The sequence below is a fragment of the Canis lupus genome, chromosome 15 (genome assembly GCF_011100685.1).
Source record: "Canis lupus familiaris isolate Mischka breed German Shepherd chromosome 15, alternate assembly UU_Cfam_GSD_1.0, whole genome shotgun sequence".
In the NCBI taxonomy this organism is placed as follows: Eukaryota; Metazoa; Chordata; class Mammalia; order Carnivora; family Canidae; genus Canis; species Canis lupus.
This window is the reverse complement of record NC_049236.1, coordinates 2,543,524-2,605,353: the sequence shown is the minus strand read 5'-3', so window position 1 is coordinate 2,605,353 and position 61,830 is coordinate 2,543,524. Positions and strand designations below refer to the sequence as shown.

Here is a 61,830-nt window from a genome sequence, read left to right as displayed (position 1 = left end):
TATTAACAGAGGAAAACCAAACTCCAATCTTATACTGGTTTATACTTCCAATATCAAAACTCATCTTGGTAAGATGAAGTTTTAAAAATATTTGAAAGAGTGAGAGTGAGAGAGCGCGAGCTGAGGGTCGGAGGGAGGGAGAGGGAGAAGCTGTCTGTTGAACAGGAAGCCTGACCTGAGGCCTGATATCAGGACCTCAAGATCACAACCTAAGCTGAAGGCAGACGCTTAACCAACTAAGCCACCCAGGTGCCCCAACAAGATGAACTTTTAAAAAAATCATACAGGCCTTCCTTTTTCTTCCTTATCTCCCATGTTGATATATATTTCTTGAGACAAGTACATGCAAGGCACTGCTTGGATCTGAGTTTTTGTGGTGGGTGCTGTGATATGCTGACCAGAATCCCCACTAGGAATTACAGACTGTGTAGAGAATGTGGCCAATAGTCCTCAACTCTCACCTGCTATCAGGGGTTCCCTTAACTGAAGACAGCTGTCTTGTCAAAGGGCATACCCTCTGCCCAGGTTGTTAACATCTAATGACCATTATAAAAGTCCAGCCATTTTGCCCCATATTTAGGATGGTCTGAAGGGTAATCCAACTTTTAGAATTCCTCAGAGAGTCAATCAAGGCTTCTGTTGATATTGTCTCTCTTTAAATAACCAGTCTCACTTTACTTGCATCACATCTGTTTATTCTTAGATTATGCATAAAACTTCATGAGGCATCAGACAAACTTCTAAGGTTTTTCCCCTCTTTCCTGACAAATTTTGCAATGGAGATAACATGAACTTATTTGAATTTCAGTAAACATAGGTAGAATAAAAGTTTTGTATATAATGCTGATAATTCTAAAGACATTTCCATTTGATTAAGCCAACAACCTTAAATTAGCTTTAAGACTGAATATTTTTAAAAAAAGACTAAACATTTTCCAAGAGCATGTGAACTTATAAAACATTTGGGTTAGTTTCTATCTTTGAGTTTTAGAATGCCCAATTCCTACAAGCACTTGCTTTAAACCAACTAAATAGAGATCTTTTATCAGTTAATTTTAGCAATACCACCTGGAGATAGAGAAAATATCTCACATTTATAACATACATGGACACACAAGATGCAAGCAAAATCTTAAAGGCCCAATTTTCAAATCTCTCCTTTTTACAAAACAAATCTAATGGCAAGATGGTATTGTAATTTAGGGATCCACTCACTGGTCATTTTTCTCTGTATTGTGGCCAAGCAGCATTATGAAAAATAATTGCCCAACTTTGGAGAATACAGCCCAAAGGGTTGCATGTGGGGATCAAATTGTTGTTTCCCATTTTCCCATAGGAACATAGCCACTTTTATCCAAAGATACCAAGAGATGCAGTAACAAGCAAACCAAATGAAACCCAACCTCTGTAAGCCTCAGTTTCTCCCCAAAAGTCAGGGCTTCACTGACTCAACCAAACAGCTTCCTCATCAGCTTTTTAGAAAAGGAGGTCAAAAGAACCCCAACCCCCTATTTGGAGGCATTGGAAAGGGAGGAAAAAATAAGATCTAAACCAAACAGGAGAAAGAAAGAAGCTCACATGCCCTCCATATGAAATCCTCAGCTAGAGACTTCCATCCAAACCAAACCCAAAACTGTTTCCTTGCCACAGGAGTTAAATTAAGCTGGAGGCGCCCAATCAGGTTGGGGCCCCGGGGATGGTCCCCAGGACAAAGAGCCTAGACAGCTGTTAGGACCCATCACCGGGCTCCTGTTACAGGCTGAGGGCTGATGAGCCATGGACAAAGAGTTCCTCCCCAAAATGTAACCAAGCCCAAGTTCACCCATCTAATGGACAGCAAAGACAATCAGACATTGAGCATGCAGCAAGGAAAGGAGATCGGAGGGCAAATCTCAAATCCACCTCTCCCAAGGAGAGTTGGGGGAATTTAAAGGCAAACAAAAAGGGTAAAAAGTTGTGGAAGTGCTTATTAGCTTGCAGGTGCAATTAGTACCATCAACGCTTTGGTTACTGGTTTCACTAGTTTTCTCAGAATATTGAAAATGTAGGGATCCCTGGGTGACGCAGTGGTTTAGGGCCTGTCTTTGGCCCAGGGCGTGATCCTGGAGACCTGGGATTGAATCCCACGTCGGGCACCCGGTGCATGGAGCCTGCTTCTCCCTCTGCCTGTGTCTCTGCCTCTCTCTCTCTCTCTCAATGTGTGTGTGACTATCATAAATAAATAAAAATTTAAAAAAAATAAATAAAAAATTTAAAAAATTTATTAAAGTAGAGATTACTTTTAAAAAAAGGAAAATGTAATTCTTACTGGCAGGTGGTGTTTGGAGGTGGGCGGGGGATGCCAATCTGGACAATTTGGTACATAATATGACAGAGCTAAAATCATGCTTCACTGTCGTCCATTTCAGGGAATAACACAGTATTATTTGGGTTATTTCGAGTCTTCCTTGTGTGTGCTTTTATACAGTTAGGATCATGGGTTAGCTGCCTTTGGAACTAGAATTGTTCTTCACTGAATATTAGGTAGTGCTCAGATCCTAAACCTTCATGGCAGAGTGGTCAAGAGTTTGCATTCAGAAATCATAAAAATATGTATTCAAATTCCAACTCTAACTCTTCTAGCTTTGTGATCTTGGTCAAACTCTTTTTTTTTTTCATCTGTCAAGAGGCATTTTTAATAGACACCACACAACAGGTTTATTATTTTTTTTTAAAAGATTTTATTTATTCATAGAGACAGAGAGAGAGAGAGAGGCAGAGACACAGGCAGAGGGAGAAGCAGGCTCCATACAGGAAGCCTGATGCGGGACTCCATCCTGGGTCCCCAGGATCACACCCCAGTCTGTCGACGGCGCTAAACCGCTGCACCACCAGGGCTGCCCCAACAGGTTTATTATGCTAGGTACCCGTAGCCACTCAAAACCAGAAATTATTAATAATGCATTTTATGCTCTTTCAGCTTGTGATAAATACTCATTTATGAAAACACAGAGATATATAAAGAAAACAAACAGGACAGAACCCAGATATACCAACGTGAAAACTTTGATGTAAAAAGACAACACTGTGGGGCACCGGGGTGGCTCACTTGGTTAAATGTCTAACTCTTGGTTTTGGTTCAGGTCATGATCTTGGGGTCCTGGGATAGAGCCCCGAGTCAGGCTCTATGCTCAGCAAGGAGCCTGCTTCTCCTTCTCCCTCTGCTTGTTTGCGTGCTCTCTCATTCTCTCTCTCTCTCTCTGCCAAATCAAAAAAAATCTTTAAAAGAGAGTCTTTCTCTCTATCCCTCCCCCTCTGCTCTTCCCTCTACTTGCCAGTGGCTCTCTTTTTCTAAAATAAATTTAAAAATATTTTTAAAAGACAACATTATGTGATTCCATTTATATAAAGTATCAAAAGTAGTCACACTCATAGAAACAAAGTAAAATGGTGGTTCCCAGGGACTAGGGGGAGGGGAGTAACAGGGAGTTCTTGTTTCATGGGTATAGAGTTTTAGATTTTCAGAAATCTGAAAAAGTTCTGGAGGTCTGTTTCACAATGTGAATACAGTTAATGCTATGGAACTGGACACTTAAAAGTGGTTAAGATAGTAAATTTTATGTGTGTGTGGGTTGTTTTGTGGGTTTTTTATTTTTTATTATTTATTTATTTATTTATTTAATTTTTACCACACACGTGCACTCAATTTTTGGATGTACTTCTTTCCAGAGGATGCACTCTGGTACCCAGTCTGAAAAATTCTTCCAACCCACTTGTACCAACCCCATATCACTTCACTGACTTTCACTGGTCACATCCTCCCTTCCCTCCCCACCCAGCAGCAAGCACCCCCTACTCCATATATGTATGTCAGTAACACATTTCCTCATGGCAAAAGCATTTTACAAGTTGGATTACCCCCTGGATCCCGACTTTCTATATATATTCTTTTGCCATCTCTTAGACACCTTGTTATGGGCTGGATTGTGTCCCCCCAAGCCCTTGCCAAATTCATATGTTGAAACCCTAACCTCTAGTACCTCAGAACTAGACTGATTGAATATATTAATCACTTAAAGAAGTGATTAAGATAAAATGAGTCATTAGGGTATGCTCTAATCCAACCTGACTTACAAGAAGAGGAAATTAGGGCACACAGAGAGACACCAGGGACCTGTGAGCACATGGGAGGACACTGAGCGAGGCAGCCATTTGCAGCCAAGGAGTGAGGCCTCAGGAGAAACAAACTCTGCTGATGGAGGCAGGCCTGTCTAAGGATCCAGAGGGGTTCCTGCAGGACCAGCCAAGAGGGTCCTCGGCTCTGCACAGGACAGAAATCAAGCTCGAGCCAGGAGGAAGTGAGAGCAGAAGTTACTGAATAGTGTAAGTGACACAGTATAGTTGGCAGAGTGTCTGGGAGCCTCAGAAGAGGAGCGGGGAGTTTCTACGTTGTTTGGGGTTATGTGTTTATATTGGAAGGAGGTCCAGGATATGTGTGCCTTTAGGAATCCAAGTCTCATTAAAGGTGACTGTCAGGTGAACAATAGCTGTTATTCTAGAAATCACTGAAGACAGGGGGTATTGACGCCAGTGTTGACAGAAGGTTATTCAAAGCTAATGTCCTGGAGCTCAGATCCAGTTGTTCTTAGATGTTATCAGGTACATGGGGGCCTAGGACGAAACTCAGACGGTAGTAAATTTTCTTGCTTCCCCTCTGGAGTGGGAACATATAGCTTCCTCGGTTGACTCAGATGCAAGGTGAAATACAGAACATGAGGAAATGGGGCCTAGCAAAGCAACAGCAGAGATGGAGCCTTCCTAAAATGGATCCCCTTCGGGGAATCCCTGGGTGGCTCAGCGGTATAGCGCCTGTCCTCGCCCCAGGGAGTGATCCTTGAGACCTGGGATCGAGTCTCACATCAGGCTCCCTGCATGGAGCCTGCTTCTCCCTCTGCCTGTGTCTCTGCCTCTCTTTCTGTGTGTCTCATGAATAAATAAATAAAATCTTAAAAAAAAGTAAAATGAATCCCCTTCAGCTTCCCTATCTCTGCTGAGACCTGGATCCTGGACTTCCAGCCTTGAACTGGGAGAAAACAAATTTCTGTTGTTTAAAGCCACTCAGTCTGTGGCATTTTGTTGCGGTAGTCCTAGCAAACTAATGCACGCCTTTAAGAACATTAAAAATATAGATTTCAGACTTTTTTTTTTCTTTTTTCTGAGAGGGAGAGAGAGAGGGAGACAGAGGGAGTCTCAAGCAGGTTCCATGCCCGATGCTGCGCTGGATGTCACAGCCCTTAGATCATGACCTGAGCCGAAACCAAGAGTTGGATGCTTAGCTGACAGAGCCACCCAGGCGGCCGCAGACTTTATAGTTTTTTAATTTAATTGTTTTTGGAGGTGGGTTGATATAAATACATATCCCAGCCCCGCTATTATCAGAAAGATAAAGTCCTCATTATCCCGTTTCCACACGCTGCTCCCTCATAGCCCTCACCATCATGTGGGGTGACCTTTACCGGTCACCTGTTACCTATTAGGTTACTGCCTATTACATATATATATATATATATATATATATATTTTTTTTTTTTTGACTGTTAAGAAGAAAACCACTGGTTCAAAATGGGGCCACTCAGGCCAAGTCATTAAACCAGGGCTTAGTACGCAAGCTAACTGCAGCTCTAACCACCCCCAGGAATGTAGTCAACCAGGAATCTGGGGCTCTGGCACCGCTAAGCTCACATGTCACAGGGGCCTCCCCAGCCTCGAGAGGCAAACGAGGTAATCCACCCAACTGCACCTCCAGCTTTAACCCCTCAGACAAGGGGACCTCCCCTGGAACAATCTTTTTTTTTTTTTTTAAGATTTTATTTATTTATTCATGAGAGACACAGAGAGGAGAGAGAGAGGCCGAGACACAGGCAGAGGGAGAAGCAGGCTCCATGCAGGGAGCCCGACAGCCTCCAGGGTCACGCCCTGGGCTGGAGGCAGGTGCCACACCTCCGAGCCACCCAGGGGTCCCCAATCTTTTCTTCTGCTAATAACTTCCTCGCCCCACCCTCCGTCCTATAAAGCCCTTCTATTTCGTCGGTCGCTACCGCTCCCCTCGGCCTCCCAGGTGCGGCTACCCCATTCACGCACGGGCGGGGCCGGGCAGCCCTGCGGCCGCACTGGGTTGGGTCTCTCGTTCGACATCATCACCTATTCGGTTCCTCACGGGCGCGGATCCCAGGAGGCAGGGCCTTCCTGATCCCCGCCCCACGCTCCGAGCCAGCGGAGGCTGAACGACAGGTGGACCAGGCCGCTCCGGCGCCGGGTTTTCGGACGCGCCGGCTTCCCGGGAGGGGGCGGGGCCTCGGGGCGGGGCCTCGGGGCGGGGCCTCGGGCGGGCTGGGGGCGGGGCCTGCGGCGCGCGGAGCCGCCGGAAGAGGCGCGCGCCGGGGGGGGCCTGCGCGGCCGCGGGGGGCGGGGCGGGGGCGCGGGGCGACCCGGGCTGCGGCCCACGAGGCGGGGCGGCGCGGGGAGCGGGCGCGCGAGGGCGGCGGCGTGATGCGGGCCGGCGGTCGGCCTTAGGCCGGCTCCGCGGGGAACCGGGAGGAGCCGCGCGGCTGCGGCGGAGGCCGAGGTCGTGCGGGCTCCCGAAGGAAGGCTGCGGGGTCGCGGGGCGCCTGGAGGGTCGTGGGGAGCGGGGGCATGTGGTCTGCGGAGGCCGGGGGAGGACGAAACCCGCCGGCGCCCGGTCCCCCGAAGAGGCGGCGGGTGGCGCCGGAAGGCTCGGGAGCGAGCGCCCTCGCCGCCGCGTCGGATCGCAGCCGCGTGCGGGGCCGCGCTGGGCAGGCTGCGCGGGGGCTGCAGCCTGGGTCCCGGGAGCCCCGAGCCCGGCCGGCTGCCAAGTGATGCTTCGGAAGTGTCCCCGCTTTGGGTAACTGGACGTTTACTTTGGGTGCTGGGGGCAGGATGTGTCCCCGGGCAGCGGGGTGCCGGGTGCGGGGTGCGGCATGCGGCTCCTTTCTGTGCTCGGGCCGGGCGGGGGAGCCCCGAAGCTACCTACCCCCTCCTCACAAACTTCAAGAAGTTGGGCCGGCTCCCGTGCGCGGAGCCCGGACGTGCGTGGGGCCCGGCTGTGCTGGACCCGGTCGCTGCGGAGGCACCTGCTCCGGGGCCGGGGCCGGGGCCGGGGCCGGGGCCGGGGCCGGGGCCGCGGCGCGGGGGGCGGGGGTGTTGGTGGAATGACAGGATAGATTGGAGTTGTTTGCACATTTTTCCCGTTAGAAGCGGCTCTGCAGTCCTCCTGATACTCCGAGTCCTGTATTCCCTCCATCCGAACCAGTCCCCCTCCCAATTTTAACCTTTCTGAAGCCAAGAGGCATCTTAACAGGTTAAAAGGACTTGCCGGATGCCGGGCATCTGCGTGGGTGGGGACGCATCCATCGGGCGCTGTTTGATGCTGTGAAAATGCAGCGGTGTGATTATCCCATCACTTAGGACACTGGAACTTTACACTTCGATCTCCAGTTGTCTTTAAAAAAGCAGCTTTAAAAGATAATGCTGTGATGCAGCAGGACCGTAAAAAGGTTTATAGGAATATTTACTAAGGGTTTGCTGTCTGCCTGACGTGGTTCCAATTCCTGTCACAGCCTGGTAGAGTATTGTTATCCGCTTTGTAGGGGTGAAGAACCTGAAGCTCAGAGAGTCGCAGAGCCTTAGAGATTTTAAATACAGCTGTCGGGATTTTAACCCAAGCCGTCTGGTTGGAAAGCTTGGCCTCCTAACTCCGAAGTCTGTACCCAGGCCGAAGGTACTTGCAGCTTGCAAGGAGGGAAGTCAAGGCACGGTTTATGCTTGTTTGTAGATCTTTGGCTGTTTGTGTATGTGCGTTTGGAACTCGGGGACAGCCACATCCAAGGGCATTGATTGTACTTATCCCCACATTGATGCCAAATCTTTGTTTTTGGATCCTTTGCAGTTTAAAATTTATTCCTGCAAGCTCTGGAGTTCTTACTATGTGATTGGTGCTTCTGGTTCCCTCCTCTTCTGCCTTTTGCTCCCCAAGAAGAATACAGAGCATGCGCTCAGGCCTCCTCAGCTGGCTGCCTCCCCGGGAGGCAGTGCTTAATTTAAGAGTGAAATCAGTTTTTCGGAGTTGTTAAATTCATAGGAGCCCCCAGCTTCTGGTGACGTGGGGACACACCAATGTCCTGAGGGCAGGAGATTGTGCTCAGAGGAGTCGACACCTGTGAAGCCTCTCAGTACACATCTGGCAGTTCTCTCCTGAAGTGGACAGGCCCCATTGTGGGGGGGGGGCATCGTCATGCTGCAGCAGCTCCTCATCACCCTGCCCACGGAGGCCAGCGCGTGGGTGAAGTTGCACCATCCAGAGAAGGCCAAGGAGGGGGCGCCCCTGTGGGAGGACGTGACTAAGATGTTTGAAGGAGAAGGTGAGAATAGGCTGTTGAAGAATTCTTGCTTTGTGTGTGAAAACTTCATTTGGTGTGTATGCTTCATTGAGGTGGTCTCTTGGGGGGGAAATTGGGGAAAAGCCTTTGGGGTTCGTGCTTGTGGCTTTTGGGAGGGGGATAAGTATGAGAGGAAATGTTGGGCTGTGAGCTTGGGCTCCTTGCACCATGTGCGCCATGCTGCTGCCTTCTCTAGTCCTCAGATCCAGCGCACAACGGTGTCCCCACCAGTGGCTCCCAAGTATATGTGATTCACCGACAGTGGGCCTACAAGTTTCTGCCCCCTAAAGCCCTCCCAAGGTCTTCCTTCATAAGTTTTGGTCAGTTTGTCCCAAAGCCAGTGTTTTTCTCAAGGAGCAGTTCCTTTTTCCTGAGAGGAAGGAATGCCATGCTTGGTTACTCTCAATTTACAGGAGGTCAGTGGGAAGCGTGTCCAAGGTTACATATTACCTGGTGGTCTGGTCAGGACGGATAGATGGACAGAGGAATGTGTGTGTCTCATGTGGTCTCTTAGTTCATACCTTTAACGCTCTAAGTACAGCTGACATCTATTCTAGTTGCGTCGGGCAGGGACCTTGCTAAGCACGTAGACCAATGGAAAAATGAATAATGTTTTCCAGTGCTATTTATTAATTGATGGAGAGAGACACATACCCACATCAAAAGCCTAAGAAAATGCTATGATAAACTTCTTTTGGAAGACGAGACAAGAAACATCCTTCTGATTGCTTTTATTGGAGAAATTTTCACAAAGCAGATAGCATTGGATTGGGCCTTGTAAGATGTCTGAGTTTTTTTGTAGAAGATTTGGGGAAAGGACGCAGAATGTGCCTTGAGTGGTTCACAGAATGGAGAACATCCTAGTGTGAGGGCTAGGAGCATGGTCAGTGTCCGTGTAGGACGGATAAAGGCTGGTGGATGGCGGGAACTAATGCTGGGAAAGCATGCTTCAGGTGAGCGCCCTGAAGTGCGTGGGAAGTGTGTGGATTTTTCTTTCTTGCCAGAACCCTTTGAACGGAGCAGTGGCCCGCTAGATCTGTGCTTTTGGACCAGCGTTGACCATCGGGAAGTAGCAGTGCTCAAAGCAACGCACTGCAGACCCTCCTCATTAAGGAGGTCCCACTGCTCTGAGTTGCTCTAAGTGTCCCTTACTCCGAATGGTTCGAGAAGCCACGTTCAGCAGATCTGCAGGTGCTTTTTCTCTTTGGGAGATTTGGGGAGATGCAAACCTCATGACCCTTTTCCTTCTTCAGCTCTGCTCTCTCAGGATGCTAAGACCCAGGGAGAAAGTTCGAAGGATGGATTCACCTCTCGGTTGCCAGCAGCAGAATCCCAGGTGGGTTGCTTTCCTTTCATTTTCTTGACCTCCTGCTTGGTTTTTAAGGCTATAATTTGCCTTTTCTTGTCTTTCTTTTTTTTCCCCCTTTGGTGTGAGGGTGTGTTGGGGCTAACAGATCCATTAGAGGGAGCTCCATACAAGCTCCTTTTGTACAGACAACTGGGCTACAGTGGTGGCCATTCCCCTACTCATAGTGGCTTGTTTGTGACCAACATCTAGATTGAACGCTGCACTAATTTCCATAGAGAAAGCAAAATAAGTGATAGAATTCTAGCGCCTAAAACCAAACAGATACCATGTGGAGTCAAAAGATGTACATCAATTTTTTTTTAAGTATTTCATACTCAAAAGCAAACTATGTTGAGGAAGATGAAAGTTCTGAAATCCTTAAGTGCTGTACACATATCGCTGGTGAACTTCCTAGGGTGACCGTCAGTATAATATTGGGAGCAGAGGTCACACTGCACCCAGAGAAGTAAGTGGGGAAGCAATGGTCTGTCCACACAGCACACGTTAGACAGGATGGGCAGTTATAATGGGGTGTCCTCACTGCTGGCTGGAAGCATAGAAGCCAGAGGAAAATTGCAGGATGAGTGACAAAGGAGGACTATTAAAGATGAGATATTATTCGGTGACAGAAGAGTTTTAAGTGAAAAGAACTTGGGTTCTGAGATTAGATGGTATAGGATTTGAACACATCTCTTGTATTTACTTACTCGGTGATGGGGGCAATTTTCTTTAGCTGTTTACAATCCTGATATCCTTGGCTGGTTCAGATGCTCATTTTAGGATTGAAATGCATTTCAGAATTATTTGGTAATAAGAAAGAAGTTATAATAGTCTAATTAAAGTTACCTCTACAACTCCTAACTGGGAAATGAACAAGGGGTGGTGGAAAGGGAGGTGGGTGGGGGAGTGGAGGCGACTGGGTGACGGGCACTGAGGGGGGGCACTTGATGGGATGAGCACTGGGTGTTATGGTATATGTTGGCAAATTGAACTCCAATAAAAAAATTAAAAATAAAAAATAAATAAAGTTACCTCTACATTGCACTTATCTGGAATTCCTGGCTTCTTGACATTTATCAAAAACTGCTGGGATTTTTAGCACTAGGAAAAGATTAATTTTCTTTAAATTGAGGTACAATTTACCTATAGGAAAATACACTTAAGAAAGTATATAGTTGGGCAGCCCCGGTGGTGCAGCGGTTTAGCGCCGCCTGCAGCCCGGAGCGTGATCCTGGAGACCCGGGATCAAGTCCCACATTGGGCTCCCTGCATGGAGCCTGCTTCTCCCTCTGCCTGTGTCTCTGCCTCTCTCTCTAGCTGTGTCTCTATGAATAAATAAATAAAATCTTTTTTAAAAAAAGAAAGTATATAGTTTTATTTTGGCATGTGTATACACCATGTAACCAAAATATAGATCATTTCCACCATCTCAGAAAGTTCCCTCATCCCCCTTTCCAGTCAAAACTTTGCTTCGTTCCCAGTAGAGAGGACCTGGGACCTCTGTGTTATTTCTTTTTTTTTTCTTTTTTTAAGATTTTATTTATTTATTCAAGAAAGAGAGAGGGGGGGGCAGAAGAGACACAGGCAGAGGGAGAAGCAGGCTCCATGCAGGGAGCCCGACGTGGGACTCGATCCTGGGACTCCAGGATCACACCCTGGGCGGAAGGCAGACACCCAACCGCTGAGCCACCCAGGCATCCCCTCTGTGTTATTTCTTAACAACTGTGAGTCAATCGGAGAAGAACAAACATTATGTGTTCTCATTCATTTGGGAAATATAAATAATAGTGAAAGGGAATAGAAGGGAAGGGAGAAGAAATGGGTAGGAAATATCAGAAAGGGAGACAGAACATAAAGACTCCTAACTCTGGGAAACGAACTGGGGGTGGTGGAAGGGGAGGAGGGCGGGGGGTAGGGGTGAATGGGTGATGGGCACTGAGGGGGGCACTTGCCGGGATGAGCACTGGGTGTTATTCTGTATGTTCGCAAATTGAACACCAATAAAAAATAAATTTATTATTAAAAAAATAAAAAAAATAAAGGCAAGAATGTTTCCAAGCAAAACAAACAAACAAACAAACAACTGCTTGGGGATCTATAATGATCTCAAAATAAAAAGGTTTTAAAGAGAATTTATATTCTGCAGTTGAAACCAAATGTCCATTAGTTTCAGTTGGCTGATAGGTTGTTCAAATCTGTATCCCTGATGCATCTTTGTCACTTGTATCAATTACTGAGAAAAGAGTCTTCAAATCTTCATCTCTCTCTCCCTTCAGTCCTGTCAATTCTGCTTTATTTTGAATTCTGTTAGATGTGTTCATGGGTAGGATTGTTGTCTTGATGAACCAACTGTTTATGGGTCTTCCTTATGACTGGTAATATTCTTTCTGCTAAGTCCACTTTGTCTGATTTACTGTAGTTCCTCCAGTATTTTTATTAGTTCTTGTTCGTATGGCATGGCTTTTTCAGTTCTTATCTGTGTCTCTACATTTAAAGTCTGACCTTACATACAGCAGTTCTTGCGTGTTTCGTGCATTTGCAGTTACCATAATCGTTGACACAGTGGGATTAAGTGTGTGGTCTGGTTCTTTGTCTGCTGTTCACCCATCTTTGTTTCTTTGATCCTCTTCTGCTTCCTCATGGATTGCTTAGTTTTTTAGTATTCCACTTCATGTCCTCTGATGACTTTTTTAGCTGTACTTGTGATTCTCTTTTAGTGGTTGTTCTGGCCATTGTAATACACGTTTTTAACATAGTTGAAATAATATTGAATTAATATTACACTGTTGAATAAATATTATACAGTCAAATTAATACTATACTGTTGAGTTGAATTAATACTAATACTATACTTTTAGATTAATTATTACACTGTTGAATTAATATGAGACTGTTTCACATATGGCATGAAAGCCTCATAATTCCATTTACTCTTTTCCATTCTTTGTATATTGTTATACGTTTCACTTTACATGTTAGAAACCCCACAGTACATTGTTCTTATATTTATTTTTTAATTTTTATAAAAGATTTATTTATTTATTTATTTATTTATTTATTTATTTGAGAGAGAGAGCACACACATGCAAAAGTGGAGGGATGAGGTGAGGGAGAGAGAGAATCTCAAGCAAGTTCCCCACTGAGAGCACACTCCCCTCTTTTTTTTTTTTAAATAGTAAATTGTTTTTAAGAAATTAGGAAAAGAAGAGGTGTCCTGGGTGTCTCAGTAGATTAAGCATCTGCCTTTAGCTTAGGTCATGATCTTAGGTCCCAGGAGGAGCCCCATGTGGTGCTCTCTGCTTAGTGGAGAGTTGGCTTCTCCCTCTCCCTCTGCGCTTCCCCCTGCTTTTGCTTGCTCTCTCTCTCTCTCTCTCTCTCAAATAGATAATTTTTTAAAAAAAAGAAATTAAGAAGAAGAAAGAGACCAAGTCTCTTCAGATTCTATGTAATTACCAATAGAAGCACTCTTCATTCCTTCTTTTATTTTCAAATTTCTAACTGGCATCATTTCCCTTCATCCATAGGAATGTTTAGCATTTCTGTAACGTGGCTGTTCTGATGCATCCTCACAGCTTTTGCTGACCTAAGATGTCTTTCTTGTCTTCCTACCTGAGGATCTTTTGCTGGATATAGAACTCTGGGATGACTTTTTTTCGTTTAAGCACTTTAAAAGTGTTCCATGATTATTTAGCCTGTATGGTTTCAGCTGTTAGTATTCTTTCCCTCTAGGTGACATGCGTTTGTTTGTTTATACCAACCTTTCTTGTTTTTTTTTGTTCCTCCTTTCCTACCTTCTGGCTACCTTCATGATCTTCCCTTTTGTCTTTGCTCTTCCTCAGTTTTACTACAATGTGCATAGGGATGATTTTCTTTGAATTTACTTTTTTGGGGGTTTGCTAAGCTTCTTGTATCTGTGGCTTGACTTTTCTTTTTCATCAAATTTGGAAAACTTTCCACCTTTATTTCTTAATTTTTTTTCAGCCCATTCTTTTATCTCCTTCTGAGATTCTAATTATATGTATATTAAACCACTTGGTATTCTCCTAGAGTTTTGTGGGGTTTTTTTTTTTAAATCTTTTTGGTGCTTCAGTTTGAATAATATCTATTCAATTAATACCTGTCTTAGGTTTCATGGATCTCATCTTTGTCAGGGTTCAATCTGCCTCTAAGTGTGTTCAGTGGATTTTTCAGGTATTATAATTCTCATTTGTAGAATTTTCATTTAGTTCTTTAGCATTTCTCTCTCTGTCCTCAATTACTCCCTATTCTATCCCTTTTTTTTTTTTTTTTTTTTTTAATGAGAGAGCAAGTGGGGCCAGGATGGGGCAGAGGGAGAGAATCTCAAGCAGGCTCCACGCCCAGCAGCTCAATCTCACAACTCTGAAATCATGACATGAGCCAAAATCAAGAGTCAGACACTTAACCAACTGAACCACCCCAGGGCATCCCTCTGTCCATACTTTATGGTACATTTTTTAAACATACGTTTAAATAATTTCTTTAAACTTCTTGTCTGCTAATTCCAATGACTTGGTCACCTATGAGTTTCCTTCTATTGATTTGTATTTTCTTGTATCAGATTTTCCTTCTCCTTCACATGTATGACAATTTTTTATAGTAGTTCAGATATTGGGTATTAAAGAACAGTAGGGGATGAAATATAGTTTGTTTAGTTCTGTTTATTTCCAGGAGACTAAGCCCTTTCCTCTGTCTGGTGGTTAAGGTGAGGCACTGATTATTCATATTCCCCCTACAGCTGTGACTGAGCTCTGGCTGAGATACAGCTTTTATTTGATTGAATTCACTTCTGATGAAGCCAACTACAAAAGCCCACGCTACCACAGCTAGGGGGCTGATCTTTTTCAGCTCTTCAAGTATTGAGCTAGGCTGCGGTTACACCACAGTTCCAGTTTTGTCATCTTTGCATTAAATTCTAGTGGGGCCCCAAAATTTAAGTTCAGCAGGAATGCATTGGTTGTGACAATAAATGCTTAAAGCCTTTCCCCTCCCCCCCCCCCGATATCATCTCCTACTCTTCTTTCACCACCCTCTACCAGTGATGCTGTTCAGTCTCCTGTTCCTTAGACAAGCCAAGGATGCTCTCCTTTATTTTTATTTTTTTATAAATTTATTTTTTATTGGTGTTCAATTTGCCAACATATAGAATAACACCCAGTGCTCATCCCATCAAGTGCCCCCCTCAGTGCCCATCACCCAGTCACCCCCACCCCCAACCACCTCTCTTTCTACCACCTCTAGTTCGTTTCCCAGAGTTAGGAGTCTCTCATGTCTGTCTCCTTTCTGATATTTCCCACTCATTTTTTCTCCTTTCCCCTTTATTCCCTTTCACTATTTTTTATGTTCCCCAAATGAATGAGACCATAATATGTTTGTCCTTCTCCAATTGACTTATTTCACTCAGCATAATACCCTCCAGTTCCATCCACGTCGAAGCAAATGGTGGGTATTTGTTGTTTCTAATGGGATGCTCTCCTTTAGGTTCTTTGTACCTGCTTGGAATGCCCTCCCTTCAGGTTTCCACATAGTTCTTCCTCACTGAATTCATGTGTCTGGTCACATATCACCTTTTCCCCACCACCCTGCATAAAAGATTCCCCTCTACCCTCACTGTGATTCTCCACCTTCCTCCCTTATTCTGCTTTATTTTTTTCTTTTTTTTTTTTTTTTATTTGTTTTTAAGGTATTTATTTATTTATTTATGATAGTCACAGAGAGAGAGAGAGGCAGAGACACAGGCAGAGGGAGAAGCAGGCTCCATGCACCGGGAGCCCGATGTGGGATTCGATCCCGGGTCTCCAGGATCGCGCCCTGGGCCAAAGGCAGGCGCCAAACCGCTGCGCCATCCAGGGATCCCTGCTTTATTTTTTTCTAAGGCACATAGGACCATCTGATTTTCTAAATATTTATTTATGGTTATCTCTAGAGGATCTTCAAACACATCCAAAGGAGGATCCCAGTAAAACTAGTTTAGAATCTTCTCTCAGACCTTGGAATACTGTTAGAACTCCTTGGACCTTGATGGAAGTGGTCTCTTGTCTGAAAAGGAATATATTCAATATTCTAGGAACTGTTAACCTTCAAGGATGTATCTGTGGACTTCACCCAGGAAGAATGGGGACAACTGTCCCTTGCTCACCGGAATCTATACCGGGAGGTGATGCTGGAGAACTATGGGAACCTGGTCTCAGTGGGTAAGGATGGGCAAAACATTGACCCAGAAAACCTGAGAGTCATTATTTTTAAATTATTAAATGTTGTGGATCCCCTGGAGCTTGGCCTTGGGTTCTGTATCAGAAATGTCGCATTCCTTGGGGGAACAGCTTTACTTGGTAGAGCTAGAGTAGAAACATTCTGTGGTGCCCCTTTCCATCTGAAGAGACCCTGAATACCAGAGGATAGAAATTCTGGGGATGGTTCTTAGAACTCAGCATAACATTCATGTTTTGGTTTTTTGTTGTTGTTGTTTGTTTTTGTTTTTTTACTTTATAAGCAGGATATCAGCTTTCCAAACCTAGTGTGATATCCCAGTTGGAGAAAGGACAAGAACCATGGATGACAGAGAAAAAGGGCCCAGGAGATCCCAGTCCAGGTGAGACAAAGACAGATAGTACATTTTAATATGTAGGCTGGAGGATCCCTGGGTGGCGCAGCAGTTTGGCGCCTGCCTTTGGCCCAGGGCGCCATCACGGAGACCCGGGATCGAATCCCACATCGGGCTCCTGGTGCATGGAGCCTGCTTCTCCCTCTGCCTGTGTCTCTGCCTCTCTCTCTCTTTCTCTGTGTGACTATCATAAATAAATAAAAATTTAAAAAAATAATATGTAGGCTGGAGTCCCTGAAGTCTTCCCACAGCCCCTGGACAGGACATGCACCACACTTGACTTTACCCCCTCCCTCTGTCACCTCTTTCCTTCATCTGACCTTGTGAAGGTCTCTCCACAGTTGGAGGGAAGGGGCTCTTGTCTTCATTAAAGCTAAACTTGACTTCCCTCTTTTCTTCAGTATCCTGAACTCTGAAATGAAAGCTCCTTTCTCTAAGCAGTCAGATATACATGGCCTTTCCTCACAGAAAACACATCTCTCTTCAGAACTGACTGCCTTCGACAGATCTTTAATTTTCTGTCTTGCGTTCTATTTCCACTTTTCACCAACTTCCATTTCACAATTTCAGCTTTGATTCTCACTCTTTTTTTTTTTTAAAGATTTTATTTATTTGAAAGAGAGAGTGCACAAGTGGAGGGGAAAGACCGAGAGAGGGAGAAGAAAGACCTGCTCCCTCCTCAGCAGGGAGCCCAACATGGGGCTCAATCCCAGGACCCCAGGATCCTGAGCCGATGCAGATGCTTAACTGCTTGAGCCACACAGGCGCCCTGATTCTCACTCTTTTAAACTCATGTATCTGTTGAATTTTTTTGTAACAACTGCTATATGAAAATTCTTGCAAGAGAAATTGCCACATGATACCTTCTGCCCAAATTCAGTGGTCTTTAATCAACCATCTCCTTAGACTTTGCTTTACCATGAAATATTTTAGGTGTTCACTAAGGCATAGAGAACATTGTAACAAGCTTCTATGTAGCTTCCACCTAGACTAAGAAAAAAGAATTGAGGCCCTGCAGTTACCTTCCTACCTTTTGAAATAACCAACTCTTCAGTTTAAATATTGTCATTTTCACATGTGTCTTCATACTTTTATTACATGTGTATATCCTAAAACAATATATAGTATTGTTTTGCATGTTGTCATTCTTTATATAAATGGTATATATACGTCTACTTTTTTCATTCAATGTGGTTGATACTGTTCTAGCTCTTTTATTTCATTTATTTCCCTTGAATTAATAAACCACAATTTATCAATTTTCCTATTAATATACATTTATATTGTTTCTAAAATTGGGGGTTACCAAAATGCAGTGTCTTCCTATGTATGTCTTCTTGTGTACATATGCAAGTATTTTTGAGATGTTTGGTGGGAAAAAAATTGTTGGGTCGTGGTGTATATGCACCTTCATTTTGCTTGAGATTACCAACTTGCTCTACAGAGCAGTTGCACCAATTTGTACTCTCATCAGCAAGCCATAAGTTTCCAGAGCTCAGCATCTTTGTCAACACTTGGCTTTGTCAAACTTCAAAATTACTGTAGGGGCACCTGGGTGGCTTAGTTGGTTGAGCATCTAACTCTTGATTTCAGCTCAGGTCAGGATCTCAGGTTCATGGAATTGAGCCCCATGCTGGGCTTGATGCTCAGCATAGAGTCTGCTCCAGATTCCTTCTCTTCCTCTGTGACCCCCCAAGATAAATAAATTTTAAAAATCTTTTTAAAAATAAAATTATTATAAATTTTTAGGTGAATATGGTACTTTGTCTTTCATTTTCCCGATTACTAGCAAAAGGAGCATACTCTTCATGTTTATTGACCAGAGTTCCCTGATGTAAAGTACCTGTTTGTATCCTTTGTCAATTGTTCTATTATCTTTTTTCTTGATATATAGAAAAGTTATATGTAATATATATTATCTTATATTTTTAAAATTTGGTTTTTCGTATTTAGAGTTAATTGACCTGGAATTATTGTATATGTAGTGTGATGTGAGGATCTCCCCACATGGATAATCAGTCCAGGAACCATTTAATAGTGAATGCCACACTGTTACCTGTCAAGTTTCCTTATATATTGGGTCTGTTCTAGGCACTCTTCTGTTCTTCGATTCTATCCCTACTCTAATGCCACACTGTCTTAATTACTATTATTTAATAATGAAACTGAATATCTGGTAGAGGTAGTTCTCCCGCTTTGTTCTTCAGAATTGCCCTGGTTATTTTTTTTAAGATTCATTTATTTATGTGCATGTTGACCATGTCTATGTCTTCCTCTGTGAGATTTCTCTTCATGTCTTTTGCTTATTTGAGAGAGAGAGAGAGCGCGTGCGCACACAAACAATGGTGGAGGGAGGCAGAGGAAGAGGGAGAAGCAGGCTCCCCAGTGAGCAGGGGACCTAATGTGGGACTCTATAATAGAATCCCAGGGTCTACGACCTGACCCAAAGGTAGATGCTTAACCAACTGAGCCACCTCGGTGCCCCATCTTGGTTTATTCTTAGCCTCCATACAAAGTATATAATGATGCACTAGATTTCACACACACATGTGTGTACACATGCAAATACTCTAGTGTATTTTGATTGGAATAAAATTGAATTTGTAGATCAACTTTGGGGGGAATTAACATTATGATATTGAGTTTTATTATCCGGAAACATGGTATATTGCTCCATTTATTGATATTTCCTAACTTTTAAAAATAAAGCTTCAGAATTTTCCCTATAAAGGTCTTGTACATATTATATCTCTTGTTAGATTTATTTATCTTGAAGACCTTATATTTTGTTATTGTAGATGGTATATATTTTTGAATTATGTTTTCTGTTATTGATATGTAATGGCACAGTTGATTTTACATATTGATCTTATAGCTAGTGACCTTGCTTTTGCCCCATTATTAATTCCAATAATTGGTTATATATTCTCCTGGATTTTTTCTTTTTTTCTTTTTTAAAGATTTTATTTATTTATTCATGAGAGACACAAAGAGAGAGAGGCAGAGACACAGGCAGAGGGAGAAGCAGGCTCCATGCAGGGAGCCTGATGCAGGACTCAATCCCGGGACTCCAGGATCATGCCCTGGGCCAAAGGCAGGCGCTAAACCACTGAGCCACCCAGGGATCCCCCTCTTGGATTTTTTCTTTTTAAACTTATAATAATGAAAATAATAAAAGCTACCATGATTTTCATCTAGATGATCCAGTCCCTTTAAATAATAATAACAGTTTGATTTTAGTAAAATGTTTAGTTTTATGGAATAACAAAAACTCCCAACTTGATTCCAAAGTTAAATCTCCTCTTCTTCAGTAGTTTGGTCCTTCTTCAGGCTTTGATACTGAATTGGGGAAGGGGCCATAGATGGCTTCTCTCTTTCCCTGTCGTCTTCTCTTCCCGCTCACATATTCAGGAGTAGAATCAGAAGTCTATAGAACATAGACTCTATTATTGCCTTTAGTCATTAAGAATCTGGAAGTACTAATGATCCTTTTGTGTTGACCAGAAAATCTTATTAGAAGTTATACCTTTCAGGCTATAGTTCTATCAGTTGAAATATAGGTAATGGATACAACAAATTATCAAGTAAAAAAGCCAGTCAGAATTTTAAAGGTTAAAAGATATTTTCAGGGGCACTTGGGTGGCTCAATCAGTTAAGTGTTCATCCCTTGAATTTGGCTTAGGTCATGATCTCAGGGTTGTGAGATTGAGCCCCAGTGAGCATGGAACATTCTTAAGATTCTTTCTCCTCTTTCTCTCCTATTCACCCCCTCAAGAAAAAAGATATTTTCATACAACATAGTAATAATAGCAACATAGTATGGTTTCTTACAAGTCTCCTTTCTAGAGACAGATTAATAACCACAGAAAATAGAACAATGTAGATATTAATACAAGTTTCAATAAAAGCTTAATGTTCTTATGAAAGTTCTTAGTTCAGACCTTATTTTTTGAACAAGCATCTCCTGCTGGTGTGGGGAGAGGGATATCTTTTTATCTTTCTGAGATTGTTTTCCAAAAGTAGTTGTCAATTTAAAAAGACATTCATAAGACATAGCTCTGAAATGTCATTGTTTAGTATTAGAAAGAACAAACAGGTCTAAAGGGCTCAAATTTTACTCTCTATATAAAATCATACCTTTTCCTTATTTACTGTTTCTTAGCTTTTAACATTTTCTCTTTTGTAAGAATATAGTATATGATAGGTAAACAAAAAATGTTAATTGACTTATCAGTAAGGCTTCTAGGCAATAGTAGGTTTTTTGGGGAGTCAAAAGTTGTACATGGGTTTTTGTACTGTGTTGGGGTTGGTATCCCAAACCCCATGTTGTTCAAGAGTCAACTGTAATCAAAATCTTGTGCTTTATATGTATAGTTCTCTAAATTTCTATTTCATACTCATTACAATAATTAATTTTTCAAAGCATAACGAATATGAGTTATTTGCATTTTTTCCAATTCTTCCAGACTTGAAGAATAAAACAGAAACCGATGCATCAACTGCAAAGAATGACATTTTCCAGGAACAGTTATATCATGGTATTATGATGGAAGGGTTCCTGAGAGATGATGTCATCTATTCCACATTGAGAAAAGTTTCTAAATATGATGGTGACTTAGAAAGGCACCCGGAAACCCATGGAAGAGATGTAAGGCAAGCCATCCTGACCCACAAGAAGAGTGGCCAAGAAACTAACAAATTTGGGGAAAATATTGTCAGTTCAAAAGTTATTGTAGAGCAGAGGCACCGCAAATGTGATACACCTAGACAGAGAAACAAATACAAATTAGACTTGATCAATCATCCAAGTTACATAAAAACAAAAACCTATGAATGTAATATATGTGAAAAAATCTTCAAACAACCCATTCATCTTACTGAACACATGAGAATTCACACTGGTGAAAAGCCTTTCAGGTGTAAGGAATGTGGAAGAGCCTTTAGTCAAAGCGCATCCCTTACTACACACCAGAGGATCCATACTGGCGAGAAACCCTTTGAATGTGAAGAATGTGGCAAAGCCTTCAGACATCGCTCATCTCTTAATCAGCATCATAGAACTCACACTGGAGAGAAACCCTATGTATGCAATAAATGTCAGAAAGCTTTCAGCCAGAACATTAGCTTGATCCAACACTTGAGAACTCATTCTGGAGAGAAACCCTTTACATGCAATGAATGTGGGAAAACCTTCCGACAGATTAGACATCTTAGTGAACATATAAGAATTCACACTGGGGAGAAGCCCTATGCATGCACTGCGTGTTGTAAAACCTTTAGTCATAGAGCGTATCTAACACATCACCAGAGAATCCATACTGGGGAGAGACCCTACAAATGTAAGGAGTGCGGGAAAGCCTTTAGGCAGAGGATACACCTTAGCAACCATAAAACTGTTCATACAGGAGTGAAAGCATATGAATGCAACCGCTGTGGAAAAGCCTACAGGCATGATTCATCCTTTAAGAAACATCAGAGACACCACACCGGAGAAAAACCTTATGAATGTAATGAATGTGGAAAAGCCTTCAGCTATAATTCATCACTTAGTCGACACCATGAGATACACAGGAGGAATGCCTTTCAAAATAACATGTAAAAATAGATTATTCAACATGAGAGCAAGAGCTAACTCTAAATCAGTGACTCTGTGCTTTTTAATTACATGATTCTAAATTTGAGGAATTGATATCATGATGCCAGCTTTTAATTTTGTCCATTGTGTAAATAAATAGTACATTGACTCCTGTAGATAACTACTATCTACTAACATCTCCATACAAAGTACTTAATCAAGAATAAAGGATGTTATGTTCCTTCAAATTAAATCCAGCATTATGGAAAATGCACATGTAATTGTTATCTTTCTGATTTCATGTGGAATAATTATTCACGTGCATTCACTGATTTATAGACAACGATTGGGAAGAACTGTTGAAAATATCACCACCCCTATTTTTTAAGTAAATTTTTATTTTTTTTAATGGGGAAACTTAAGAATCATGTAAAACTCAAAAGGCATAGACAGTTGTGTAAGTGAAAATCCTTTTCTTATATCCTCCACCATCAAATTTTTTATAGAGGGAATCACTTTTTATAACTAATTATTTTGTGCACCTGTCCAGAGATTTTTCTATTTGTATCCAAAAGAATACAAATGATGCAAATGCAGACTTTTTCTTTTTAAGCATAAATGACAACATTTTGTAAACACCTCTGCACATTACTTTTGTAAACACCTCTGCACATTACTTTTATTAATTAACCATGTATCATGAAGGTCATTACATATTAGTAGACAAAGTGCCTACCCATTCTTTTTTTAACAACTGTGTAGTATTCTGTGGTTTGAATGTACTTTAGTTTACTTAGCCACTTCACTATGGTCGGACTTTGGGATTTCCAGTCTTTTGTTGGAGTGAATAGTCTTAAACCTTGTCTTTATTTCTCACACTTGTAAGTATATATATATATATCTATGTAGGGTAAATTCTGAGAACTGGAATCTCTGTACTAGAGGGTATGTGCATTTGTATGATGGATATTGCCAGACTGGCTTTCATGCAGACATTGGACCAACTTATTTGCCTGCCAGCAAGATAGAGAACTGTAGGAGCCACCTGATGCTGAAGTATGTCCTGGACCAACTGCCCTTTCGATCATCAAAGAATTATCAGTTTGTCTCACTAACTTAGCGCAGAAGTACCAGCTGACCTGCATCCCCAAAAAGAGCGGTGCTTGCCATTCCTGGAGCCAGAGAGGAATCTGAATCTTCCTGAACAGCAGCCAGGCCCACCAAAATCTCAGCTGGAGGAGAAGGCCTTTTGCCATCAACTGCTCTAATGCCTGACTTCTGAGGCTGGAGCTTCTTGATCAATGAGAGTCCGTTTCCATCTGTCTTAGCAAGTAAAATCTTGGCTGTCGCCCCTCTGATGGAATGGAGGGACACTGACAGTTGAGTCAGGGTACTTAGGATAGCAGGGTGTGCCATGGATGATCAACTGCTTAGCATTTTATAGGATGGTTATGTTAGCAACTTATAGTTAACACACGTAGGAAGACAGAAAAGAGGTAGGGTGTGACTTTCTAATAAGCATTAATGAATGAATGAGAGCATTAATTAACATTGCTTATGTTGTGAAAGCTGAGCACCAAGATCAGGACCACATGGTTTTGTACATGTTCATTTTTCCAGCCTGGTAAACGTTTATTAAAGTTTTAGTGACTCTGAAATGTTAATGGATTTCCCCTCCTCTCCATCCCACAGCCACTACTCCAGTTGTAACCAAAGCCAGGCACCTAGATCCTCCGTTGTAGGTATTTTTTTAAATTTTTTAAATTTATCTATGATAGTCACAGAGAGAGAAAGAGAGAGAGGCAGAGACATAGGCAGAGGGAGAAGCAGGCTCCATGCACCGGGAGCCCGACGTGGGATTCGATCCCGGGTCTCCAGGATCGCGCCCTGGGCCAAAGGCAGGCGCCAAACCGCTGCGCCACCCAGGGATCCCCGTTGTAGGTATTACTTTATAGCTCCATCTCTCATTTTTCTCCTTCCTATGGGGGCTCAGACTAAACTCAGGAGATATTCTAACAGCGGACTGGAACTAGGACCTGAAGCACTTCAGAAAACCCAGGCAGCTTTCTCTCACCTTTTCTGCTTGTGTCTTTTTAAGCACCTTGCTGCAAATCAGAGTTACCATCAGCTCCAGATTTTACATACATTGTTTCCATCACCCAGGAAAAAAATGCTGTCTTTCCTTTCTTACTTCCAATCTTAAAATCCTAGAGAAGGTCTCTTATTGGCCCAAACAGGTCAAGTACCCAATTCTAAAGTCAATGGTAAGACTGAGAACTGTGGGAACCTTGTGGATGGTGTAAATGGGGTGGGGGGTGGGATGGCTGGAGGTGCAAGAGAGCAGAAAGAGTTACTGTTTATAGAATTCCAGATTCTAATTTGTTCTTCAACACTAGCTCATAGGATCAGAATTTTAGAACTGGAAAGGGTCTAGGAATTTACTTAATTAGAACTCCTCACTTTATAGATGAAGACACGGAGAGTCTCCTTTAATTACTCATGTCCTTTACTTGAGTTAATTTTTTGAGCATTTTTTCCTCCAGGTTTAGCTTAGCTTTCCAAATACTTGCCCTTAACGGCTATGCAAAGCTGTTCTTTGCCATTCTAACAGTTTTGTTTCTTAGATCTGCTACTGCTTCAGGAGGTCTCTAACTTTAGAGCCTGTCCATTGGTTTTGCCTGTTATTGCTGTTCATTCTGGTTATCTTACAGGCACTTCTTCCTCTGCTGATCGCATAAATGCTCTTCCCTGGGGCTGTGTCCTTAGGCACATTCTTTTTATCAAGCCATACATTTTGTCTAACTGGTTTTGTTAACATCTCAGCACTTTTTAAATCTCCACCTATGTCTTAGGAATCTCTCTTGAGCTCCAGAACATACTCAACATCCAACTGAATATCTCCATTTGGATATCCCATTGTCACCTCAAATTTGTCTAAAACTCAGGTCGCCTGGGTGGTTCAGCGGTTGAGTGTCTGCCTTCAGCTCAGGGCATGATCCCAGGGTCCTGGATCGAGTCCCACATTGGGCTCATTTGGGGGAGCCTGCTTCTCCCTCTGCCTCTTTCTCTCTCTGTCCCTCATGAATAAATTTTAGAAAAAGGTTGTCCAAAACTCAATCTTTTCAATAAAATCTGTACCCTCAATACAGTGGTACCACCCTCCATCCAATTCTCCAGTTTAAACTTTCCCCACTTCTCGTCCATCACCACCTTCAATCACTAAATCCTATATGATCTATTTGGATCTCTTCACTATCTTCCTCTTCATTCCATTGTCAGCTCTTTTGTTAGGCTGTTAGCACGTTCTAACGTCTTCATTAGGGTTCCAGTGGTTTTTCTATAATACAGACTCATCTTTTTTTTCCAAGTTTGGCATTAATCTGATTCTATTTCCTGTATAACTTTAAGTACCTAAAGATTTATTTCCACAGGCCTCAGAAAATGGGTAGAGGTTACGGGACAATCTCCTCCCACTAAAAAAGTTGCATATTTTGGTAAGTGTCCTAGAGAGAAAAACTGTAATTTACATCAGCAGTGCTGTGCGAGATTCTTACATAAGACCCAAGACCACGGGAACCCTGGGTGGCGCAGCAGTTTGGCGCCTGCCTTTGGCCCAGGGCGCGATCCTGGAGACCCGGGATCGAATCCCACGTCGGGCTCCCGGTGCATGGAGCCTGCTTCTCCCTCTGCCTGTGTCTCTGCCTCTCTCTCTCTCTCTCTGTTACTATCATAAATAAATAAAAATTAAAAAAAAAAAGACCCAAGACCAGGCTGCAGTGGAGACTTTAGTCCTTTGATCAGGTGCCCGGACAGAAACCAAAAGCAGTTGAGCATGACAGGGCAAAGGAGGCAGTGAAGGTGGAGAGGCATCTAGCATGGAAGGAGGAAGGAATTCCAGATTCCTCCTCGGAATGGTGGGTTTTCCTTTTCTTTTCTTGTCTAAGTTGTCTCTATAGGAAGGTGCTGGGCAGGGACCCACCCCAGTGAAAGGAAGGGGCCAAGACTCCTTTAACTGGCCTGGGTGCAGGGCACTGCCAGCAGCTGATACAGGAGAACCTGCACTCTCAGGTTCAGGCCCACCCAGGGTGGAATGCAGAATAAAACGAATGTTTAGAGGAAACCATGTTGCTTGGAATGCTAGATGGCCAAGCTTCAGCCTTTGGTCCAGTGCAACCCCTGCCTCACTGGTCAGCAGTGAAAAAATTAGTTTGGTTAGAAGAACAGCCTAGAATCACACCAGCCTCTGCTACCTTCATGCTCAGTGTTAGAAAAAGATGAACTGGGGGGTCCCTGGGTGGCTCAGTGTTTTAGCACCTGCCTTCAGCCCAGAGCGTGATCCTGGCACCCAGGGTCGAGTCCCACGTCGGGCTCCTTGCATGGAGCCTGCTTCTCCCTCTGCCTGTCTCTTTGCCTCTCTCTCTTCTCTCTCTCTCTTTCATGAATAAAATATTAAAAAGAAAAAGGTGAAGTTGTGTGAACATTCTGATTGATCTGTTAATCCCTGGGGACTGCTTTATTCTTCCCGAAAGACTGTTGGTCAAATAACCCCCAAAGGCTGAAAGCTAAAACACACAGTCCTGGTGTGCGGTTCCCTAAGAATGGACTGGGGGTGTGGTTGGGGTGATAGGGAAAAGCCGTACCTTCCTACAGAAGATCAGCTGACCTGCTCTCCTGCCCCAAATCTCAGCCTGAGGTATATTTCAGCGAAGGCAGGTAGCTGGGCTTCTCAGAGCAGAGAAACAGTTTGTTTGTTTGTTTATTTATTTATTTATTTATTTATAATTTTAATTTATTTATGATAGTCACACACACACACACACACACACACAGAGGCAGAGACACAGGCAGAGGGAGAAGCAGGCTCCATGCACCTGAAGCCTGACGTGAGATTCGATCCCGGGTCTCCAGGATCACGCCCTAGGCCAAAGGCAGGCGCTAAATCGCTGCGCCACCCAGGGATCCCTTATTTATTTTTTTAATCATTTTTTTAAAGATTTTTATTACGTGGGACTCGATCCAGGGTCTCCAGGATCACGCCCTGGGCTGCAGGCGGCGCTAAACCGCTGCGCCACCGGGGCTGCCCAAGAGAAGCAGTTTAAGAGCTGAAAGGAAATCTAGAAAAGAACTGTCCTGATACAGACTTATCCCATGGTGTGAGGGGGAGGGCAAAGAACCCAGTGGCACTTTGCTTATCCAGCAATTTCTGCCCATTCCATAGGATCTTGAACTGCTCAGGGACTGGGAATTCATTAAAGTCACTGCCTTCTGTAGGATTAAAGACAATCATCTCAGAAGATTTGGCACTGAGCTGTCTGGGTGGCTCGGTCAGTTAAGCATCTGCCTTCAGCTGGGGTCATGGTCCCAGGGTCCTGGGATTGAGCTCTGCATCAAGCTCCCTGCAGCAGGGAGACTGCTTCTCCATCTGCCCACCCTCCTGCGCTTGTGCACTCTGTCCCTCTCTACTTTTCTCAAATAAAATCTTTAAAACAAAGATTTGACACTATCTTGCAATCCAGGGAATTCTTGCTCAGGTAAACGTGTCAGCCATCTGTTTTGCTGATGGAAATCGTTGGCACTTTACCCACTACTTGAACTTTGACATCCCTGCAATTGGTTACCTTCATGATGCCCACCATATCATTGAACACCAGACCGAGTTTCTTACAGTTACCTACTGTAATTGACTTAATTTTGTCCTTGATTTGCAATGTCATGTTGACACACTTGGATATGTAAGCCACATGTTTCAGCTCTGTGTCATCATCAATCACTAGGTTAGAAACATGCTCCCGATTTCTCACTCTCCACTTCTTGCCCTCCAGTTCAGGTACAGCCAGATCCTTCTGAGTGGTTGGCTTAGGGGATGGGCTGACTCCTGGTTTAGGTGCAGAGAATGGCTTGGGGTCGCTTCGTACTGGACCACTCTGGGCCTTCAGGGCGGGGTTCTTGTGAGTCTTCACGTCATCAGATACATGTTTCAGGGCATGTGTGATGCTCTTCCCCTGGTTAATTTATGCAACAGTGCTGGGAAGCAGGCCCATCTGAGCCTGAACAGGTGGCTGTGGGGTGCGGGGGCGCTGCTGGAGGGAGGAAGAGGACCTAATCCAGCAGAGGGTCCAGATGGCAATCCACCAAGTTCTGCCACAGACTCTGTTTTGGTCTAGGCCAGTCCAGTGGTATAGAACTCAATGTAAGCCTGTAGCTCAGTCCATATACTCAAGTAAGCTTTGACCCAGTCCCCGTGCTTCTTATCAACATCTGTCTCCTTGAGGACTCAATCTGTATAAAACATGGCAACATTGTTCCTTTCTTTCACACAGGGACCAGGCTTGGGAGCCACAGTCACCCAACCCAGGGCCTGGATACTATCGCTGACAGCTGACAGGTGATTGAACAACTTGCTGCTTCTGTTCATCCTCTGGAAGGTTATCACTTCTTGGATCTGCTCTGAGATGGGTGCCAACAAGTCAGAAAGCTTACTGCCTGCTGGCTGCTGGCACTGAGAGGCTGCAAACAAGAGAGCTTGCTCCAACTTCAGACCCGTGTGGACCACCTCCGCATGTTACTACACCATCTCCTCCAACCTCTTCACTGATCTTCAGGTACTCTGCTCCAGGACTGGCAAGTGGTAAGTCAAAGGCTTGCACATATGGAGCTGCTCCTGCTTTTGGGGCGCTGTCTCCATACCCACAGTGCATGTCAGAGGCATGGGATACTGCCTCCAGGCGGCCCACTGCCCTCTCCAATCTTTCCACCAGCTTTTGCATGTCGGCCATAATGTGCCACCTGCTCAGAGCTCCGCCTCACCCCTGGAGTTGGACTCATGTCTCTACCCTCTCCACTGTTGCTAGAGTGATCATTCCAAAACACGTATTTAATCAAACTTAATCTAATTAATTGAATCACATTGCTTAAAACCCCTCAATGGGTTCTCATAACTTGAAGATAAACTTCACCTTCTGTATTCTTCTTTTTTTTTTTGTATTCTTCTTAATACAGAACACTTGGCACAGAGCATTACTTATTTTTCTGGCAATGGCTCCCAAACTTCCCCTCAAGCATATTTTGCTCCAGTCATAAAGATCTTATAGTCTTATAAATATACCATACTATTGCATGGTTTCTGGTCTTCAATTGTGCTACTTTTCTTCTTTCTGTCTAGTTTCTTTTTTAAAAACAAGTTAAAAAAAAAGATTTTGTTTATTTATTCATAGAGACACAGAGAGAGGGGCAGAGACACAGGCAGAGGGAGAAGAAGCAGGCTCCATGCAGGGAGCCCGACGCGGAACTCGATCCAAGGACCCCAGGATCACACCCTGAGCCAAAGGCAGACGTTCAACCGCTGAGCCACCCAGGTGCCCCTCTGCCTAATTTCTTTGTTCAGTTAGCTCCTACTTATCCTCTCAGATTAAATCTGAGTCACGTCATCAGGGAATACTACACACAATTTATGCCTTCTTGGATGAACACTTGACTTTTTGGCTGAATTTACCAAATATAGAGATAGGTCTTAACTCACAGGATTTTTAAAATCAAAGACTGACAACATGAGGTTGTAATTTTATATTATTCTGGGACCGGTGTGTAAGACTATGGTGTCAGTACAAATACAGTATTTTCTATTTTATTTTTAAAGAAATCTTTGCCTTACTTGATGGGATGAGCACTGGGTGTTATTCTATATGTTGGCAAATTGAACACCAATAAAAAATAAATTAAAAATTAAATAAATAAAAAAGAAATCTTTGCCTTTTTTGAAGTCCAAACAATAGCTCACGGTATCATATTCCAAAAGCTTTATAGTTTAGCTTTTCACATTTAGGACTTTAATACTCCTGGAATTGATTTTCGTGAAGAAGTAAGAGGTTTCAGGTTTCATTTCATATACTTTTTTTCATAAGGATACCCTATCATCACAGAGCCTTCACTGAAAAGACCATTTTTCTCCGTTACTATGCGATGGCACCTTGACCGTAAATCAAGTCTCCCATACGTGATAAAACTGTCAAGAAATGCAAGAAAAAATAAAAAAAAAGAAAAGGAAAAACAAAAAGAAATGCAAGGAAGAGACTGGGCAAGGTCAGGCTGGTGGTTTGCTCAGGAAGGGGGCACGGGAGGGTATTTGGAAGGGGCTTGCCACTTCTCTGTTTTTGATCTAACGATGACATATCTTTTCAATACTTAAATTTACCTTTATTTTCTTTTTTTTTCTATTTTTTTTAATTTTTATTTATTTATGATAGTCACAGAGAGAGAGAGAGAGAGAGAGAGAGAGAGGCAGAGACAGGCAGAGGGAGAAGCAGGCTCCATGCACCGGGAGCCCGACGTGGGATTCGATCCCGGGTCTCCAGGATCGCGCCCTGGGCCAAAGGCAGGCGCCAAACCGCTGCGCCACCCAGGGATCCCTACCTTTATTTTCTATGTCAGACTAGAGCTGTGTTATAACGGTTAAAAGACGGGCGCCAGCATCTTTGCAAAGGGAGTTCCTGGGTGTTCTCAGCCGGGAGGGCGGGCGCGAGGAGCAGAGGCGGCGCGGGGCCCCGGGGAGGCGAAGCCAAGGCCGCGGCACTGAACGGACAGCGGCCGGGGCACGGGGACACGGGAGACGCTCGGCGGCGGCCGGGAGCCCCGCCGCGGGGACAGCTTCCGGGTCAGGCCGCAGCGCGCTTCCGGCCCGACTGAAGCCACACGCACGGCTAGCGGCGCGCAGGGACCGTCGCCCCGCCCACCGCCCCATCTCGCCCCGCCCACTCCCGCCCCATCCTGCCCAGCCCCGAGCCGACCCCGCCCCGTCTCCTCGCCCCGCCCCGCCGCGAGAGGGAGTCCGCTTCGGCCGAGGAATCGCGAGGACCAGGCGGCGCCGCGGAGGACTCTGGGAGGGGGCGGGCCCGGGCGGCCTCTGGGCATTCTGGGCGTCCTCCCCCGGCGGGGCGGGGCGGGGCGGGCCGTGGCGCGCGGGGCTCTTCTGCTGCAGCGGCGCGGGGTCTGCCCGGGCAGAGTCCGGGAGCGGTCCCGAGGCCGCGGCGGAGCCGGGTGGAGCCCGGGGCTCGGAGGAGCAGCCAAGGTTAGGGCAAGGCCGCGAGTGGGGGTGGGGAGCTGAGGGGCTGCGGTGCGGAGCGCAGGGGAGTGTCGGCACTGTTGCCGCGGCCCCGGGCGGGAGCGGGTCCCCGGGAGGGAGCGGGTCGCGTCTGCCTTCGCAGGCCAGGCTCCTTTGGGTTCTGGACCTTTCGCGGAGGTCCACTGGGACCCCTTCCCGAGGCCGACGACCCCTTGCTGTCTCCCGCTCCTACAGGACGTTGTAGGGGGTGCCCAGTAAACTTTAGGGCAGGCCCCTAGGGACTTCCTGGGGCGACAGAGGTTTGGGGCGTCTGGAAAGGTCTTGGCTCAAGGCAAGCGCTCGCGGAGCCGACAAGTCCGGGCTGCACCCAACAGGTCAGGATGTTGAGGGTGAAGGTCGTGGCAGTCCCACAGGCAGCAGGAACCCTTTAGAGAAGTAAAGCCTCTCACCTGAGGTCTCTGCTGAGCACTTGGGCTGAGGTTTGAGGCTGTAAGAGGGACCTGATCTTGGAGCTCCTGGGGGACTTCGGTTATTCTTGACTTTTTTGCTTGCAGGGAGCAAAGATTGGATTAAGTAACTGCATCCGGGGTGTGGGGAAAACGAAGAAGTCATGAAGAATTTGACCCAGGAGCAGGCCAAGCATTATTACCTAGCATTTGGGACGGGCAACAGCCTCTGCCCTATGAATCAGAGAGAAGGGAATGCTGCAATGTGATGGACTGATCAGGTGAGAAAGGACCAAAAGTCCCCGTTCTGGACAACACGGTGCAGAGTTGCTAATCTGGATTCTTTAGTGCAGACCTGGTTTTTCAGAGCTCCTTCCTCCTCCCCTAGCTGTGTCATTGTAGCATTCTGCACTTCTGTTGAGCAGAAGAATCAGCCAAGTCCCAGGGAATTAGGTTTCCTTTCTCCTGAAGCTTAATCTCATTTGTCAGGGGGAATAGAGTGTCCCATCTCTTCCTTGGGAAGGGGAAGGAGATCCACATTGGTTGAATGGTAGCATGTATATAATGCGTTATTATGTTGGGTAGCTGAGTACCTTTGGAAGGGAGTACTCTTAAGTGTCAGTATCTTCAGGAAAAGGAAAAACTTGCCCAGAGTACTCATGAGGCAAGTAGAATTCTACTAAATACCACTGACCTAGGCAGGTTAAGATTTATAATCTAGATCCATTGGACCCCCAGACTCTTGACACTGGTATCGCTGGTATTTCCCACACATTTCATTTCATTCACTTACCACCTAATAATTGTTGCCGTTCCTATGTACTACCTGTATCGTTATTTTCATATTTTAGCTTTTTTATTTTTTTTAATTTTTTTTTATTTTTTATTTATTTATTTATGATAGTCACACAGAGAGAGAGAGAGAGGCAGAGACATAGGCAGAGGGAGAAGCAGGCTCCATGCACCGGGAGCCCGACGTGGGATTCGATCCTTGGTCTCCAGGATCGCGCCCTGGGCCAAAGGCAGGCGCTAAACCGCTGCGCCACCCAGGGATCCCTTTTATTTTCATTTATTTAAAAACCCAACTTGTTCTAAGAAACACTCTCTATGAAATTGTGCATTTAATGGAAACTCTAATAGCTTTATATTCTGAGATACATCTAACAATGTTGACCTTTGTACCATGTAAAATCACCTCATGTCCGAAGGATATAAACTGCATTTAGAGACACAATGCACTGCATCATGCTCTTGTCTGGATTTTTTTCTGCATAGGAAAGTGCAGGCAACGCATCTCAGTCTAAATTGTCCATCCCCAGTGTATTGTTTTCTTCCTTTAGATGAATAATTCCACACAGAAGGCCCCCTTTTTGTGTCTTCTGTACAAAACATTTCACTTAACCTGTTCAGGGCTACCCTATTTTCAGTATGTAAAAACAAGTACAAAGTCCATACCTTTCAGGAGCTTACTCTCTCTTTGGGAGTTAATACTTATACATGAAATAATCTAAATCAGTACTGTCCAGTAGCACTTTCTGTGATCAGGGAAATGTTCTGTATTTTTGACTTATGATGTGGGACCCACTTGCTACATGTAGCTGTTAAAAGCACTTGAAATGTGCATAATGCAACAGAGAAATTGAGTTTTAAATTTTATTTCATTTTAGTTAATTTAAGTAGCCACATGGGGCTAGGGACTACATATTGGCCAGTCCAGGTCTAAATATTTGAAATGAAATGTTTTCAAGGTCAGTTGCTTTGGATTTAGTGCCCTTCCCCTTGAGGAGGGGAACACTCCAAGTGTTTTTGTTTTTTTTTTTTTTCAAACGTACATTTTAATTACCATTTAGCTTCAGTTTCTTGACAGAGGGTAAAGATTCTCTCCAATTTTCAGGGACTTCATAATCCAAATAACATTACTCATTTTAAAACTGTCATTATTGGGATCCCTGGGTGGCGCAGCGGTTTGGCGCCTGCCTTTGGCCCAGGGCGCGATCCTGGAGACCCGGGATTGAATCCCACGTCGGGCTCCCGGTGCATGGAGCCTGCTTCTCCCTCTGCCTGTGTCTCTGCCTCTCTCTCTCTCTGTGACTATCATAAATAAAAAAAAAAAAAAAAAAATTAAAAAAAAAAATAAAACTGTCATTATCTAAGGCACATTTATAATTTAAAACACTTGTACACATGTGCAGCTTCTGTGTTTTCTTACTATTGAAGTACCCTATAAAGCAGTGACTTTATAGGATATAAGCAAAGGTCTTCTCATTCTGTTACTTTTGTTCATTGCAAATAACACCTCTGTTTTTTTTCATTAGGGACATTTAGATTATTTAAAAATGAGTTAAGTACAACCATAACTAATGTTAATGCCATTTTCATGGTATCATTTCTTAAGCTTTTAATATGGGAGTTGGCGCATTCAGTTTATTCATTACTTATTAGATTAGCAAAGAGGAAACTTGGCTCATAGTTACCTCAATCAGTTTGAATTCTGTGTCAGATTATTTTCCTGGCACCCAAAGTTAAATACTGATAGACTGGTCATACTTCATTTTGTTTCATTTTGTCTCTATGCTAGGTTAGATATGTCAGGTTAGGAAGAAGGCTTAAGTATATCTTTACAAGATAATTTGCCTAGTTTCTTAGGATTAAAGATATTTGAGAGACAAAACAGATCAAACATGATGTGTGGTCTTTATTTCCTGGTTTAAAGAAAAGCTGCCTAAGACATTTTAGGGGATTTGGGAAAATTTGAATATGGATGGGAATATTAGGTAATTATTAATTTTGTTAGATGTAATAACAGTATTATAATTAATGTAGGAGAATGTCTTTATCTGGAAATGTATGCTGAAGCATTTGTATCTCAAATGTTATGATATCTATAATTTACTTTAAAATAGCCACACAAAAAAAATACACACGTGAAAGATGCAAATACAGCAACATGTCAACTGTCATTTATTTAGGTGGTATGTATATAGATGTTCATTGTTCTATTTCTCTGTATGTGTGAAATTTTTTGTAGTAAAAATTTCAGAAAGAGTACCTGTCCCACAGTAGAGTAGTGAGATATTGGATGGGAAGCACTTGGCTTGGTGTCCAGCACTCAATAACTGCACATTAAAATATTCACTATTATAGCAAATACAGTGGTATTTTATAGTGCTTATTGACAGATATTTTCCTTCGCAAGCTAATTTCTTGTGGAATGAAAAAATAAACCTGCTGGGAAACACCAATTTCAGTAATGTTTGGAGGGTAATTTATAAAATCAGTTAAGGGTAGAGCAGAATCCACTAAGCTTTTCCTCCTTGCCATTTCCTTAATAGAGCTTAAATATAAAAAGCAGCTGATTTATTCATGTTGCTGTGAACATCCTCTCTCATTACATCATGCCATTAATTTGTGTGTGAGCCGATCTACTTATCTATAGTTAGTCTTTGAATTTTGCCATACTATGTTCCTGAGAGCTATACTTAAATTAAAAACAGTCATTGTGGAGCTGATTTTTCTCAAGGAAAATTTTGTAATTGACTTTTATTTTCCTAGTCAAGGACTTTGTGTCAAAGGAAACAAAGTAGACATGGTTTTACCAACATTGCTCCAACATTTACAAAAATCTATACTCAAAATAATGTAAAATGCCCCCAAGTAGTAGAATATTGAAGCAGAAAAGGCAAACCTCAAATCTCCTTTTAAATGAAGAAATTGAGGCCAAGGCAACTCTGTTACACTACTAATTGGTTGTAAATAGATAGGCTTCTTTAAAGAATGTAAATAGTTACGATTCTTTTAATCTTATTAGAATCTGACAGTGCTTTGGAAAAAATTTTTATATGGATAATACATTTTTTTTTTAACATACGCAGTTCCTTGTGCCATGGCAGAGACTGGGGAAGAGGTGTCGGCAGAAGAGGTGTCAGCAGAGGCCTCAGGGTTCTCAGACTTGAGTGACTCAGAGTTTCTAGAGTATCTGGACCTGGAAGATACTCAAGAGTCAAGTGCTTCACTGAGCAAGCCTGGCCCTTCTTCTGAACTCCCTGGGAAGGATGACAAGCTCATAAGCTTACCAAAGTGGAAAAGAAGATTGGATGTCTCATCACCTATGGAGCGATTCCACCTTAAATACTTGTATGTCACTGACCTGTCTACTCAGGACTGGTGTGAACAGCAAATGGTATATGGGAAGGAGCTTCCTGGTTTCTTGGCTCCCGAGAAGGCAGCTGTTTTGGATACCGGTGCCAGCATCCACCTAGCTAGAGAACTAGAAGTTCATGATCTTGTGACTATCCCCATCACTACTAAAGAAGATGCTTGGGCAGTGAAGTTTCTGAATATATTATCAATGATTCCTATCTTGCAGTCACAAGGACGCATCAGAGAGTTTCCAGTGTTTGGAGAAGTGGAGGGTGTGCTGCTTGTTGGAGTAATTGATGAGCTGCGCTATACAGCCAAGGGAGAACTGGAACTGGCTGAACTTAAGACACGCAGGCACCCTATGCTCCCTCTGGAAGCCCAGAAAAAAAAAGACCGTTTTCAAGTCAGCCTATACAAATATATCTTTGATGCCATGGTTCAAGGGAAAGTGACCAGTGCTAGCCTAATCCACCACACAAAAATATGTCCAGATAAGCCACTGGGACCTTCAGTGCTGAGGCAAGCCCGGCAAGGGGGCTTCTCTGTGAAGTCCTTGGGTGACCTTATGGAGCTAGTTTTCTTGTCTCTAACACTGTCTGACCTCCCACTTCTTGATATCCTGAAGATTGAATATATCCACCAAGAGACTACCACTGTGCTGGGTACAGAGATTGTGGACTTTGAAGAGCAGGAGGTGAAAAGCAAAGTGCAGCACTATATGGCCTACTGGATGGGCCACCGAGAGCCTCAAGGGATTGATGTAGAGGAGGCTTGGAAGTGCCGGACATGCAGCTATGCAGATATCTGTGAGTGGAGGAAGGGCGGTGGGATGCCCAGCTCCATTCTAGAGCCCCAGGCCAAAAAAGTGAAATGAACAGAAGGATATGCCTTCAGGAACTTTGATCCTTCCTGCTCCTAATATACTCAGCAGAATAAAAGAGGGCCAGTCTTTGAGCTTGGCTCTCACGGAGAGTGTTCTTATTTTGGATCTTTTTATATTTCCTCAAACTCTGATGACTAAAATCATGACCAAGATTCAGGAGTGAGTGGGAGGAATCTGGGATTATATGGTCTCTGGAACTGTGTGTGAATTGCCAAGAAGACAGTTGCTCATCATGACTGGAACAAAAGGTATCCTTTAGCCATCATTGCTTTCCTAAGAAGATTCTAAAATTTCTATTAAGTCTCTTCCCTATTTTTTTTTCTTAGTCAAAGCTTTCTGCATTTTATATAATAAAATAAAATGAAATGCTGTCCAGGTCAGTTGAACTGATGTTTTGTTTTTTGTTTTTTCATAATCTCAATCTTTCAAAGATGACCACTATAAATAGTTGTGTGTATGTTATTCTATGCCTTTAGTACATAAATGTATTTCTGGAGCAGAATTAGTGGAATGAGCAGACTGAGAATTTAAAATAGGCATGATAAATATGCTCAAAGAAATAAGTGAAAATGAAGCAGGAGTAGAAGACCATAAAAAAATGAAAACATTAGATATAAAAAATATAATACACAAAGTAACATGTAACATTTACACCTTATAATACCACACCTCAGGATATGCCAAGAGAAGCTCTTACATACATACAACAGGAAATAGGAACAAGAATACACTCTGTAGTAGTTTTACAGTAGTAAAACCAGAACCTAGAAACTATCCAAGGGCTTATCAGAAGCGTGTGGATGATGTACAGCAGCTAAAAGAAATGAGCCACAGCAACAACGTGGGTGAATCTTAGCACAATACTAAGTGAAAAAAACAAGCCCCCTGAAGTTGCATACAGTACAGTGCCCTTTTAATAAAGGGAGAACCAACAAAAATAAAAACATTTTAAGAAAAATGTAAAGATGGTGGAGAGGAATCTCAGCGTATTTTAGAAGGTGGTGGAGCCCTTACTGCAAACATTGCCAAAGAGGCTAGTGGAAAATGATTTGGATATCATCCAGAAAGAAAAAAGCTTGTTTATGCAGATACTACTAGAGAATTTGCATAAGTAGATGGAGGGGGAGAAGAGTTTGTAAGGGTAGAGGTTTCTGTATGAACTAGAAGAACATCAGAACCATGATGAATATTGTTAATGTGACTCCATGTCTACATGAGCTGGTAAAAGTTGAACATTTTTGGAGTTACAGTAGATTACTTCTGGAGGGAGGCACCTGGGTGGCTCAGTGGTTGAGCGTCTGCCTTTGGCTCGGGTTGTGATCCTGGGGTCCTGGGATCGAGTCCCATATCAGGCTCCCCACAGGGAGCCTGCTTCTCCCTCTGCTTGTGTCTCTGCCTCTCTCTGTGTGTCTCTCACAAATAAATAAAATCTTAAAAAAAGATTATCTTTGGAGGTGTTCTGAGCTACATAGAAACTTTTCTTATGGATAGTGGGAATCTTGTAATGATAATTCTCATTTACTGAATGAGTATTATGTGCCAGGCACTGTACTAAGTACTTATATGATTAAATCTATATATCCATTATTATCTCCGATAAGGGAATCAAGGTTTTGAAGGGTTATAAAATTTGCCCAAGATCCTACAGTTTGAAAGTGGTAGACTAGCCTAGATATGTCTGAAATGCAGTGCTTATGCTCTTAACCATTATACTGCAAAGTATTTTTTGCTGTTGTTAAACCTCCTATTCTATATCTTATTCTAGGCGTAGGAAGTTTGGAATCCAATTGGGGGCATAGTAAATAAATTGGACTTTATAGGATAAATAGTGTTAACAGTCTTCAAGAAAACAACTTGCTTGGGGTTCTATTGGCATCATCTCCGTTATACTAAAAGCTTGAAAAGAGGGGCATCTGGGTGGCTCATTGTGGTGTCTGCCCTTGGCTCAGGTCATGATCCCAGGGTCCTGGGATTGAGTCCTGCATCAGGTTCCCCACAGGGAGCCTGCTTCTCCCTCTGCCTATGTCTCTGCCTCTTTCTGTGTGTCTCTCATTAAAAAAATCTTTAAAAAGAGGGAAAAAAAATCAGTTGGTTTCAGATAGTGATATTGTCAGAATTCAATCGTTCTGTAATTCAGTAATACCCTGAGCTCTCAAATCCTTATTTTTTAAGAAAGATTTTATTTATTTATTCATAAAAGAGAGAGAGAGGGAGAGGTATCTAAACTCTAAATTATGGAGCTCTTCTATATTTGCTCAGTGAGTGAATAAATGAAGAGACATCATAAAAAAGCTCTTCCTTGATTTAAAAAAAAAAAATGCTTCCTGGGCCAGAGAATGGATTGAATACTTTAATTAGGACTAGATTCAACTGTTTATAGTAGAATTTGCTAAAAACAATACTGGTGAAACAAAATAGAAATTATTTTATGACAAAGAACCTATATATAGTTAGTCTACGTCTGAGGTGGCACTCCATAGTGTCAGGGACCCAGGTTCCTTCTCTCTTGTTCCTCTAGCATCAACAGGTTATCTTCCTACTTCATAGTCCAAAAACAGCTGCCCAAGTTCCAGTCACCCATACATATTCAGCATAAGGCCGAAATATGAAAAGGGCATTATGTTGGATACACTTTCTAAATTTGCACCACCGTTTCCACTATTCAGATAAGCTGGGAAGCTGAGTGCTATTTATTGGTAATTTGTATTTCCTTTAAGAATTGACTGCTTAGGGATGCTTGGGTGGCTCAGTGGTTGAGCGTCTGCCTTTGGCTTGGGGTGTGATCCCATCATGCTGGGATCGAGTCTGCGTTGGGCTCCCCACAGGGAGCCTGTTTCTCCCTCTGTCTGTGTCTCTGCCTTTCTCTCTGTCTCTCATGAATAAGTAAGTAAAATCTTAAAAAAAAAAAAAAAAGTTGAGGGCAGCCCTGGTGGTGCAGTGGTTTAGCGCTGCCTGCAGCCCAGGGTGTGATCCTGGAGACCCAGGATCGGGTCCCCTGTTGGGCTTCCTGCGGGGAGCCTGCTTCTCCCTCTGTCTGTGTCTCTGCCTCTCTCTCTCTCTGAATAAATAAATAAATAAATCTTAAAAAAAGAGAGAGAGAGTTGACTGCTTATATTTACTGCACATTATGAATGAAGATTTTAATCTTTTAAAATGATTCTTAAAAGCCAGTTTATTGCATGTCTTTTAATTGCCTCGATGGTAGATTTTTCTGGTTAAATAATACATGTTCATTATAGAAATGTACTAAGATGTAAGGAAGAAAGTATTCTCTTTAAAATGTTTTCAACTATTGCTTTTCTGTGTAGGTTATTCTCTGTTTTTATTTTTCTCTTTCTGCAAACTGTTACATATATTTCTATTATATATACCTCCTGCATCTCCCTACTTTTTCTCATTATTTTATACTCTGTCATTTTCTTTTAGTACTGAAAATTTTGTGCTTTCCTTCAACTGCTTCAACTTAGAAAGTATTTCTTTGCTTAGTATTCCTCTGTTCTCTTCTGGTGTGCCTGTTATATGTAAAATTTCCTTGACCTGCCTTCTACATCTATTATCTTCTCTTTCATATTTCACTCTTTTTGTTTTCCATCTTTACATTCTAAGACTTCTTTTACCCAGGAGTCTAGTTAACTGAGATTCCAGCACTTCCAGTTTCCACTCTTCTCTTCTATTCAAGTAGCCATTGAAATATTTTGTCCAGTGATTTTATTTTTCATGTCCACCCCCAAACATAGCAAGTATGGTAGATGCTTCAGCCTGAGTATCGAGCTCATCAGAAAGACCATACAGAAACCTTGTAAGTTTGATTGACATAGTGGGGATTCAAACAGAGATGGATCTTTGCTATAAAGAAAAAATTCACACGGGAGAAACTGTAAATGTGATATATATATATGGTAAAGGCTTCAGTTGTAATATAATTCTTCATGTCCTGAAAAGAGGAAAAAACCATTTAAATGTGAGGAATGCAGAAAAGTTTATGTGCTAACTCAAATGTTCATATTCAACAGAGAATCCATATGGTTAGAAACCCTACAGGTATGGTGAATGTGACAAGAGCCTCAGGTAGAATTCAGGTCTTCAAGTTCTTTGGAGAGATTACATAGGAGAAAGGGCCTCTAAATGTGTGAAGAGAGGTAAAGGTTTTAGTGATAACTCAAGACTTCACATCCGTCAGAGTGCAGGTGAGAGAGGAACCCAACAAATGTGTTGTGCATGGTAAGAGCTTCAGCCAAAATGCAAATCTTTCTTCATGTACATCAGAGTCCACATATGTGGTAGTTGTGGAAAGGCCTTCAGTTAGACTCAAGTCTTCACATTCATCAGAAAGTGCATTGCAGAGGAGTTTCAGGAGCTTTGGCCAAAACTTAGATGATCATGGGGCACCTGGGTGGCTCAGTGGTTGAGCATCTATCTTTGGCTTAGGTTCTGATCCCAGGATCCTGGGATCGAGTCCCACATCAGGCTCCCTGTAGGTAGCCTGCTTCTCCCTCTGCCTGTGTCTCTGCCCCCTTTCTCTGTGTACCCCCCATGAATAAATAAATAAAATCTTTTAAAAAGCTTAGATGATCATAATAATCTTTTCACACATCGGGACCTATGAAAAAGTGAAGAATGTATCAAGATTTTTAGAGTGCAGGTCTTCACATTCATTGCATAGGCCATATAGGAGGGAGAGCCTATAAAAATGAAACTAATAATACAATAATAATATGGAACTTTAACAGCCCACTTACCTCAATGGATAGATCATCTAGACAGAAAATCAATAAGGAAACACTGGCTTTAAATAACACATTAGACCAGATGGATTTAATAGGTACATACAGAACACTTCATCTCAAAACTGCAGAATACACATTCTTTTCAAGGGAACATTCCCTATGATACATCACAGGTTAGGTCACAAGATAATAAATTCAAGAAGATTGAAATCTTATCAAGTATCTTTTGCAACTAATATAATATCAAACCAGACACCAATTACAAGAAAAAACTGGAAATAACACAAACACTTGGAGACTAAACGCCTGCTGCTAAACAAGTAATGAGTCAATGAATAAATCAAAAAGGAAATAAAAATTAAGACAAATGAAAATGGACACTCTGCATTCCTAAATCTATAGTATGTAGCAAAAAGCAATTCTAAGAGGGAAGTTCATGTTGATACAGGGTGACCTCAAGAAACAAGAAAAATCCAAAGTAAATAACTACACCTAAAGGAACTAGAAAAAGAAGAATAAACAAAGCCCCAAGTTAGTATAACAAAGGACAGAAGGACAGAAATAAATGAAATGGAGATTTAAAAAATGGCAAAGATCAATGAAATGAAAAGCTGATTCCTTGAAAAGATAAACATAATTGGTAAACCTCTAGGCACACTCATCAAGAAAAAAAAAAAAAGAGGACCCAAGTAAAACCAGAAATGAAAAAGAAATTACAACTGACAGTACAGAAATATAAAGGATCATAAGAAACTACCAAGAACAATTATATGCCAACATATTGGAAAACCTAGAAGAACTGGATAAGTTCCTAGGAACATACAGCTTTCTAAAACTGATTGATGAAGAAATAGAAATGTGAATAGACTAATACAACTGATGAAATTGAATCGGTATTTTTAACCCCTCCACACAAAAAAGTCTACGATCAGATAGCTTCATAGGTGAAATCTATCATTTAAAGACAAGTTAGTACTTCTTTTCAAGATATTCCAAAAAATTAAAGAGGAAGGAATACTTCCAAACTCAGGTCAACAAGTACATGAATAGATCCTCAACATCACTAATCATCAGGGAAATGCAAATCAAAACCACAATGGAAAAAAAAACCCACAATGAGATCACCTCACACCTGTTGGGTTGGATATTATTTAAAAAAATGTTTAAAGAAGAAATAGCATGTTGGCAAGGATGCAGAGAAAAGGTAACCTTTATACACCGTTGGTGGGAATGTAAAGTGGTGCAGCCACAACAGAAAACAGTATGGAGATTCCTCCCAAAAATTAAGACTAGAACTACCATGTGATCCAGCAATACCATATCTGGGTGTTTATCCAAAACAAAACTCAAAAACCAAAACACAAACACCAATTTGAAGAGATACATGCACTCTTACATTCATTGCAGCATTATTTACAATAGTCGAATACAGAAGCAATCTAAGTGGCCATCAACAAATGAATGGGATAAAGAAAATGTGTGTGTGTACAGACATACACACAAATACACACACAAAATGGAAAATGGAATATTAGTCATAAAAAAGAATGGAATCTTGCCATTTGTGACAACGTGAATGGACCTAGACAATATTATGCTAACTGAAATCAGTCAGAGAAAGACAAATACCATATGATTTCACTTACATATGGAATCTGAAAAACAAAACAAATGAACAAATAAAACAGAAACAGATCCATAGATATGGGAAACAAATGACAAATTCCATGACACATTTATGGAAATAAAACTATAGACAATTACACATTTATTTGGAATTGCAAATATTTATTTGGCACCTATTATGTTCCAGGTTCTGGAGATACAGTCATGAACAAAACTAAAATTCTACTTATACCAATTCCAATCTGTGGGTTTTTCCCCACCACCAAACAATTTTCTGACACCACCTGGTGATAGTGTCAGATCCCACAGATTAAGGAATCAGTCCTACAAGTCTGGCTCTCTCTCCCAACCTCAGATGCCAGTCACAAGTCCAGATTTTCACCTATGCTTTTAACCCACTGGCTATATATTAGAGCTTCCAACAACTCCTCCTTGGGTTTGACCAATTTGCTAGGTAGCTTATAGAACTTGGAGAAACACTTTATTCTCTAGATTACAGTTTATTAGAAAAGGATATATAACTCAGGAAGAGTCCATGGAAGAGATGCACAGGGCAAAGTATGGGGAAAGTGTGCCGAGCTTCCATGACCTTTCTGGGTCATTACTCTCTCTGTCCCTCCATGTGTTCACCAACCCAGAAAGTCTCTTGAGGCTTCATTACATAGGCATGATTGATTAAGTTATTGGTCTTTGGCAGTTAATTCAACCACCAGCCTCATTCCCCTCCCCAGGAGTCAGGGAGTTGGAACTGACCTCCCACCCTCTAATCATATGGTTGGTTCTCTTGGCAGCCAGCCAGCCACCCATCCTTAGGTACAGTCCAAAAGTCACTTCATTAATACAAGAAAAGACACCATTATCACTTAGGAAATTCCAAGAATTTTAGGAGCTCTGCATCAGAAACAAGGATGAAAATGAAATATATATTTCTTCTTATAAGTCACAATATCGCAAAACAAAAATATATGCTTTCCTAGAACATATATACAATGAACGAAAGAAAGGAAAAAGAATTAAGAGAACTCAAGGATGGCTCCTAAATTTTTACTTAAATAATGAAGTGGTGAGGGTATATGTATTGAACTAGAAGTGCTAGAGTGGGGGATAGATGGAGGGAGCAGGAATCAGTTGGTTTGGAGATGTGAAGTTAGAGGTGACTCTTAGATATTTAAGGGGAAATTTCAGGTAGGCATAAGGAATTAGGGGTCTGCTATTCAGGGGAGAAATGAAAGCCGGAGAATACAGATTTTTCAGTCATCATTACATAAATGGCGTTAAAGATCATGGGATCAAATGAGATCATTTAGGGGAAATTTTCAGAAAAAGTCCCAAGGTCAAACCCTTGAGTATTCAAACATTTGGAGGTGGAACAGAGGAAGAGTTTTAGTACAGGAAATACAGAAGTATTCTTAGTGAAATGAGAGAAACTAGCTTTCTTGACATGTTATAGAAACCAAGATAAGGAAGTGTTTTAATAGTGTTGAATGCTGTTGAAGTCTAATATGAGGACAGAATTGGAATTTCATTGGTAACTTTACAAGATCAGTTTCCGGAGAGGAGAGTCAAGAAGCCATTAGAGTGAACTGCAGAGAGAATTGGGAAAAAATGTGAACAACAACAAGAAGCAACTCTTTAGGAAAATTTTTCTACGAAGGAAAGTTAGGAAATGGTGCAATTGCTCAAGTGGGCTACAGATCAAAAACGGATTCTTTTTTTTTTTTTTTTTTTTAAGTAGACTTCATGCCCGCCCCGCACAGGGCTTGAACTCATGACCCTGAGATCGAGACCTGAGAAGAGATTAAGAGCCAGATGCTTAACTGACTGAGCCACCCAGGCACCCCAAGCAAAGATGTTTTTTAAAAATGATATATAAAAATATGTTTTTATGACACTGAAAATGCAAGTCAATGGCTAACTATATCAAGTGGGCTGTTACTGCTACCAAGCAACAGTACTATATTTCCTTAATCTTTTTTTAAAGATTTATTTATTTATTTATTTATTTATTTATTTATTTATTTATTTATTATAGACATAGAGAGAGAGAGAGGCAGAGACACAGGAGGAGGGAGAAGCAGGCTCCACGCCAGGAGCCCAACGTGGGACTCCATCCCGGGACTCCAGGATGGAGCCCTGGGCCAAAGGCAGGCGCTAAACCGCTGAGCCACCCAGGGATCCCCTATATTTCCTTAATCTATTCATGCTCCCACATTCCTAAATAACTAACATTAGAATCTCAGATGCCATTGATTATAAGGTACATAAATATTTCATATACTCTAAAAAAAGAAAAAAATGCTCCAGTTAAACAATGGCATGGCAACATTTGTAAGACAGCAATTTCACATATGTTAAAATATGAAAAGTGTATTAGAATCAATGTAATAGAGTATTTCTTTTCTCAAATGTCCAATACCTTCCCTATCTTCATTTTTCAGCTTCCTATTTCACTAAGAAAACAGAAGCACTCAGAAAAGGACATCCTCATTCTCCTACTAACAAATCTGTATGCCTATCTGTGTCTGTAACCTATAAATTCTGCCTCTCTTTTTATTTCAATCCATGAGTGGTCCATACTTACAACTTATCCTTCTGTTGTGTACTGGATTCCACCCCCTTTCTCCTGAAGGACTTTCTTCCTGCAATCGTCTTATGTCTCCTGTATTGTCAATTTCCTCCTCTACTCTATCATTTCAGTTAGCATACATAATTTCTTCCAGCTTAAAAAAAAATTCTGGACCCAAAATCCATATGCAACGACAGCTATCTTTTTCTTTAAAAAGCCAAACATCTAAAATAAAAAAAATAAAAATAAAGCCAAACATCTTACAAGTACTTTCTATATTTGCTTTGTACACTTTCTCCCATTCTTTTATCCAACTCTTATAAAATCCTTATCAGATTTAATCAAACTTCTAACACTACACCAAAACGGCATGTTTTAACAGTCTCCACCATGCTAAACCCAATGGTCAAGTCTTAGTTATCATCCTACTTGATTCATCAATAGCATTTAACACAGTGGATCACTCTCCACATCTTGAAACATTTTCTTCCCTCGATTTTGCAGATCCAAACTCTTCTACTTTTAAGTCTGTCTCACACATTATCCTCTCTCAGTCGTCTTTCTTGGGTCCTCTTTATTTCCTTTGTTGGGACCTAAACTGGAGCATTGCTAGAAGAAACTGAACTAAGGGTAGATTATTATTTTACACCATTGATTTAGATTTTCTTGTTTTAAAAATTCTGATGTCTTTTATATTTTTAAACTAAAATCCTATATACACCTCCCTTTTACAAATAAGCATGGTTCTCAGGGAAGCCCCAGAGATACCAACCCAGGAATCTCCTCCCTAAGAGGCAGATGCTCTGACGCCTTCCGGAAACGAGCTCACAGGCCTTATGGGAAATGTAGTCCCCTATGACTAGCCGCACCGCGGAGGGACCTGGGAACCTGGGCGTCACTTACTTCCGCACATGCGCAGTGGGGCGGCAGCCGGTATTCCGTAACCTTCCGAGCTGCGCGGAGTGAAGGGAGCGTGCGGCTCTAGCCGCGAGTCTCTAGGAGATCTCTGTAACCTGATCTCTTAGAAGCAAAGCTGGGAGCGTGGCGGTGAAAGGCTGGCAGGTATGACTCTGCGGAGCCTGGGGACGGACGGGAAGGGCGGGGAGAAAGACAGAGACCAGTTTATTGGCTTACCAAGCCGAAGACAAAACTTCTCAACCCCCACGTGCGGCGATTTGGTGTTTGGGCGTGTGGGTCCTGTGCAATTCTGGAGTACTTCAGAGAAAGCAAGAGGAGGGTCTGACTGCCACTCATTGGATTCCCAGATTCCGGGTGGGCTGGGACAGACTCAGTTTGCATTCCTGCTCCAGTAGGTAGAGGTCACTGTGTAGGAGCATGTGCATCAGGCTGTTACCTTTTCTGGTTGCAAGAACATCGTTGGCCCTACCAGAGCTTGCAAAAGGTAGTATTAAACCATTCAAAGGGATCTAGGAAGAAAGCTTTTCTAGCGAAACTGCTATTTGTGTATTTTCACAACAATAATCTGAAGTGTTCTCTCCATTTTGCATATGAATTAACTGAAGCTGAGAGAGCTTAAAGTACTTGCTTTATACTGAAGGCTTAGTAAATGGAAGAGCTGAGATTCAGACCCAGATGAGTTCTCACCAGATTTTTTTTTTTTTGAGCATAGTTGACACACAATGGTACATTAGTTTCAGGTGTACAACTTACTGATTTGACAAGTTTATACATTGTGCTATGTTCACCACAAGTGTACTTACCATCTGTACCCCCCCCCTTATTTCACTATTACAGTATCATTGACTGTATTCCTTATGCTTTGCTCCAAATTTATTCTTTTTTGCAAAATAGCACCCTGCAAAAAGAGTTGAGTTTATTCTCCTTCTGAAATATTTGAGCAATGAATGCTAAGTAAATTTGGATTTGTAGTCTTTTTTTTTTTTTTTTTAAGAGTCTCTTTGAATCTGCAGATCTTCCAGTGAACACTGTAAATAAAGTTGGGAGTCCCTTTTGCATATTTTAGTCTTTCTATGCCCCCAGTTTTGCTGGTTGGAATTTCTAAAAACCAATACTGCTCTCTTAGGAGACGGTGAATTTCCAGGGAGGGGACAGGTTTAGAGTTTAAACTGAACATGCTCCAGCTTAAAAAAAAATCCTGGTCCAGCCTTCTCAAGAAAACCCAACCTAACTTGAGCTTTCTTATCCCAGCTTCAGGGCAGAGATTTCCAGAACTACTGAGTTTCAGAGACCAGGCTTTTAGTTAGTCTTTTAACTCATTTGTTATTATTTTCTTAGGATAAATTTTTGGGAGGAAAAAAATGTCCCTGGTTCAGAGATTAACTGCTCGCTGTTAGATCAGCAGGACAGAAATGTACAACACTTATCCTACCTTCATATATTCATAACAGAATCACCAGTCAAATTTGGTGTTTATAAAATATGGACTTTTCTGACATCGCCTAGAATCCTCATTCTCCCACTAGGTGGCATTTACTGAAACTGCAATGTGAGTCCTTCTTTTCTGATAGTGCTTGTTTTCTACATTCTTTCTAGTTTTTCATGCCTTTCTATTCTTTTTCCCATTTTTACTTTCATAGATTTCTGTGTAAGAGCTGCAGAAAATGATCAGCTTCCAGGTAAGGTATCCATTTATTTAGTCATTTAAATCCCACAAAAATCTATTTAAAAAGGAAATGTAAAGACAGGGAAAAATGTGGATTGAATAGATCATGTCCATTAGAAAATTTGATTAAGTTGATATCCAGGTCACAGGGGCTGCACATAGTTGGAATAGATTTGAGTTGCATATGTGGACCCAGTCTTTATAGCAATCACAGGAAATTGATAGCCACTTAAAAGTATTGGTATTATCTGTGAAGATGAAGCAAAAACAATTCCTCAGATAAGTAAAGATATTCCTGATTCAATTCTTTGAAAAATATATCTTAAAATGGGTGTTCATAGAGATAATATTAAAAATAACATTCACAGCAACAACCCTGTGATAAATTTAACATCAGATTTCCTTTGACTTCCTTAAAGTGTTTCCCAGAGTAAGCAGAGAACATAGTGCCAACAAGCAGCACTATTTGAACTTAATTTGTAAGTTCAAGTACATAGCCTTTCTTATATTCTTCTGGACCCATATGTAAACTTTGTACCTTTTCCAGCATCTCCTGGTATGCTCCAGCATCTTGTCTTCCGTGTGAATTTTATTTTATTTTATTTTATTTTTTTTTCCGTGTGAATTTTAGAATCAGCTTGTCAGTCTCTATAAATGGGGTATATTAGGTGTTATAATTGTGATTGCAGTATACTTTTACATTAATTTTTAGAGAATTCATGAGTTTTCAATAATGTATTCTCCATTTAATCTTTCATACAAGTCCTTCTTTACATTTTTATAGATTTATTATTATAATTTCTGTACATTTCTTGTAAAATTTACTCTTTTGGTTTAAGTTGCTGTTGAGAATGGGATGAATCTTTTTTCATTATATTTTCTAATTGGCTATTTTGGTGTATAGGAAAATATGCATTTATCTATTTGACTTTTTGTCAACTTACAGAACTCTTATTAAGTCCAAGATGTTTTTAAGTGGTTCTTAGATTTTCTAGATAGACAGTCATATACTCTTCAAATGGAGTTTTGTTTCTTACTGCTCAATATATATGTCTTCAATTTTTTATCTTGTCTTATTGCAATGGACAGGACTTCTAGGAACTATAATTTTCAGGTGTAATTACTAGCCAATATCTTTTTTGTTCCAATTTTAATGGGAATAGTTCCAGGGTTTCATTGTTTCCTGTTGTATTTCGGTAGATAGTTGGGTTTTGTTTTGTTTTTTTGTTGTTTTTAATCAAGTTAAAAGACTTTAGCTTGTTAAGATTGTTTTCATAAATTGGGAACTTTTTGCTTCATAAATGTTTCAAAATGCCTATTGGTAAAATAATATATTTTGTCTTCTTTAATATAGCAATTTTAGAGAATTTCTAATACATTTCTTAATACTGAACTATCTATGCATTCATAAGACAAACCCTAACTAGTCTTCTAACTTTTTAAAGGGCCAGATAGTAAATATTTTAGGCTTGAAGGCCATACTGCCTCTGTGACAACTATGCAACTCTGACTTTGGAGTTGAAGTAAATGAATGGGTGTAAATGTTCCAGTAACATTTTTTGTACAAAAACAGCAGGTCAGTACATGGATTGTAGTTTGCTGACCCCTGTTCTATGTGGTTTTAACTATCTCCATGATAGACATGTAGTTACATGCCTTTTTAATTTCAGCTTACGTTAGTTAAATATGATTTTGGCTTTATGGTTGAGAGGATATATTTTTATCATGTTAAAAAACGCCATTTTCTATTTTGTTATGGTCATATGAGTCTGACATGTTAACCTTATAGCCCTTCTAACTTACGTATTTACTTTGTAGTGTTTTACAGATTGTAAGATCTCTGAGACCAGTAATACCTTTCTTCTTTTTTGTATCACTAGTGCAATGTCTGATAAGTCCTTATTAAACATTTTATGAGTAAATGAATGAAGGACAAATAAGAAATATTTTAAATAATTTTAGTGAGACATAATTAAAATAGTACAGATTGACCCATTAAAGTATATACAGCTCAATGGTTTTTAGTCTACTCACAAATTGTAAAACCATCTCCACCATCTAACTTTAGAATATTTTCATTACCCTCAAAAGAAACCCCATATTAGCAGTCATTCCTTGTTTCTTTCATCTCTCAGCCCTAATTTGTTTTCTATTTCTATGGATTTGCCTTTTCTGAACATTTAATGTAACTAGGACAATATAATATGTGATCTTTTTTTATATAAATTAGATATTTTTAAAGATTTTATTTATTCATGAGAGACAGAGAGAGAGAGACAGAGAGAGAGAGAGAGACGCAGAGACATAGGCAGAGGGAGAAGCAGGCTCCATGCAGGAAGTCTGATGTGGGACTTGATCCTGGAACTCTGGAATCACGCCCTGAGCCAAAGGCAGAGATCACCCAGGTGTCCCAACATGTGATCTTTTTTGACCATCTTCTTTAACCTAGCACAATATTTTCAAGGGTCATTGATGTTATATGTATCCCAAATGATATTACATTATATGGATATACCTCATTTTGTTTATCCATCTATTCATCAGTTATGGATACTCATATTGTTTTCACTTTTGGCTGTTATGAATATTTCTCTGTGAACATTTGTGTACAAGTTTTTATGTGGACATATATTTTCAACTTTCTTGGGTGTATACTTAGGAGGAATTCTGGGTCATATGGTAGCTCAGTAGTTTACATTTTGAACAACTCTAAAACCGTATTCCATAGTTGCACCATTTTACAACCCCATTACCAATGTATGAGAGTTCCAGTTTCTCCACATCCTTATTACCACATGTCATTGTGCATCTTTGATTTTAACCATCATAGTGGGTGTGAAGTGATATCTCATTGTGGTTTTGATTTGTGTTTACTAATAATGTTGAGCATCTTTATACGTGCTTATGGACCATGTGTGTCTTTGGAGAAAGTCTGTTCAAATATTTTGCCCATTTTTAAGTTGAGTTATCTTTTTATTGTTATGTTGTAAGAATTTTTTTTTTTATGAGTGGGAAATATCAGAAAGGGAGACAGAACATGAGAGACTCCTAACTAACTCTGGGAAACAAACAAGGGGTGGTGGAAAGGGAGGTGGGCAGGGGGTGGAGGTGACTGGGGGGGCACTTGATGGGATGAGCACTGGGTGTTATGCTATATGTTGGCAAATTGAACTCCAATAAAAAAAATTTTTTTTAAATAAAAAAATTAAAAAAATAAATTCAAGTTAGTTAAAAAAATAATTTTTTAAAAAAATATTCTAGATACAAGTCTCCTCTCATGGTTTATGATGTGAACATATTTTATCCCATTCTGTGGGTTGTCTTTTCACTTTCTTGATGCTGTCCTTTGAAGCACAAAGTTTAAATTTGATGATTTCCATTTTATCTGTTTTTTCTTTAGTCACTTATACTTCCTGTCATGTCTAAGAAACCACTGCCTAATCCAAGATCAGAAAGATGTACTCCTGTGTATTCTTCTAATAATTTTATAGTTTTAGCTCTTGCATATAGGTCTCTGATCCACCTTTAGTTTATTTTCACATATAATATGAGGTGTTTGTATGTGTGAAGAGGATCTAGTTTCATTCTTTTGCATGTGGCTATTTAGCTGACCCAACACCATTTGTTAAAAAGACTATTCTTGGGGATCTCTGGGTGGCTCAGTGGTTTAGCGCCTGCCTTCAGCGCAGGGCGTGATCCTGGAGTACCGGGATCGAGCCCCACATCAGGCTCCCTGTATGGAGCCTGCTTCTCCCTCTGCCTGTGTCTCTGCCTCCCTCTATCTCTCTCTTTCTCTCTGTCTCTCGTGAATGAATAAATAAAATCTTTAAAAAAAAAAAAAAGACCATTCTTTACCCAGTTGAATTGTCCTGACACTAGTGAATATTTTTAATGTCATTTTTGTTTCTTTCTTTCTTTTTTTTTTGTCATTTTTGTTTCTATCACAAAGTCTATTTCTGAGTCAAGCATATAAAACTTATCATATATAACTTTTTAAAAACTCAACAATAAATATGATATAATCATAAGAGGCTGCCATGATTCTCTTGCAAGTCCCCAAATTATGCACACTGTAGTTTGAAGATCAATATGCTGTTACAGGGATCAGTGACATTCCAGGATGTGGCTGTGGACTTCACCCCAGACGAATGGCAGCTGCTTGACTGTGATCAGAGAACCTTGTATTGGGATGTGATGCTGGAGAACTTTAGAAACCTCATCTCAGTGGGTAAGGACAGTGGGTGATAACTCTTCAGTTTAAGAATATACTCATAAGTGCCCTTCCCTTAGGACTTGTGGAAGCTGTGGACATTCTGAAGCTTTCCTAAATTCAGCCCTGAATGTTAGTGGTCACAGATTCTTAATCCCCTTTGAGATCATGCATAAACAGATAGTGTGTTTATGCTTCTACCTCCCAAATGGAGGAACAGGGTCTTTTCTGTTCTAAAGTCTGTTTGTCATTCTTTCCAGGCCCTGAGACTCAAGGAGGCAGACCTGAATTGTGAGGTAGTCGTTTGTCTCTAGCACTTTGTCTCCAGTTCTGTGTTGTTTCTCATGAACAGGGGACCCAGTTACCAAAACAAAAGTGATCTTCAAGGCAGAGCAAGGACAAGAGCCATGGATGGCAGAGAGAGAGCAGCCATGTTGGCACTATCCAGGTAAGTGAAAGAAAACCAGGCAGATGAGAGTCCTTGGAATTGAGATTCCAGTTGATCAGTGAGGGACAGGTACCTTTAAAGCAACTCTTTCAGGAAGCACCTCTTAAAAGCCCCACACCTTTGGAAGTGACTGGGTGCACTTGACATAATATCGTCAGATCCCCAGATGACACCTTCGCTGTCACTGCCCACATAGCTGCTCTTTCTCTTTGCCAGCTCTTGTATGGAGGGATATCCCTCTCCCCTGTGCCCTGGCTCCCTGCACCTCCTGTTCCATGTCGGTCCTTCCTTTGTTCTTTCAATTCGTGTAATCCTCATTCTTCTTCCTTCCTTGGTGTATTCACAGTTGTTTTCCAAACATCTGGTTCTTGTAAGGTAGTCAGGTCGTGTGGGTTTGAAGTCTTACTCCACCAGTCAATATCTAACCTAATTATTTTGTAGCACAACTTTATTTATAAAACAGGGATAATGTTAATCCTCACCTCTGGTTTCTCTTAAAGATTATACGAGTTAATACATGTAAAACCCTTCAAATAGTTGGCATATAGTAAGTGTTCAGTATATGTTGGTTTTTATTTCAAAACTTTAGTAACATTATGCTCTAATTATTTCCCCTTTTCAAAAAAAAGTCTTCTCTTCGTATAGCATATACCCTACCTGTGTTTCCCACCATTGGTCATCTTTAGTCTACTGCTGACTTGTGGTATCTACCTTATTGTGCATCTCTGCTTCACTTGGTAATACTGATGTCACTTGGAAATTCCCCAGCTTCATTTGAGTTGGTTCCTTACTAATCTGCGCTCACCCTCACTTACTCCTTCTCCATTTGCTTCTTGCCTTCATGGCTACCTTCAGAACTTCTTTCACAGTAGCTCCCTTGGAAATTACATCCCTCTGAAGAACTAACATGGTTTTCTTTGTGCTCCCTGTGGCATCTCTGCCTCTCCAGTTTCCCATTCCCATACTCTTCCCTCCCTGGCCTTCATCGTTTTTTTTTTATTTTTGTAGTAACCATTATTCAGTATTCTACCTTCATGTTTCTGTTTACATTATAATAAAGGTGTAATGACTGGCCTGCCGCTTTGCAATCTCCAAATCACTATGGTAAGCAACTTAGCTTTTTTCTCTCAAGGATGTCTCCTTAAATCCTATTATGACTTATTACCTATGATTTCAACTACCAGTTGTACAAGACTGATAATAAAATAAAATTTTATTTTTCCACAGACCCCATAAGAGACATGTATTTTAAGTGATTAAGACACAAATTAAGTGTATTTTAGGTCCCTTAGGATCCCAACTTCTAATGACATAGACCAAATGAATTTTAACTTCTGATGTGATGTCTAGACTGTTCATGATTCTATATTGCCAATTCCATTCTTTTTCTGGTTTATCTTAGATGTTCCTGCAAGATGTATCCAAATCATTACATTTTCCTTGTTACTCTCCTAACACAAATTATTTCCTTATACCTTGTATTGTGATATATAAATGGCTTTTAAGGCCCTCTTTAGTGTGATTCCATTTTATTTAACCAGAATGGTCCATCTTTTCCCTATGCCATGGCAATTGGGCTCTTTAGCAAACTTTGTACATGATTTTCTTCTGAGCATCAGTTCTTTTGATGCTGATGTGCTCTACCTAACTAAGCCTAACATGCTATTAAGTCTGAATTCAATCTTCTCTTTCATGGCAACTCCAGCCTAGATTAATCTCTACTTTCTTGGAGCCTCCTATGACTCTATCATAAAAACTTGATATATATTCTCTTAGTTTTTTTTTTTTTTTTTTTAACCCTGTGGCTTTAAAGGCATGTTTTCTCGTGATAATGCCCTGAAGAAAAAGTCCTGTACCATTTTAAATTTTTACACCATTGCTGAGCACACAACAGATATTTGATTAACATTTCATTAATTTACTGTTATAAAGTCAGCCACTGTAGGGATGTTTCTTATTCTTTCAGTGAGGCTTTTTTATGTTTCCTGAGAATGATTCAAAGAAAGCAAAAATCTCAGGAGTGGGGAATATAATCTCTTCTCCCTAGTTTTTTTTTTAAGCTTATTTGTTTATTTGAGCAATCTCTGCAGCCAGTGTTAGGATTCAAATGCATTACCTTGACATCACAGGGCACATGCTTCTCTGACGGAGCCAGCCTGGTGCCCTCCCCTTTTTAATGGAGAAGTGGTTGGAGATTTTTTTTTTTTTTTTTTAATGATAGGCACGCAGTGAGAGAGAGAGAGGCAGAGACACAGGCAGAGGGAGAAGCAGGCTCCATGCACCGGGAGCCCGACGTGGGATTCGATCCCGGGTCTCCAGGATCGCGCCCTGGGCCAAAGGCAGGCGCCAAACCGCTGCGCCACCCAGGGATCCCGTGGTTGGAGATTTTTAGGGTTTTGAGGATGAGAATGAAAAAATGTGACTTCAGCAGCTTTTTGGGAACTAGTTTGTTAGGTAGATTGAATGAAAATGTAAAAACAGTACTTGTCAAATGGAAATATGACAAATGGTCATATGTAGGAGCTTTCCCCCTCACTCCCCAAAATAAGAAACACAAACAGAACAAAAGCAATAGCAAGCAGACTGACTTTGTGCCGGGGCTTACAAGTACATGGGAGAATGAATCTCAGCTGTTGGAGAGTTGGAGCCCTGTCTAAAGGCATGTCTTATCTGTGATTTGGTTGGAGTTAGAGGACTAGAGATGTTAGAATGTTCCTGAAGGTAACTGCCATTGTGCCAGGTGATTAAGAGGAAAAAGAGATATGAATGAGGGACATGGGGAGCTGTCCCACCAGGGTAATCTAGGACTGAAGTGGTGAGGACTCTAGATCTGCCATCTCCAGATCTAATTTTTCCTCTGCTATTTTCGCTTAGCTCCCTAGTCTCTCCTTCCTCGTCACCTCATCCATTGGTCAGATCTCCACAGTGGGAGATCTATCTCTTCATGTGAGATAACTGTGTATCGATGCTTGTGCCCTATTCACTGTGACTTGTGTCTATTTCATTATCTTTCCATAGGTCATCTATTCTCATTATTGTCTATCATCTGATCCTACTTCCTCTTTGGCAGTTTTATTCTTAAAGCTCAGGAGCAAAGCAAATACAGGGTTTGTTTCAGAATCAGATACTAGATTTGAAATAATGTTTGTTTCTAAGATTGTTGTAGAAAAAAGTAACTAGGCATGTTTTGTTGTACTCCTTTTTAGAAGCTGATTACATGCTTGTTGGTGAATCAGAAAAGCACCAGGAAAAGAAAGACAATTTTTTGAATTCAGTTTTGTTCACATTCAATAAAATTCTGACTATGGAAAGGCTCCATGATTATAACATGAGCACAAGTCTTAATCCTACAAGAAAAAAATCATATAAATGTAAATCATATGGGAAGAGTTTGCAACCTACTTTAGACTTGCTTAATTATAATGGATGTTATACTGGAGAAAACTCATATGAATGCACCGAATGTGGGAAAGCCTTCAAAAAGAAGTTTCATTTCATTAGACATGAAAAAAATCATACAAGAAAAAAACCCTTTGAATGCAGTGACTGTGGGAAAGCCTATAGCAGGAAGGCTCACCTTGCAACTCATCAGAAAATCCATAATGGAGAGAGACCCTTTGTGTGCAACGATTGTGGGAAAGCGTTTACGCATAAAGCACAACTGGTAGTCCACCAGAGACTTCACACTGGAGAGAAACCTTATGAATGCCATGAGTGCGGAAAGTCATTCACCTGGAACTCCTCCTTTACCCAACATGTGAAATCTCATACACTTGAGAACTCATTTAAATGTAAGGAATGTGGGAAAACCTTCAGGTATAGCTCATCCCTTTATAAACATTCTAGATTTCACACAGGAGAGAAACCCTACCGATGTATTGTATGTGGCAAAGCCTTTGGTAACACATCTGTGCTTGTTACACATCAAAGAATTCATACAGGAGAGAAACCATATGGGTGTATTGAATGTGGAAAAGCCTTCATCAAGAAGTCACATCTCCTTAGACATCAGATAACTCATACAGGAGAAAAGCCCTATGAATGTAATAGATGTGGGAAAGCATTTTCCCAGAAGTCAAATCTTATTGTACATCAGAAAATTCATACATAATATTTATGTTGTGAATATGATAAAGCCTTAAATATTAGATTAAGTCTTATTAAACAGATTTCATGGTGAGAAATCCACCAATTTGAATGGAGTTGGAAGACTAGATTTCCATAGAAAATAATGTCAATCATGTTCTGGAAGTGATAATAAGGTTTTTACAGAAAAAGATCACAGAAAACATCTATTTGTAAATAATAGAGCATAGAGCTTAGTAAGCATCAAGGAATCTGTGAAAACTGCATTTATTATCTCTGACTTTTTTATTTTTATAAAATTATGGAATTATACAAGTGTGAGTATAAAATGTTTATGTATTACATTAAATTATATCAATCAAGGGTGAAGTGCATGTTTTTTTCTTCCAATCCTAACAACATGCAAGTGACAAAATGTGGTTTAATATGAAATATTAATTTCAGTAACTCTATCCATTTGCTGGCACTTTTAATGGGCAAGGCAGTGTTACAGCATCTCAGTCCCCTCTTCAATTATAAAACTTGTTAAAAGATATTTTCCTATGTATGTAAACAGCAAAACAAACAACTTAAGACACCAAATGAGAGGGAAAAGCAGTTGTATTCTGGATTACGATAAGTATTCAGTTGAGGAGAATAAGTATTTAAATAAGTTTGTAAATAAAACATTTGCACTTCAGATATTCCTGTTCGTTTCTTTGGTGTATCTACATAAAATATAAGCTTAGCTCAAGTGGTGTTTAACAGGGGTACCATCTGTATTTGATTTTAGTAGAGTTGGGTGTCATGATACTTTGCAACTTTGGGGGAGTGAGGTTTTGGGTATGTTTTTGTTTTCCTGTAAGAAATTGATAAAGGTTTTTGTTTCTTTTGCCTTCGTGGATGTATCTTGCAAGAAGTTACTATGGCCGAGTTCAAAAAGGGTGTTGCCTGTGTTCTTCTCTAGGATTTTGATGGAATCTTGTCTCACATTTAGATCTTTCATCCATTTTGAGTTTATCTTTGTGTAAGGTGAAAGAGTGGTCTAGTTTCATTCTTCTGCATGTGGATGTCCAATTTTCCCAGCACCATTTATTGAAGAGACTGTCTTTCTTCCAATGGATAGTCTTTCCTCCTTTATCGAATATTAGTTGACCATAAAGTTCAGGGTCCACTTCTGGATTCTCTATTCTGTTCCACTGATCTATGTGTCTGTTTTTGTGCCAGTACCACACTGTCTTGATGACCACAGCTTTGTAGTACAACCTGAAATCTGGCATTGTGATGCCCCCAGATACGGTTTTCTTTTTTAAAATTCCCCTGGCTATTCGGGGTCTTTTCTGATTCCATACAAATCTTAAAATAACCCACCATTTGCTTCAACGTGGATGGAACTGGAGGGTATTATGCTGAGTGAAGTAAGTCAGTCGGTGAAGGACAAACATTATATGTTCTCATTCATTTGGGGAATATAAATAATAGTGAAAGGGAATATAAGGGAAGGGAGAAGAAATGTGTGGGAAATATCAGAAAGGGAGACAGAACGTAAAGACTGCTAACTCTGGGAAACGAACTAGGGGTGGTGGAAGGGGAGAAGGGTGGGGGGTGGGAGTGAATGGGTGACGGGCACGGGGGGTTATTCTGTATGTTAGTAAATTGAACACCAATAAAAAATAAATTAAAAAAAAAGAAATTGATAAAGGTTTAGCTCTTAGGGGTGTCTGGAATCGTCCTTGTGACAGCATAGGCAGCATTAATCAAGTTGAAAAGAGCAAGTTTCTCTGTTAAGCAACTTCATTGGAATGTGAATTATGCAAGTTACACATACTCCCTTAAAAGGATGAACCAGCCATTATTTAAGCTAGAGTTTTTATTGCTGTCTGCAGTATTCTTTGATAATGTCAAAAACCCTTATGCCTTTTCTTGAGTGGTGACAAAACAACCTGAACCTAAATTTGGAAATAAGACTTTTCAAGTTTAAGCTGAGTTACAACTCTGTTGCATGTTTTTCTTCCATTAGCCATTTTTTCTTGAAGAGTAATGTTGAGTAATGATTAAAAATGAGTGAAAGTACTTTTTGGAAGAAGCATGATGGAACTCAAGGAACTAAATTAAATCCTGTCTGAGGCAAAAATTCTATGCTTGACCCAACTTTAGTTAAGCTTCTGAACTTTCTAGGCCTTCTCTTCTGTGCACTCCCTTGTAAAATCTAGTTTTAGCAAGAATCTTGCTAAGTCAGTTTAACCAGAATTCCCTACCCTAGATATCTGATCAGGTTCCTTACCCTTTACAGTCCATCAGGTGAGGTTTGATCGCCTGGCCTTTCTTCAGCAAGACTCCTGTTAGGTCAAGGGGCACCTGGGTGGCTCAGCCAGTTAATATCTGTTAAATATCTGCCTTCGGCTCAGGTCATAATCTCAGGGTCCTGAGATCAACTCAGGGATCCTCAGTGAGGAGTTTGCTTCTCCCTTTACCCCTGCTCATGTGCTCTCTCTCTCCCTATATATATATATATATAGATATAGATATAGATATAGATATATAGATATAGATATATAGATATATATCATGCAGACATGTTCTCTAATAAATAAATACATACGTATATACATGCCCACTCCTGTTAGATCGATTTAGTCGGAATCCTCCCTACCTCTGATGTTTTCTCTTAGTAATTTTCCATCCATTGATCACCCTCGCCTCTACTCCTTTGTCGTAAATTCCCATTTGCCCATAATTATATTCACAGTTGAGCCCAATCTCTCCACCCGACTAGAATTCCATTCCAGGGGCACCTGGGTGGCTCAGTTGGTCAAGCATCTGCCTTTTGCTCAGGGTGTGATCCTGGGGTCTTGGGATCAAATCCCACATCGGGCTCCTTGCTCCGTGAGGAACCTGCTTCCTCCTCTCCCTCTGTCTCTGCCTCTGCCTCTCTGTCTCTCATGAATAAATAAATAAAATCTCTTAAAAAATAAAATTCCATTACAGCGGTCCTTATACCTATTGCAATAAAGTCTGCTTTGCCATCTTTAGCAAGTGTCCTTGAATATCTTCTTTCTTCAACACCCCGAATATTTCAAGAGGCCACATGCTGATTTCACTCTTGCAGTTCTAAAAAATTTGGAACTTATTTCTTTTGGAATTGTCTTCAGCATCAGTTTGACAGCTATGCAGGAAATTCTTTAGGTATTTATAGTTACAGGACTTGCCTTTTTCTTGGCTCAACTATTTTCTCATTTTCTATATGAAATCCTCATTTTGCCCTACTTAGTTTTACCATTCCATCCTATCTCCCTTCCCCAAGCCTGTGCCTTTCATCTGAGAAATTTAAACTACTTAAGGCTACGGGGAGGGAGGAAGCAGGGAGCTCTACTGTTGCCAGCATGATGTGAGGTCCCTTGAAAGAGCAGCTGTGTAAGTCAAGGTGGCAAGAAGTGTGCAATGATCTGTTCTGGAAATAAAGGAATAAAACAAGGGAGTTTTGATTGTAATATATCAGGGTACCATAATCTGGGTTACATAAATTACTTTGCCCCCTCTTTTACATGGAAGTAACAGTACAGTAGAAGATAAAATTATTTCCAATACTGGGCAAATATAAATGGCTTGCTGGGAAGCGTTTGTCGCTGACCTCATTGTCTTAGGCTGTACAAGATTTTGGCAAGAAGACCAAAACTATGCTTGGATCTATCCAAACATCTCAGATTCCCAGAACTCCCTAGTCTACTTGTGCTTCTGGCTGAAACAGCCACACACAATTTAGTTCAGAAATCCCTTGATTTTTCCCACCTCTAAGAGTTTGTCATACCTTAAGATTTTCCTTTTTTCATTCTATAAAAAGAATACTCAAAAATGCCTTCTCTCTCCTTTATTTATACATAGATGGTGGATTGGCATTTCTCCCCCAATGAAACTGTTCATTTTTCTGGTTATATCACACATGCTAATTTTTAAGAGTCAAATATAAAAAAAATCTAATGAAGAAAACAGAAAAAGTGGAAAAGGAAAGTCTGAGTTTAAGAGTCTTCATGTTCTACGAAAAGATAAGGAGAACCTTTAGGTCTTCTAAGATGTAAAAATCTTTAAGAGTAACTAGAAATAGAATGTGTGACTTCTGTATCTGAAAAGAGGAATCATGAAAACTTAAGGGCAGCCTAGGTGGCTCGGCAATTTAGCACCTGCCTTCAGCCCAAGGCATGATCCTGGAGACCCGGGATCGAGTCCCACGTCGGGCTCCCTGCATGGAGCCTGCTTCTTCATCTGCCTGTGTCTGCCTCTCTCTCTTTCTCTCTGTGTCTCTCATGAATAAATAAATAAAATCTTAAAAAAAAAAGAAACGTAATAAATCCAACAGTGATCAGGAAAGATGAAAGGTGCAGAAAAAAGGTAAATAGAAAGTAAACAAAGGCATAAATAAATAATTGCCTATCATAATGGAAGTTATTCTTCATCACAGGTGATTTTAACCCATTTGCAGTTAACATTATTGATAGGCAATTTTTCTAGAAGTACTTTAATTTTTTATTTTACTTTTTATTTGGAGAGGGAGGGGAGAGAGAGAATCTTAAGCACGCTCCATGCCCAGTGCTGAGCCCAATGCGGGGCTCAATCTCACAACCCTGAGATCATGATCTGAGCTGACATAAAGAATCCGACACTTAACCAACTGAGCCACCCAGACAACCCATTCTTTAATAAATTCCTTTGCAAATTAAAAACCTCTAATTTCCAGTGAGCTAGAGCATACCGCTGGACACTTCCTGCCACCTTGACCGACTCAGCTGCCCTTTGCTCACTACTCTGGAGCCCTCTATGCACTTCTTTAGTACACTGTGGTGGTTCTCTGAGGAGGGGCAGGAGCTGGGAGAGGAGTTTCAGCCCCAGGATTGTATGCTTTCTGTACCATGATTCAAAGTTATTTAAATTTCTTCATTTCTTTGCATGTTTGTTACTGATTTAATATGCAGTTAGGTTCATTTTCTTCTGTTTGCATTTTAATTTTAGGGTTTTTGTTTTTTCTTTTCTATTTAATTTACTTTTTCTTGAATTTTCAAACATACACATAAAAAGAGGGAATAGTATAATGAGTTCCCATCC

The 61,830-nt window shown here is 41.2% G+C and overlaps 3 protein-coding genes and 1 pseudogene across 11 annotated transcripts; 3 read left to right on the top strand and 1 right to left on the bottom strand.

Moving 5' to 3' along the window:
* The first annotated feature begins 6,762 nt into the window (after window positions 1-6,762).
* ZFP69 (ZFP69 zinc finger protein) lies at window positions 6,763-23,638 on the top strand. 7 transcript variants are annotated; one of them, XM_038557748.1, is made up of 7 exons: window positions 6,763-6,901; window positions 7,647-7,777; window positions 7,946-8,417; window positions 9,689-9,771; window positions 15,869-15,995; window positions 16,295-16,393; window positions 20,872-23,638. In XM_038557748.1, the coding sequence occupies exons 3-7, from the start codon at window positions 8,291-8,293 to the stop codon at window positions 22,002-22,004; spliced, it is 1,569 nt and encodes a 522-aa protein (XP_038413676.1). In that variant the 5' UTR covers window positions 6,763-6,901; window positions 7,647-7,777; window positions 7,946-8,290; the 3' UTR covers window positions 22,005-23,638. The 7 variants fall into 7 exon arrangements, with proteins under 7 accessions (XP_038413676.1, XP_038413680.1, XP_038413678.1 ...); XM_038557746.1 differs by lacking the exon at window positions 6,763-6,901 and adding an exon at window positions 7,202-7,553; XM_038557749.1 differs by lacking the exon at window positions 6,763-6,901 and adding an exon at window positions 7,252-7,357.
* Window positions 23,639-27,015: 3,377 nt separating this feature from the next.
* Window positions 27,016-29,185, bottom strand: LOC100685508 (annotated as a pseudogene).
* Window positions 29,186-30,899: 1,714 nt separating this feature from the next.
* EXO5 (exonuclease 5) lies at window positions 30,900-36,897 on the top strand. The gene is made up of 3 exons (XM_038557741.1): window positions 30,900-31,044; window positions 31,593-31,765; window positions 35,357-36,897. The coding sequence occupies exon 3, from the start codon at window positions 35,368-35,370 to the stop codon at window positions 36,496-36,498; it is 1,131 nt and encodes a 376-aa protein (XP_038413669.1). The 5' UTR covers window positions 30,900-31,044; window positions 31,593-31,765; window positions 35,357-35,367; the 3' UTR covers window positions 36,499-36,897.
* A 9,445-nt stretch (window positions 36,898-46,342) lies between these two features.
* Window positions 46,343-57,435, top strand: LOC482454 (zinc finger protein 684). Of its 3 annotated transcripts, none has more exons than XM_038557737.1 (5): window positions 46,343-46,488; window positions 47,985-48,023; window positions 52,112-52,238; window positions 52,573-52,668; window positions 55,875-57,435. In XM_038557737.1, the coding sequence occupies exons 2-5, from the start codon at window positions 48,009-48,011 to the stop codon at window positions 56,777-56,779; spliced, it is 1,143 nt and encodes a 380-aa protein (XP_038413665.1). In that variant the 5' UTR covers window positions 46,343-46,488; window positions 47,985-48,008; the 3' UTR covers window positions 56,780-57,435. The 3 variants fall into 3 exon arrangements, with proteins under 3 accessions (XP_038413665.1, XP_038413666.1, XP_038413668.1); XM_038557738.1 differs by lacking the exon at window positions 46,343-46,488 and adding an exon at window positions 53,729-53,772 and having other exon boundaries at window positions 48,008-48,023; window positions 52,481-52,668; XM_038557740.1 differs by lacking the exons at window positions 46,343-46,488; window positions 47,985-48,023 and adding an exon at window positions 53,729-53,772 and having other exon boundaries at window positions 52,197-52,238.
* The last annotated feature ends 4,395 nt before the right edge of the window (window positions 57,436-61,830 follow it).

Coding starts and splice junctions, on each gene's coding strand:
- EXO5 (XM_038557741.1), top strand. CDS start 35,368: ATGGCAGAGACTGGGGAAGAGGTGTCGGCAGAAGAGGTGTCAGCAGAG.
- LOC482454 (XM_038557737.1), top strand. Junction 52,239..52,572: donor TAGAAACCTCATCTCAGTGG/GTAAGGACAGTG, acceptor TCTCATGAACAG/GGGACCCAGTTACCAAAACA. Junction 52,669..55,874: donor GCCATGTTGGCACTATCCAG/GTAAGTGAAAGA, acceptor ACTCCTTTTTAG/AAGCTGATTACATGCTTGTT.
- ZFP69 (XM_038557748.1), top strand. CDS start 8,291: ATGCTGCAGCAGCTCCTCATCACCCTGCCCACGGAGGCCAGCGCGTGG. Junction 9,772..15,868: donor TGCCAGCAGCAGAATCCCAG/GTGGGTTGCTTT, acceptor TCAATATTCTAG/GAACTGTTAACCTTCAAGGA. Junction 16,394..20,871: donor CCCAGGAGATCCCAGTCCAG/GTGAGACAAAGA, acceptor CAATTCTTCCAG/ACTTGAAGAATAAAACAGAA.